The sequence below is a fragment of the Rhamphochromis sp. 'chilingali' genome (genome assembly GCF_963969265.1).
Source record: "Rhamphochromis sp. 'chilingali' genome assembly, chromosome: 22".
Taxonomy (NCBI): domain Eukaryota; kingdom Metazoa; phylum Chordata; class Actinopteri; order Cichliformes; family Cichlidae; genus Rhamphochromis; species Rhamphochromis sp. 'chilingali'.
The window spans coordinates 24095613-24167701 of record NC_137950.1 but is presented as its reverse complement, the minus strand read 5'-3'; the positions used below and the strand labels follow the sequence as shown (position 1 = coordinate 24167701).

Genomic DNA, 72089 nt, shown 5'->3' with positions numbered 1-72089 from the left:
CTGCCATCAGCAAACTGCAATGCAAACTGATGTTCTGTAGGACTCCGTCTTTTCCACTCCACCAGTTTTGGTCAACATGTGCCCAATGCAGTCTCATCCTCTTATTGTTAGCTGACAGATGGCAAGGTTACATGCACTTTGAGATGCACACCTGCATATCACAACATACTGAGTTGTAATTTGCATATATTTGTGGGAATAAATGTTGGTACTCTAATGTGATCTCACTCATCAACAAGGTCATCTAGAAAAACTGCTGCTTACTGGATCATTTATTTATTTGTTGATTTACTAACGCACAATTTTTTGGGAGAAATTAAAAAAAAAAGCTGAAACATAATGTGTTCAGTGAAAGTCCTTAAAGTTAAAGGGATCAATAGTTAAAGGGATAAAAAAAAGCTCCACTTTATCTCGAAAAACTAACAATCAAACCCACATTCTCAAGCAATTAACTGGCTGTGCAGCATTACAGCAATGCATTCTTCATGTTTTTATACTGTAAAAAGCTCTACAGAAGTAACTTTAACATTAATCTTCATATTCTTTGGTAGGATAGCCATTACCTCACCAGACTTTATGAAGGCCTTTCATTTTTCTTTGGTCACTGGATTTTTTTTTACTCACTTTGAGTCCAATCCTTATACCTGACCAACTTCAGAGAAATATATTCTTTCAACGGCAAAATCCACTTTACATTTTAGTCAACTGAATCAGCTTTAGATTTGGTTTACAGCATCTGATTGGGAACAGGTTCATTTTTCAGCAGGACAATGATCCCAAACACACTGACGCTGTAGTAAAAGCATAGAAACGGAGATTGAAAAAACACACAGTGAATACTATCAGTCATGGATTGACCTTGGCAGACCCCAGACCTCAACATTACTCAAGCAGTATGGCATTATCCTGGCAGAGATTGAAACAAAGCTGGTAAATCCAAATAAGAGCCATTCTTCAGATGCTCCTCAGTAAGCATGGAGAACTATTCCTGAAGATTACTAAAAGAAATTACAAGTGAGCTTGTAAAAGAGATTTCAGGCAGTTGAAGAGCAAAGGTGGTCATACCAAATATTAACTTTCAAACTCATTTTATAGTGTATTTCTATTTGTATTTGCATGTTTCAAAAAACCATTACACTCATTTCCCACTTCTCAGCAAAATGTAAAGAAATGACGGGTGAATGGAGACTTTTGATCAGTACTCTATTATATTTGGATTTTTTTGTAGCACAATTGAGAGACTTTGATGTGTCTTGGTGTCAGGGGTTCAGAAAATGCAACCTTACTCTTTGCGTTGTGGTTTCATTTCCTGACTTTGTTTCTTTCCTGCAAGGTGGGATAAGTTTCACCATCATCCTTAAATTTAACTCTGTTCGACAGGTTTTGTCTTTCGACAATCTTGTTTTTTTCTTTGTGTTCTGTCAGTCTCCTTTCCATTTATTGGAACTTTATCTGACTTTGAGCCTTCATTTTTGCCTGTTTTTATAGAGACTTGGGTGTGAGCTGATGAATTTATATTAATTTTAACCTCCTGATGAACTTGGCCTTGCAAGTTCTTGCAGTCTAGTCCAGGTTTGCTCATAAAATCACGTTTGCTTTTTAGATTTATTCTGATATTTAACATAAACTAAATGTTTAAAGCATACTCAACCTTTGCGAGTCATCTGCACAGCTGTGTCTTTCCCTTTACCTACCAGGCAGTCTCTCAGTTTCTGCCTCATTACCCCCAAATCCCCCAAAAGGAGGGGCGCTGGTGCATGAGGTTGACCCAAGCCTTCTGGGGTCTTGTACAGGATGTCAAACTGGAAGTACATCCAAAACTGGAAAGAAAATGCCAGGGAACCTAACTGTGTATGTCTTAATCTGAAACACTTCATTGTTGTTGTGTTTGTGGATGCACAGGTGAATGTGCAACACATCCATCATTTTTCATCTCTCAAGCCTAGTATCTGCCAATGAGTAAAAGTTCTCAGCAAAATGCTATCGCATTAATAGGATGTCTTTTCCGGCAAGCTCCTAAGAATTGTAAACTACATGTCTGGATTGTAATTTTCTTTTCACCAGAGAATCAATAGTTTTTGCAGCATTCTTGACTGAACCTGCTGAAGCATGCTTCTCAGCCTAATGGACCCACAAGTTCCCATCTGTTAGTGAAAGAGATCTCAGCAGGTTCTCTCCTTCTCTGTCCAAACACAGGATACTGAGAACAGACAAAAATCTGATGACTTTTATTGGAATTCCAAGACTTGTCTGGAAAACAAGTGGAGGACAAGCATGTGGCCGTTAACCTCTCACTATAAGGAGCAGAAAAACAGTTTTACAAGCAGAATGTTGCAAGTGTTTGCCATCGTGTTTGCCTTTTTTCTCAGTCACAACCTTATTGTGACTTATTCAGATACCTCATCTGCTTTAAGTTTATGCTTCCATTACTGTCTTTTGTCACCCTTCCCTCTTTCTGGGGGATCACAAGACGTGCAACTCCATATCACAAAGCTCAGTCAGTGGGTTAGCAGGCTATTTGTAGATCATTCAGTGGGAAACCTTCCTTCAGGGGAAAAATTGAATCATCATGTCAACAGGATTATGTCATGGAAAAGTAGTGAATGAAGTGACAAATACTGAAGAGATTTCCAAAAAGAATTTCACATTTTGATTCATCACATGACAGGATCCTGCTTAGCTAGATGGTGACTTAAATAAGTTCTGCAACTGGAATTTGTTTATGATTTTTCTTTTGCATGACAGAATTTTATCTATATTTTTATGCACTGAACAGTGTTGACTGTGCCTCGAGCACACTGGAGAGTTTTGAGTTTTAACATGGTGTAGGCCTGCAATTTTTCTAGATTCTCTAAATGAGCTTTTTAGCAATTTTACCTAGAGCTGAAAGTCTCTTTTATTAAATACCCAGGTGTGTTACTAACCAAACATCGGGTGGTTTATTCGCTTCCATAACACAATTTTCCAGTCTTTTCTTGCCCCTATCCCAACATGATGCTGACATTAAAGTTAAAAGTATGTACAGCATTTTAACAGTTAATGTGTACCATGTGCTATCTTCTTTATATAGGCTTTTATTTTTTATTCAACAAAGTTAGCACTTCTTTGCACAGTTTTGCAACTTTTCGGAAGTTGTGCTTTGACCTCCTAACCCGTGATGCTGCTGTAGCATAATATTTATTTCAAGTGGGTTTCCTCCATGCAATATGCATCCTATCCATGAAATTATTATTCTGAAAAGCTTTGTAAGTCTGAGCCAATGTGGGGATTTCTTTGAAAGTCTGCAGTGTTTATTTCCTTCTCACCTTTATCCATCACAAACCGCCCACCTCCTGAAATACACAAACCATTCCCAATACATTTTCCTCTGAGCTCTGTTAAAACATTCCACCATGGCGCATTATGAAACACTGCTTCTCAACAAGATGGAATAGCCCACTGTGATCAGACTAATGTGTTGTTGTCTGCTGCGCCCTCTCCCCTCTATTCTCCTCCCAAGTCTCTTCTCTTGTGTAAATAATGAATGCCTTGTCCCTGAGTGCACCTACTTTAACCAGAGTATGAGTATTTAACTGAACATTTAAAACATTAGCCAGACACTTGGAGCGTTATGCCTTCAGTGACAGAGGAGGATGTATTCAAGAAGGAAAACAGGAAAAAGGAGGCAGGGAGGAATGACAAAAAGAGGGATTAGATATGGGAAATACATTGCCGTCGCTCATAAAATGGTGAATCCAGGAAAGAAAACATGTTCCCTCTGACCGCACAACGCTTTGATAGGACTTGATGAACTTTGCTGTGTGGGCGTGGGACTGAAACAGAGACAGAGAGGCAGCGAGAAGTAGGCACCACAAGGACTTTGGCCAAATTCATCACCCACATGGTTTAATCTGATGTGTTGCTTGGCGGCAGTTTTCCTTCATCATTCAACTCTTAGCTGCGCTCACTACACACCCCATCAACAGCAGCCGACAACAGCGAAACAGTCTCTGCAATACTTGATTTAAAGTTTCTTTTTATTCATTCCAGATTCTGATTAGCGTTCATTCAGTTAGAGCAGTCTTATATTAACAGTCCTTTTCAACGGCTGCAAATAGCAGAAGTCAGGAAGAAATTGCAGCTGAGATGTCATTACTCTCTATAATGTGACATGTTTCCAGATAGATTAAGTTTGATCAAAAGTGGTCACAACTTCTAAGTAGGTTTATTTCAGTAGGTTCGAGCAGTGGGAATTCAACACATCAACACACCTGCATTGTTAGAACAGCTCGGCTAAAGTCACAGAAATGAGCAAACAAAGTATTACGATGCCAACACTTTGTCTCCCAGGAATTTCTTTTTAAATCCATCAGTAATTTAAAATTTCAGCAACAAAAATTGTTCCAACTTGCTTACATTCTGGCATACTTCCTCCCAAATTTAGTAGACAAACTGACAACTGAAGATCTGTAGCCGAGCACGGCTGCATTTAGTGGGACATTTGGTCCTTTAAGGCTCTTAGTCTTTTGAAGTTGGACATAGTGAATGATTTTTCAGTGGCAACATAAAATATGTCTTGTCCGTTAGACCATAAGCTTCTTTCCTCACTTAGTGCAAATTATTACACACAACCTGTCAACCTTTTTAACAGCTCCATAATTATTTTACCCAAAGCCATTTGCACTGACAGACATCCGTGCAAGTGTTGGTGCTAGACAATATTTAATATACTCTAACTACTCATCAGTGTAAATTTGGGTTTATTTTCCCCATCTATTTTCCTAACCACCTATCCTACTCCATGTTAAGTGTGTGTGTGTGTGTGTGTGTGTGTGTGTGTGTGTGTGTGTGTGTGTGTGTGTGTGTGTGTGTGTGTGTGTGTGTGTGTGTGAGAGAGAGAGAGAGAGAGAGAGAGAGAGAACATGCACGCTCTACATGGACGGGCCAACTGGTGGATTTTAATCCAGGATCACTACCCCACCATGCTGTACCATCTATTTCCCCCTGTTAGGTTTATTGCATTAGTGTTGTTCCAGCTCTGTGGTACAGGAATAAATCCTAATTCAGTCTCATTTGCACCAATCTCATATCCTGAGTGCCGGAGAAAGTAATTATCCTGAAACATATATAAATAATGACATGGACTCCAAGAAAAGCTCGGTTTATACTGTGGCATCACTTTTTCAAGTTTATTTTCTGTGAACATGTAAACTGAAAAACATAAAGACATTCATGTTTCTTTGTTTCAGTGCAGCAGTGAAATCACTAAAGTTAATTCCAAGCATGTGTAAAGTGTAGAAGTAAATTTAAATGTAATTTGATACACAAAGAGGTGTTTACAAGGGTTATAGAGCTAGTTATGTACCCATTTGGTGGTTATGTGTTTACACATGCATGTTGAAAGCAGTAATAAGTATGTGTTATATCTACCTAGTTGGTTTCCCTACATTGATCTGAGTACAAGATTCCCTGGCTTCTGAGAGGCCAGTGGATTATTCGTGAGGGCAGTACAAGGAAGTGTTTGGTTGTTGTTGCTGTGTGCTGAGAGTACAGAGGCTGCTAAGAAAGCTATCCGTCTCAATCTTGCTGTTTCTAGTCCTTCAGAGAGATTAAGATAAGATAAGATAAGATAACTCTTTATTGTCATTGCACAGTCATACATAGTACAGTAGTACAATGAAATTGGAAAAACTGTCCTACGTCGGCACTACATATAACACAACACGACACGATATGACACATCACAACGTAACAAACAACACAACACAGTATATTAACTTAGTATAAAAAAGAAGAATAAGTGTATGTGTATTGCACACTGTTATTATTGCACATTAATTATTATTGCACCTTGTTATAAATATAAATATTATTGTTATCGTTTTAAACATTGTTACCTCCCCCTAAAAAGTCCAGGGAGGTATCCAGTCAGGTCAGCTATTTACATTGATCAGGGCTATTGCCCTGTTGTAAAAGCTGTCCTTGAGTCTATTTGTTCGGGACCTCAGCAGCCTGAACCTCCTGCCAGACGGCAGCAGCTTAAACACCCGGTGTCCTGGGTGTGTGCAGTCCCGTAGGATGCTGCGTGCCCTCTTGAGACAGCGAGTGCTGTACAGGTCCTTCAGGGAGGGAAGAGGATGTCCAATGATTTTTTGGGCCATGTTGATGACCCTCTGGAGTGCCTTTCTGTGTGCTGTGGTGCAGCTGGAGAACCACACACCGATGCAATATGTCAGCACACTTTCAATGGAGCAGCGGTAGAAGACGGTCAGCAGCTCCTTCTTCAGGTCCATTTTTCTGAGGATTCTCAGAAAGTGGAGACGCTGTTGGGCCTTCTTTAAGACCGCAGAGGTGTTAGAGCTCCATTGGAGGTCTGTGTCTATGTGCACACCCAGAAACTTGAAACTGGAGACCCTTTCCACGCACTCCCCGTTGATGCTGACAGGCTGCAGCTCGGACTTCCTCCTTCTGAAGTCAACTACCAGTTCTTTTGTTTTGGTGGTATTGAGGTCCAGGTTGTTGTCTGCACACCAATCTGACAGCCTCTGAACTTCAGCTCTGTATGCAGTCTCATCTCCCCCTGAGATGAGCCCCACCACAGTGGTATCATCTGCAAACTTGATGACTGTGTTGTCTGGGTGGGAACTAACACAGTCATGTGTGTACAGAGTGTACAGTAGGGGACTCAGTACACAGCCTTGTGGAGAGCCGGTGTTGAGGCTGAGGGCTGAGGAAAGATGAGGCCCCACTCTAACTCTCTGTACACGGTCTGAGAGGAAGTCTCTGATCCAGCGGCAGGTGGTGGAAGGAAGTCCAATTTCCAGCAGTTTATCTATTAGTCTGTCCGGGAGTATCGTATTGAAAGCAGAGCTAAAGTCAACAAAGAGCAGCCTGGCGTAACGGCTCTGCACTTCCAGGTGAGAGATGGTGGTGTGGAGCGTTGTAGCAATGGCATCTTCAGTTGATCTGTTAGCTCTGTATTCCAAGCTACCTTGAGAACCCTCACGTTACACATGTTATATTGGCAAAATAAGCATTGTTCTGTGACCCACCACACTGTCAGAAGTATGTTCCCATTTTCAGCTGCAGTGGCACAAAGACAAAATAACATAACGGCACTGAGGCTGAACAAGCCACTAAAATCCATCTATTCATCCATCCTAGGCAGGCTAACAGTCAGTGGCAAGGCTAACACATGGAAGCAAGCTCACACTCACACCTTTGGAATTATGACTCGAACTTACATACATGTGATTGGACTGTGGAAGAAAGCCTGAATGCCCAGACAACTCATAACAGCACAGGGAGAAAATGCAAATTCCACAGAGAAAGGCCCCAGCACATTTTTGCTGGGATACCAAGGAGCAGTATTATTTGGTTTGAGTCATATATTTCTAATAGACTCCAGTTTGTCTATATAAATGAGAGATCTTCCTCACACATTAATGGTTAATTTTGTTCCACAGGGTTTTGTGCCGAGACCAATTATATTTACATTAAACCTGATTCCCTTAGGAAGAATAATTAGAAGACACAGCATGCATTTTCATTGCGATGCAGATGATCCCCAGCTTTATCTACCTATAAGGTCAGATATCACTAATTAGTCAAACAGCAGGAATCTCTTATAAGAGTAAAGGAGAGGATGACCTCTAATTTCCTGCTTCTAAATTCACATAAAACTGAGGTTATTGTGCCTGACATTAAAAATCATGAAACATTGTGTCTAACCATATACTTACCTTGGTTTACAGGAACACTGTGAGGAATCTTGGAGTAATATTTGATCAGGATATGCCCTTTTATGCCATATTAAACAAATATGTAGGACTGCTTTCTTGCTTTTGCACAAAATCTCTAAAACTAGAAACATCCTGTGACAGAGTGATGCTGAAAAAATTAGTTTATGAATTAATTACCTCCAGGCTGGATTAGTGTAATTCATTATTATCAGGTTGTTCTAAAAGCTCCCCGAAAGCCTTCAGTTGATCAAAAAATACTGCAGCAACACTACTGAAAGGTCCTGAAGACCTCACAGTATTATTAGTAGAAATATCAGTAGAAATATATAAGTTGTATTTCAGTAGAAGGCCACCCACAGAGACCTCATCCTCACCCCATTACAACCCATTCTCCTTTACGTTTAATGAGTTGTAAGTCCAGTGCTGTCTTTTAGCTTTGTTTTTTTTTTCCTTATACCTCAAAATTGCTTTTGATGTTCGCCACATGGTAACTAAATGTCTGCTGTTTCATAGTGGGCAGGGCAGGTTGTGTACAGTTTGTTCAGTCATGGATTTCCAGCTGAAAACATCTACCTGCAGCTGCTGCTTGATGAGAGCAGTGAGGGAGAACCAAAACAGTTACGTTCTGGGCCATGAAACCAAAACAAGAATTACTGTCTTATAACACACAATCAAATAAATCTTTGTTATTGTAGAAAAAAAAAGATAGTTTGTGCAGCTTTAACATAGATACAGTAAATTAAGGATGACAAAAAAAAGCCACTTCACTAACTTTAAACTGCTTAAACTTGCCTCGAGCATGACAGTTCCCTCACCTCTGCTCTGTACTGTAATTGGACACAAAACCGAGTTTATTTGAAGAGAGCTCTGCAAACAGGATGAACCATGAATCAGGAAATAAGATAACTTGTCACAGATGTGCTGGTGGGTAGGTTTGATGGTCAGTTAATTAGAGACTATAAAAAGCAAGTTCCTGAAGGCTTCAGAGAGGATGGGTCAGTGTTGTAATGAGATCAACCTCTCCACAGGGTTTGTTAAATTACTTAAATTTGGCTTGTAAATCTGATTTGGGTGTGTCTGACCTTAACATGAGTCTCCCAAACAACTGCTGCATGTATAACTAATATAAAGACCCTGCATAACTTTTTATTTTGTCTGAATGTCCAGTATCTACGGTAGGTATCCCATTATTCCCCCTTGACCTTTAAATTTGGGACTACTCCTCAAGTAAACACAATAATCAGGTTTCCTGGCCTTCAGCTGAGCCTAATTGAAGATACTCAACTGCGAACTCAATTGTCTAAGTGTGATTTAGTTAGTGCCTGGCCTAATTAAAGTCCTGGAAATGACCTCCAAAGTTCTGTGTGGCATTAATCAGCTAGGACACCTCATCAGCCACCAGAGGAAAGTCAGCAAGAGCCTGCACTCTCACAGCATTAAGTCAGTGTGCGTGTGTGTGTGTGCTTTCTGAGAGTGATTTCCTGGTCTTTAACCCCAGCCACAGCTCTGACAGGATCAGCCACACTGTGGTCTATTGACAGCCCTAATCCTACCTCCGTGTTCAAACCTCCATTGCCCGACACCATTCTGATACTGCACACGCTCCTCATTTCCCCCCTCGACATGTAAGACAGAGTTACACCCCTTCATCCACTAGTTTAAGAGGCTAAACTGGAATTTGCTCACCTCCTGCCCCTCTGCAAATGTTTGCTGAGATTCTGCGAGGTAATGTATGCGAGTTTTGATTAAAGCGCTCCCTTATGGTTTTTGGCTCAGAGCTGCTCAACCATTAAGGCCTGTGCCATGAACAAATGGATTGTGTGCTGGTGCCAGGGCCCTGCCTCTCAGCCTGCTCCGACTCTCCTCCTTCCCCGTACACATTCAAAACTGCACCTTTTAATGCCTATTAATGTTCATGCTTCCCCTTGACCTCTACATCCATATGTTCACTTTGACAACTTTTGAGCAGTTTAGCTGTTCTCTGGCCATTAGCTGATATGCAGGTAGTGTCCTGTTCTGTAACAAGTCCTTCCTTTAAAGTTCATGTTCAGCTTTAGTCAAATGCAGGCCTGACATGCAGCAATATACCAGTGAAAACCTGCTGAGTATTCTGCTAGTATAAACAGTAGCATCAGCTTTTTAAGCATTGCCCAAAATGACAGGCTGATAAGAGGCAATAAGGAGGCTGAGATGTAGGAAATTGTCAACAGAACACTGGATTTTTTCTCTCTCAAGTGACAAATACCTGCTTCTTCTTTTTCTTCTTCTTCTTTCAGCTGGTCCCTTTAGGGAGTTGCCACAGCAGATTATCTGACTAGCTTATCTCATCCAGTCCCTAACATTCTCCTCTGTCACACCAATCCTCTGCATGTTCTACTTCACTACATTCATGAATCTTCTCTTTGGTCTTCCTCTTTTTTCTCCTGCATAACAGCAGCAACATCCTTTGTCCAGTATATTTTGCTATCCCTTTTTTGCACATGTCCAAACCCTCTCAGCCTTGCCTCTCTAACCCTGCCTCTAAATCACTCAACCCAAGGTGTCCCTCTGATAAATTCATTTCTAATGATGTCAATTCTGGTCACACTCAATGAAAATTTTAACATCTTCAGCCCCACCATCACTACCATCTCCTAAACCTTTCCTTTCACTCTTGCTGCTATCGTTCTTCTCGCAGTTTTAGCTGTATGCCTGGGATGCACATAGCTCAGGTGGCATGATTTTGCAGTGGTTAACAGTGTCACCTCACATTAAGAACGTTTCCCCTTTCAAATTCCAGCAGTGGACTTTCTGTGTGAAGTTTGCACGTGCATTTTGGCTTTCACTCATATTTCATATACAGTGGCTTGCAAAAGTATTCTGCCCCCTTGAACTTTCCCACATTTTGTCACATTACAGCCACAAACATGAATCAATTTTATTGGAATTCCACGTGAAAGACCAACACAAAGTGGTGTACACGTGAGAAGTGGAATGAAAATCATGCATGATTCCAAACATTTTTTACAAATAAATAACTGCAAAGTGGGGTGTGTGTAATTATTCAGCCCCCTGAGTCAAAACCACCTTTTGCTGCAATTACAGCTGCCAGTCTTTTAGGGTATGTCTCTGCAGTGCAGTCAGTTGCCCATAGACATTGCCTGATGAGTGCTAATGACTAAATAGAGTGCACCTGTGTGTAATCTAATGTCAGTACAAATACAGCTGCTCTGCGATGACCTTAGATGTTGTCTAAGAGAATATTGGGAGCAACAACACCATGAAGTCCAAAGAACACACCAGACAGGTCAGGGATAAAGTTATTCAGAAATTTAAAGCAGGCTTAGGCTACAAAAAGATTCCCCAAGCCTTGAAATCCCACGGAGCACTGTTCAAGCGATCATTCAGAAATGGAAAGAGTATGGCACAACTGTAAACCTACCAAGACAAGGCCGTCCACCTAAACTCACAGGCCGAACAAGGAGAGCGCTGATCAGAAATGCAGCCAAGAGGCCCATGGTGACTCTGAGCGAGCTGCAGAGATCTACAGCTCAGGTGGGGGAATCTGTCCATAGGACAACTATTAGTCGTGCACTGCACAAAGTTGGCCTTTACGGAAGAGTGGCAAGAAGAAAGCCATTGTTAACAGAAAACCATAAGAAGTCCCGTTTGCAGTTTGCCACAAGCCATGTGGGGGCACAGCGCTATGTTTTTTTTCATTGGTTGTCTCCTTTATGGCAAGATCACAGAGCTAATGCAAAAAGTGAAGTGAAAATACTTTATTTAAAAAAAGCAATAACTTATTGTCTCAAATTAATAAAAAAAATTATGTTTGATTTGCAGTAAAGTGCAAAATCAAAGGCCAGACTTCCCTCAACGCCCAACAATTTTATACATCTCCAAAATTGTAGGGATTGGTTAAAGGACTCTGTTTTGTTAAACTTCTAAATTGCATCCTGCCCTCAGTATTTCTGTCCAGTTTATTTCCTGACATCACTCGCAAACAAAATCTGTCAGGACTCAAACACAGAGAGGTCTGTCTTTATACCTTCCAGAATCTCCTTTGTGCCCTGGTGCTTAGTGCAGTTGTTTTGTCTTATCACATTTTCACACAGTCCCCTCTGCAGCTTTGACAATTTTGAAATACTGCTTCTTTTTTTATTCTGTAGCGCTTAAAACAAGAGAATGAGTGGAACGAGTCCTCAGAGAGTCACTCTACCATCAGCATTAATGCAGGCGGTCTCCATCTGTTGTTGAACACTGACACATGCCAAGGAGGCACTGGCACCGCACAACTAACCTTCTACACCACAAGTTGCATATATCTGAGTATGTGTATGTGTGCATGTGTGTGTGTGCATACACCCATGAAGGTACATTTTATGCTTGATAAGAGCTAACACCACTGTGCTGCTTAGTGCAATCATGTCCAGCTCCAGGAACAACAGACTAAATCACAGGCTTCAGGTCATTAGCTTAGAGCAGCAGTAAGTGACGGCTGCAAAGCACCGTTTCCAACCAACCGGGGTGAGCTGCAGTGGACTTGAGACATTGCGCACCTTCCTGCATGTCCTGTTTTCAACATTTTACACTTGTCATTGAGCTTACTACCCATTAATGATGCCATTAGCCCCTGTGGTGTTTGAGATTAAGGAACGGTAAGAGCAGCTAGATTAATAGGTTTGTCATTTTATTGGCAATATTCTGTCAGCAAGGCAGCAGGGGGATGGAAGCTGAGGATGAAAACAGAAAGAGAAATTGTGCACGAGTGGCGAGGATGAACAAAGAAAAGGAACATTTATTACTCTGTTAATATACTATCAATTTTTCTTAGATTTAATTCTCTTGCATAACATAAATTCATAAAGAGGGTATCGGTGATATTTCAGGTCACAGTAGTGTTTCCACAGCTGGCCTCAAGCAAGCTGGTTTGTAGCTGCACCAGTAAGTCCAAGGTCCAGGGTGGCTGTAACTCCACATAGATTCGACTTCCTCCTAGATGCCATAAGCAGTTTTTATCTCTTGCACCCATTTCTGCTTCTATTTTCCACAAAGCTTCAAGTATCCCCCTGTTTTCCACATGTGTGATCTTACCAAATATTAAACAAAAGGCTTCACAAGATAAACAGCGTAATCAAAGCATTATTTAGCATTACTACTAATATACTTTAATCACCTCAACACTTTTGTAAGGCAGCACACAATTTGTAACTCTTATTATATTCAACAGTGATTTATGAAGTCTCTCTTACCCGGTTCACAGATCCCCATTGTGCTTGTGCCAGGAATGGCATCCAGTGTAAAACTGCCAAATCAAACATGTGGCGCTAACGCTTTCTGCGACCCCTTGTGACAAGAGAGCAACTGAAAGTAGCTAACTTTGTTGGTGCATAAACTGAGGTATTTATTCATGAACAGTCTAATATTTTGTTGGACCACCTTAAGATCTCAAGCTTTCTGAACCACTTCTTCACAACTATAAGCTGATGAATTCTGGCATTACATTGGAATACGCCATTAGGAAAGGAAACATCGAATCCATCCATGGATAAACCTGGTTATTCAGAGTGTTAAGGTAGTCAGCTGACTTAATTCTTCTGGGCACATAATTTTTCTGAACCTATACCTGATCAACTGAAGACACCCCAGATTATAACATTGCCCTGCATAGGCGTGTGCGGTAGGCACAAGGTATGGTGGATGCATTCATCTGCCTCTCTTCTAACTGTAATACATCAATCTCTCTCGTAAATCTGGACTCATTAGACCACATGACCTTTTTCCATTGCCCTAGTGTCCGATCTTTATTACTATCACTAGCAAACCTAAGCTTTTTGTTGTTGTTGTTTCAGTTAGCCTCAATAACTGAGTTTCTTAAGCCTGCACAACATGTAAAAATGCTCTTATTTTCCCTATTGAATTTATGATTTTTGATTTCACCAACTGGAGATTAAGCATCTGAATTTCAGGAGTGGGACCACGCCTCCAAACACGCTCCTTCCGGTTCTCATCTATATATGTTCCCCCAGTTCTACAAGTTGTTCGTTCTCATTTACGTGCCCCACCCTCTCTCCCCTTTTTAATCAGTTTCCTTAGATGTTTTCTTTACTTGATACAGGCCAACAAGTTCACCGTTCTGAGATGGAGTAATATTGTTTCAGATATGTTTTCTGGCATGGTTGTTTAAGAAATGAGCATCAGTTGGGGTTAAATAACATGCTGCCAGCTGAAGCACACTACTGATATCATCCAGTGGAAGGATTTTATCAACGTGGTTTGATTAAATCCAGACAGTTTTTTTTCTTTTCTTTTTTTTAGCAATATCATTTGAAATATTGATTATTGATAATTTGAAGTTTGTGTTTTGCCCCGTTTAACATTTGGAGTCTCTTTGCGCTTCCTCCTCCTCCCAGCTGCTTATAACAGATATTTGCTCCTCCCTGATCTTGGTTTTGTTGACGTCTCTTCCTGTTAAAATAGAGTTCTTCCTTCTCACTGTTGCCCATCATTGGATTCATGGCCTTTTCTCTAGTCCTGTATAAAACATGTTGTTAACTGGTGGTGCATAAATAAAAATGAATTAATTATATCACTTACAAGTGATTCACAGAACAAATGCACCAAATTTGTGATATATTGTTAGAAATAAATAAAGGCACTGTAATTTTTTATGCTGTTTATAATGATAACTGATAAATACTTTGATGTAAACAAACCAACAGGCGGTGTTTTGCTGCAGTGTTTTAAAGTATCGCCACCTTGGGTATGACTTTTATACTACAGTACCTTAAAGCTAAATTCCTGCTGCCATGGAAACATTAAAATACAAATACAAAAGTAAAAGTATACAAATCAGTGCTTAAAGCTTTTTAAAACGAGTGTGTGCTGATGCAATGTGTACAAAAAAAGCAGGTATGTGCATAAAAAAGTGTCATGGTTTAGTGCTTTAGAGTCTTTTTCTCATTTAAGTAAAGTTCTCTTATTGATTGTGAGGAAAAACAATCTCTGTTGGCTGGAACAGGCAGGTCATAGTGTCTGGTTCAGACTTGGAAGGTCACTGTTGACAAATTAGTTTGTTGATGGGTCAGTGAGAGGGGTCATGAGCCCTCTGGAAGAGGTCAAAGTTCAAGTTTGTGCAAACACAAACTCACTCTGCTGCAACTACTGTCAAGAGCTTTGCAGACTTCAGTTCTTTGGTCAGCATAACTGAGAAGTATTAGCCTTGCATTTTAACAGTCTGCTAAGATTATATGGGACAAGAAGATGGATGGCTGGATTGTTGATGGATGGTTCACATAACATTTCATCTTTTATATGAACTTCAGTCAGTCCTACTGATTTTCTTGTTTTCTTTTTAATGAAACATAATCTGTCTCTGCTTTATTATTTGTGAATAAAATAATAAATTCAAGCTTTGTCTTATTTTGTCAAACTGGCCTACAGTGTGTCTATGGGATTGTGCAAAAGAGACTGCTCGTGCGAGGGCAGCCAGTGCACAGACGTTTTCTATCGCTCCATTAACTCCCAGCTGATTGAAAGGCTGGATCTGATGTGTTAATCTGTTCTCCCTGGTGAAAGATTCCTGTCTTTAGAGACACTAAACTCACACATACTCTCCATCTCTAGTGCTGACTGAAAAAAAAAAAAAACAACGTAATCAACTGAGATTTCTACAAGGTTCCTCATTCACCTCACAGTCTTCTGAAAACCTTTGATCAAGAAGTGCTTGGGTTTCACATAAACGGCTGGATACCTTTCAGAGACCACGCTAAGCACACAGCTACTTGGGGGATTTAGGCTACTTTAATGCCTGTTTTCAGAGCTTCGCTGCGGTATTTGAACCAACACGTTAGCTGAGGTGCACGGGGACTTAAGAACTGCCACACACGTAGATATCGCTGAGGACAACGAATGTGTGATTGTCATGAAATATTGGCTCTGCTTAAAGGCTCTTCTTTGTTGGCTGGCAACAAAAAAGCGTGCCTTCAAGTTTTGGGAGATGCCATACCTTCTTATGTCAGCTTTTTTTTTTTTTTAAGTTCTTGGCTCTTGGTATTAAACAGAATTAATTCAGTTATAGCTAAGAATCGCAAATGGGATCAATAAATTCCATTTACCAAACAGCAAAATGTAATAAGAAGTCAAGTCCCTTGCATATATTCTGCAAACATAACAGCATCATCAGTTGTATTTATTCATAGATATGTAGTGCCCATATTAATTCCTTCATATCCTTTTTTAGCTTCTTCATCTGCCTTTATTTTCTTGTGCAGTTTACACTCTCAACCAAATCCTATGACAAATACACTTCATTTCCAATGACTGTGTCCCAATTTCCTGACTGACTGATGAGACATCTTTGTTTGGAAACAAACCTGCGCTCTCTCTCAAGTCCTGACTGAAATGAATCATTCAGGATTCTTATCAAATAAACATGTTTGTCAGGAGGCAGTTTTCTTCATATATCTGTGTGTGTCTCTCTCATTTTATTACAGCATTGCTCTTTAATGTTAGAATGTTAGTCTCTTTGTCTCCTCTTTGACTACATGCCAGCCATTGACTTGCAAGTTTCTCCAATGTAAAAACGTAGCTCTGTGATGACACTCCAAACTGAGACTATCAACCATATTTTGCAGCATGAGATCTGCTTCATTAAAGCCTTTTTTCCCTTTAAATAAGCTGAAAGCCGATCAGTGCTGTTCGTGTCTGTTTGTCAGCAGGATTAAGTGGGCCTTCCTGATTCCCTTCTCCTTCTTTTCTCTGGACACCGGGAATCCCTCGACTCATAGACAAGACAGAGTCAGACTTACTTTGTGGCCAAAAACCACTGGCTCCACATTTTCCAGTGGCCAGTGCACTACTGACAAAAACACTCACAGAGAGCACCACCGCCCCCATGAATCAAAGCGCAGAGCAGCGAAAGGTTAAAAGCTCCTGGGGCCTGCACACACATTTTTCAGGGGGGCGGGTAATAGGATCAGGGCCTCCATAACTCCCCAGAACAGCCAATCCTCCCTCGTTTCTGCCCGTTTAGCCTTCAAAGAGAAAGTTTGTGTGTCTGTGACGGTTGGTCAGGGGGTTAAGAGGAAAGTGCATTTTTTCGGTCACAAACTCAATTTCCTTGGTGAGCTGAAGAGGCCATGCTTTAAAACCCAGAGTATAAAGCCTATTTAATTTGTCCCACATACAGCATCCTCCTGAACCTCTCCCTTTGGTATGGATAGACCTGACTGCATGAGCTGAGGAACTCGTGGCAGCCAGCTCTTTTTAAAGCTTTGACTTATGTCATTATTATAATAACACACTCTGCATTCTTCCATGCTTCTGTGTCATCCTGTCTTTATGTTGTTATCTTAATGTGGACAAATTGTCAGCAAAGGAAATGAGGCCGAACAAATTAACCCTGTTTCACATTAAGAACTCCAGTATGCTCCCTACACATATCCCCCCTTTTTAGGGTACATGCCCTAGTCTACGAGGTTGAAGAAGTTAGTTAGATGATCCAAAAATGATCAAAGACACAAAGGATTTGCCAGAAATGGATAAAGCCCCACTGACACCCAGATATATCTGTATTCATTTGCAATATTCCCACTGTATGAGGCTTTGACAGCGTGGTAATCAGGGCTAAAAGTAACACTAAGGACCTGCATGGCCTTTGTATTGCGTACACAGTTCTACAACGTGATCAGTTATCACCATGCCTCTGAAGCTACATGCCTGAACTGCTCGTCTCATGACTGGGCCGTACATTTTAGCTGTCATCACTTGAGCGAGGGCACTGTCCGTGATAATTAAAGGAGCTCTATTGTCGAGCAGGAAAGCTGCTGTTCCCATGCATGCAGAAATGAGATCAGATGACTATGACAGGGTGAATGTGGAGAGGGAGTAGGTGACGAGGGGGCAGGGTCCCCGAGGGTGACCTCGGCCAGGCTTCGCTCACCAGCTGCTGCCTGAAACAGGACACCCGAGCCCCTCTGCTGCCATCCACCTGGATAACTTACCTGACGCACACAAACACTCAGTCAGTGTTGCACACGTGTGTAGATACAGATGCAAATGCCAACAGTATCCTATTCGGACTCATACTACAGTCTACTCATGCACACAGGGCTCTCTGTCGGAGACCATACATTGCTGTAGAAACTGAATGCAGTCTCAGTTGTGTGGCAGCGCTATGGGGCTTTAGATTAGGCTGTGTTCAAGGTGGTTTTAGGGTTGAACTGTCTTTGTGTGCGAGTTCTCTCAGTGTGATCTGGCCAGTTTTCTATTCACCGCAACCTGTTTCATTCTGCTGCTGGCCTAGGGGTGGTTGCCTGGGCCATTTTCTAGCTGCACATGGTATTGGCAGGTGTTTCTTTTCACCTGCCAGTGCTCAGTTTCACCAAAAGTCATAAGGCAATAGAGGTCCATGTTACCCACCTGCTTGGCAATGTTTGCATTTTAAATGGGCAGCAGCAGAGTGCAAGTATTGTGCTGCAAGTAGCTGGTGCCTTGAACCATACATTATATTAATTTGCTATGTACCTTTTGTAATCTCATTATGTAGCTGCATAAAACAGGCTGTATCTTGCAATAAATGAACTGGACAAACATACAATTACAGCATCTTGACGTTGGTTTTGAAGGTAATGTTGCTTCACCAGGGTTTATCTTCAATTGTCTGTTTCTTCTCTGTTTCCAAAGAGGTGTGTAGCTCATGACAGTAAATGTATTTTATACCTTTAGCTCTCTTTAATGTGGTTTCATTGGTAAAATTGAACTGGTGGTCACTTTACTAATAGACAATTTTATGAGGTTTCTCTTGTAAATGAGACATTGAGTCTCAGTGGTACTTCCTGTATACATAAAGGTTGAATGAAAAATAAAAATAAACCTCTCTTATTTTGAAAGATCAGGCCTAGTCCTTACCTTCTGGCTTGCTAGCTTGCTACAACTGTCTGCAACTCACCCAGTTCCTTCTTTGGGGTTCTGTTCCACAGTTGCATGGATACTAACTCCACCATCTTGGACCATACCAGTGCACATTAGTGTCTTTTTTTTCTCTCTAGACCTTCTGCAAACTGGAGGTGTTTCTACACTTGTGTGCTTCTGCACTGAATTGACTGAAGCTGCGGAGCAGTCCGAAAAAGTGGAGAAAGAGCCTTTTCAGAGAATTAGAGATTCATTGGAGAAGCAGCTGACAGTATAGCGCCATCATTTGTCATAATGTATTTGGCAACTAAGATTTTTTATCAGGCTGAAATTACAAACATTTATAAACCAGCAGCTGCCTATAGATTGCAGTGACTTGGCATCTGATTGCCACCCCATTATTCAAATAAAGGGCGGGAAATAAAGCTATAGAGACAAAAACCGCTTCATAGCACGCAGTGCGCATATTTATTTCAGCTGTAAAGTTATGCACTTTCTCATGGGAGCCTTTGAGGATTGATTTTAAAGTGGCCATTAGAGAAACTTCTGTCTTTGGCACTGTTGTGCTCTCTTCACTTTTAGCTTCTTCTTTTTTTTTTTTTTGCAGAAGGTAATACCACTATTAGGTTTGAACCCCATGACTTTGAAATGTGGACACAAGTTGGTTTAACTTCTGAAATTTTATAAGATGCTAATTCTTCTTTGGCCGGTACTTGCAAAATACCTTCACTCTGTGACCAGGAGAGTCTTTAAATAATATTATTTATCATCTCATTGAGGTTTCCCCAAGTTAAATAAAGGTTACACACCATGTATCAGCGTGACCACAAAGCGTGCTAAGAAAAAAAAGCACCATGTGAAGGAATGTCAACACGGTTTATGACTGTTTTTTAAGGGCCAGGCGGCATTATGTGTAGCAATACATCACACTTAAATGCACCTTAAAACGGTCAGTGTTTGGGGAAATATTTGACAGCATGTGTAAATGATCCTCTATGCAACCTCGCTGATTACTATGGCATCCCCAGAAACAGATCCATCACCTGTGCACACCTAAACCTCAATGGCAACACAGTTCTTTAGAAAAGGGTAACAAACTGCCATACCTGTCATATTTGTGAGTCCAAGGGCCTCTGCTCGTAGCAGAGCTGGTGCGTACTTCATGCACTGACCCCTTTGGCACTCCCATTTGTCAGAACAAAACAGACCTTAAAATAAAAGGTTGAATAAACGGGTGGAGAAATCAGTGGGTTCAGTGACAGAACAGGGAGTGGTCCGGCAAAAACACACAAAGTTTTATATGCCGCAGATTGCATGCTATCACTAATCTAACACAAAAAAAAGTCAATGGGCTAAACTTAATTTAGTTGTTCATGGAGACAAATGAGCCTCTTTCATGGCGGTGGAGGACCAACTGTTCAAATTTCCCATTGCTTGTTCTTTATCTTGACATCAACCCTAAGTATGACCTTCTCCACCAAAATATACAGTCTGAAAGGTAATATTGAATCTGTCTGTAACACCTCATAAGGGTCTCCTGTAGGATAGTTCATCATGTTGGCACTCTCCAGTAACACTTTGTCTCCACAGCTATAGCCTTGGGTGATAAATAATTACTTAGTGGAACCTTGACTTTTCTTCTGTGGTGTTTGCATGCTGTCCCTTCACTCAGCACTGTGGCACTCTGACAACTTCAATTATTAACAAGCTCCTTTTGCTTTGGTGTGTACTCTCGGTGTGTTTCGATTTTTTCTGTGTTGAAAAAAAAAAGGCAGAAAAGACGAACTTTAGACTGCAAGGGTAAGCACTGGCTGACTGATTGTTAGTTTGTTGTGTGTATGAAGTAGACAAGGGGACAATTTTGGGAGCTTTCTTTTTTTTGAACGAGAACAATAAGGAGCTGAAAGAGCCTCAGAGGACGTGTTTTTTGGCAATAATACAGCCCGTATGTGTGTTTGTGTAAGGGCCTCCAAGTGTGATGGGCCAGTGTCTGTAATGAGTGGGAGGTAAACAGGACCGAGTTCTTATTTATTCATAAGGCAAACAGAGGATGTGCACTGAATGGGAATAAGTGTGTGATGATTTATTTAGAGCTATTTGTTTCAGGCCACACAGGCTAATTTCCTTCTAAAACAACTAGTGGTCTTTATCCAACTCTGCCCCCACTGTCTCTGGGTATGTACCTCCTTTTTACTATCTCAAAAGAACAAACAGAACAATTTGTACTTTTGTGCAATTGCTTTTACAGTTTAACACAAGCATAAACAGGAATAACTTGTGCAAAAAGGGTCAAGAAGTCACGAAAGAGGTCCAAAAAGAAAATATAAATGAAGAGGAAAAGTGTCTGTTGAGAACAACATAAGTTGTATAAAAGATGGACATAGCCACTGTTATACTCGCTTTATCATAGCAAGTGAGCTTCAAGGAGCAGATTATAGGAGCATTTTTAAACTTTGCATAGACCCAACTTCCAGTATTTATAATAAGAAGAAAGCAGTGTGTCCCAGCTTCCAAGAACCAACCCAGTTAAGCTATAAAATGCATAAAAATCACGAACCCCTCAAGTTCTCAGAGCTTTTACTAAAGCGTGTGTGTGCATGAAAAAGAGAATGAGACGTTGATAAAAGCTTACACAGGCCTAAATTGAGTTCATGTGGGTGTGAGAGTGGGGAAATCCTAAACCTTGGAATCACTGACTATCATCTGATGACAAGCTTTTTTGTTTCTTCCACACATATGCAATATTTACCACCTGCAACATGAAGGTATCTGTTGGCTACATCACAAGTCCCAAAAAATAACCCCAGAGGTTTTCAGATGCTGCCCCCTTTGTTCCCTGATTAACCCACCGAGTCTATTTGGCTTTTAGAAACTGCTTCCACATTTACATTTGCAAAACACTCAAAAGGATTATCCCAAAACTACAGAACTCTGACCTTAATGTAGCATTCATGCAAATGCACTTCATGCTTCTATAAGAAAAAGGTTCCAGTGCGGTGGCACGGCTCACAGAACAACATTTTGGCTTTACCCCTAAGACAATCTGGTCATCTTGTTTAGAGTTCTGTCACCCTGCTTTTCTTTCAAAGGAAGGAAAATTTGAGCTTAACATGAGCACATCTTTAACCACGTGTCAAGATCAGTTATCACCCTTTGAAAAGCAGCAACCCTTTTGAAGGAGGTTCTCTTAAGGAGGGATGCGTGAAAACTTCGAAGTCAAAACACACATGTCTGGAAAGAGTCCTGCTCCCAGACAATCTTAATTGCTAATTTTGTGAGTTGTCTGCTGTACTGTGGGCACAGAAGTGACAGTTCAAAGAGCAGTGCCTTGCTTTATTACTAGCATGCAAACCATTGGTAAAAATGCCTTTTCATCACGAACAAACAATTGGTCATTTTCATGAGAATGTCTTTAAACATAAAGCCAGCAATTTTGCTGCAGCATAGCTAAACATTTCTTTCTGTATGTCTTTTGCAGGCCACAGTCTCTCTGTTCTGTCACAATGAAAAACTTCAGTGAGGGTCAAAATAAAATAAAGAAATGACAGCTTGGAGGATATGAAAAAGAAAGTCGTGAAGCACTTTCATCTCCAGAGAAAATATTGATGGTTATTATCCGTCATAACTATAAATCACATGATCACCTGCACTCCTGGGAAGTTAGTATAAAACACAGGTATATTCGTTCAATCTGAGAGTAATAGACCACGTGAGAAAGTCCTTTTTTGAAATTTGGATATCCTTTTCAGTCTATGATAGATAAAGCAAACTTGAAACTGAAAAGACAACTCTATTGCCCCCCGGCTGTTTTGATTAAGACTGTGTGTGGAGCGTGCCTGGTGGATATATTTGCCCAGACTAGGCCAGGGATTAAGGGCTTCTCTTCTGGGAACCAAAGAAAACAGATCTGATCCCCTCCATGTCTCACCGCAGGGCAGAAGTGGGTGGTGACTGTGCTCAAGTGTGGAAATCAATAGGTCAGTGTGTATGTATGCGTGAGTGATTTCATACGTTTACGGCACAGAGTGAAGCCACATCTGCATATATGTGCATGTGATTGACGGGAAGTTGTAGAAACGATCCTGGGTGTGTGCAAATTCTCCCACTGCTGCCTTCCTCTTCAAAGTAATCTCTCTGATCCCTTTACTTCAACATTTTACATGGCCTATATGATGCTTAGGGCACTTAACATGCAAGCACACAAGCACACTCAGTCCAGCCATCTTTAGCTGTGCTTCTGTACCGTCTGTTGTGTGCAAAAACAGGCTCAGATTTGCGTGTGTGGACAGAGGGATCTGGATGAAAGAAGGTTTAGGTGGCTTACTTTAAGTCGAGTGGGCTGTGAGCTAATTGTGCGCAGGTGACTCCACGCAGGTGCTCCTGCGTGTGTTTGTGAGGCACGTAATGCTATTATGATGGAATGAGGATAATAACCATAAAGGATGAAATATAAGAAGAAAGAAAAAGACGATCAAAGAGATTTGCAACGCTACCAGAAATGCCTGTCTTTCTGCAGCAGCCTGCCGCACCCTCAAAAAAACAAAAAAAATCTCACCGCATGCGGTCAGCTGTTTTTCAAAAGACAGACTTAAAGTTCCCTCCAGAATCGTGCCATTGATATCGAGCTGAATACACTCTGGCAAGGGTGGTCTGTATGTTGTCCCACAGCAGATGTCGGCGTCTTTCATACTAAGCTTTGGAGAATTGAGCTGATGGATGAAAACTGTCTCTGTTTATTACTGTGAGGAACCGTCACTAAGGAGGACCTGCTGACCCACTCAGGAAGGAATAACAAGCAAATTGAACGAGTCAACAAATGGACATCAGCCTCCGCTTCCCCCTTGCTCCCGTGACACTGCGCAGGTCGTCGAAGTCACAACATCATTTTCAGCACACTGACAATCTCCTTCAGAGATTTTCAGAGACTTTCAACAGGTTTCCTCCTCTCATCACGGTTCATAAATGCTTGAGAGTGCAATTTCTCCAAATCAATCAGCAGACTGTGGGAGGAAAAGGCCAAGAGCAAAGAAAAACATGCAGGTGCAGTAGAAGAGGAAAGAAAAGACAGAGGTGTGGAAGAAAAAGGGAGACTGTCCCTTCAGGCACGGGCTCTGACTGATACACTGTTTATACATTCAGTCTACTGTTACTCTGTAGCTAGACAGAAGCATGTTGGCCATTTCAAGCCTTCAGTTTTACCTTAAAACCATCACAAAGAACAGCAGAAACCAGTCCCTATTGCTGTCAGAGGCCAAAAGGGGTTATTTGTCAGGCTGAAAATAGGCTTGACATGTGTTTCCCAAAAGTTAGCACTACAGTGAATTCAATTCTTTATTCTTTAGAAGCTTTTCAGTCACCTCTGTCTTTTTTCAAAAAGAGGTGTTAGCCATGTGACAGATAGGTGCACCCTGCCTCTCTGACTGGATAAATGGATGCTTTATGGATGTTTGTTATGGCTTTTATTAAAGCCGTGCAGTCAATGTACAGATAGAACACTTTTTTGGGGTTCATTTGCACAAAATAATCACACTCCATAACGTGATGGACATGTATCTGGAACAGATGAAGCACATTTTTATTGGATGGTCCACTTTGAAATATGACATTGTTTCAGTAGAAACAGCAGTGATTTTTTGTTTCTCTTTTCTTTACAGAAATGGGTAAAAACTGAAGAAAACCTCAAGTCTAAGAAAAGGAATAAAAAATGGCTAAACATGAAACATATACTATGAAAGTCTAACTTTAAAATGAAAAACTAAAATTAAAGATGACAACGAAGAAAACAACTCCGCAGTGGGCTGCAACACATTACTCTCCCACTGGCAGTACAGATGCTGATTCCTCTTCTCCACTTTCGCAATATGAAAGAATAATTACTTACACAGTTAAGTTATAATGTTGCTTAAACTGTCACTCATTAGATACATTTTAACAAGTCAACTCTGGAAAAGCATTAATTAAAACAAACATGATGCTCAGAATCAGCATATTCTCCAACATATACCACACATCTCTTTCTGCCTTACCACACTTGGCACTTTCCCCAAGTTAAAAGCAGTCCAAATGGTTGGGTACTGGCTTGGAAGTTCTTGGGTTTAAACCAGGGGAAGGCTTGTTACAGAAGCTTTTTAAAACTCAGCATTCTGTTTATTGTCACTCTGTTATTTGTGCATTGGTGCCACAGTCATGAGATCTTAGAGAAAGTCTGACATCCTTTAATCTGTACTAGCTGTCAAACAATGCATGCCAGCAAAATGCAAAAGAACAAGAGTCGACAAGCACTGTGTGCTCCTGTAATTTAGAGGTTATAAGGGTACTGTACTTGTTTCAGACTCCTATAAGATGAAAGCTCACCTGTTTTGCAGAACATCGAAACAAGGGTTAAAGCAATGTTTCGCACAGCAGGCTTCTTTGAAACAGTAGGCACAGTAGATCGAAGAACCTTTGCTTTTATTTGTTGGGTGTGTCACAAGTTTAACCGGCCATCAGTGATGTGTGTATTAACCCAGATGCCTAAAAAGTTGGCATGCACAATGGATAAGCTTCGGGAGGTGCAAGCTTAGGTTACAATAGCGTGTTAAATGCATTTATCAGATTTTGAACATGGTTCACAATCTCCACATTCAGCATTTTCTTCTTCATGTATCCTGGTGAAAGCAGACTTGATCCAAGTAATGATGTCTTTCTCTTTTCTGGCCAACTTTAGTGTTTCTGTGCAAGCACCAGAGCCGAGAACCTTACCTGCGATATTTCTGACATGCAGAACGGACGAACAAAGTTTGTTGTGGATTAACAAAATTGCAACACATTTAGCCTTATTCATCAAATGCAAGCAAATGCAGTTTCCAACCCAAAGAGCCCCCCAAAATTACTTCAACTTCCTGGACTTTATTCTACAATAAGCCTTTTCTTGAGTCTTCAAGATGCTGCCAACACACTAGAATATAAAAGAGGAAGAACTCACCAAGGAGCTGCTCAAAATGCATACTTACTGTTCGTGTACTTCTCGAATAAATACATGTGAAAAATATCTTTTTATATTACTTTTGCTAGAAAAATGCAAAAAAAAAAAGTAAAGCAGTTATGTTTAATACATGGCTTTAGCGTTTTTTCAAACCCCCCTGGACACTATGTGATTTCACCAAACCACTTTAAGAAGCATAGCACACAATATTTGTTTTACAGTTATGGATGTGCAAACTAAAAGAAAAAATAAGTGTCCAGGTAGTGCAGGTGTTTATTTGCTCTGTTTTTCATATGCAAACTAAATGCATTTTCCAACCCAAGGACCCCACAGGTACTACTTCAACTTCCTGGGCTTTATTCCAAAAAAAAAGCTTGTACCTAAGTTTTCAAAATGCTCCCCACACCAAAAAGGATGTCAGACTTTAACCATCTTGTAAAATCCCCAATAATTCCTTTTGACACTCTTCCATGGAGGCTGGGCAGAGATAAGCTGAGACAATATGGGAAGGTGTAACAGAGGAGATGGGAAAGCAGGAACCAATGGGTGTTATCAATCCGTAGAAGGCTGAGCTTTAGTGGCTCATCCTTATGAGTGTGGATATACACCTTATGCCTGGATTTTTGCAATGAAGTTACAGCCATGACACCCCCCCCCCCCCCCCCCCCAAAAAAAAAAAAAGAGAGAGAGGTTCAGATACACAAAATATTTACATATAACATCTTTTATTCAACGGGTGCGAAAAAAAAACTCAACACTTTAAGAAAGAAACAGTCGCAACAATAAAGTTAGATTTGTTACATAATCTCCCCAAAGTCTATATAAGGTTCTTCTCTGAAGCTCTCTTGCACAACCACGCACAAACACACACACAGAAAATAACATTGTTAACATTGTTGATTGCGTTATCTTTTGAGGCACATCTGCTTTCAGAAAGTAGCTCACAATACAAGTGGACAAAGAAGGAACACAACTCAGTCATTGTTCTCATGCTCCCTGGGTTTAGCACAGTGTCCACACACACACACACACACACACACACACACACACACACACACACACACACACACACACACACACACACACATTGCCTCAAGGCAAGGAAGGCCAGTGACATTAAGTGTATTCAATACACAAGGAGGCATGTTGAGGAAATCTGAGTCACAGTTTGGGAAGGCCCTTTTCCTCCATCGGAGTCTATGTCTCTTGAATAACAGTGAGTGCTATCTTTGCTTGCAGTTTCATTAACTGAAGGTGGGTAAACGACCCTTGAAATAACAAACTCACAACTCTGGAACTGAAAGTGTTCCAACACCACATTCATCCATGTATAGTAAATACATAATGAAATGAACGACCTGAAATTAAAACGAGGATAACAATTTTTTAGCGCACACAGTATAAAACAAACAAAACTCTAAAAGCATGGAAAACATAATAATAAATGAGGACACACTCACCGAGGAGTTGCTCAAAATGCATACTTGCTTCTCGTGTACCTCTCGAATAAATACATTTCAAAAAATAACTATGTTTTATCTTTTCATATTACTTTTGCTAGAAAAAATGTGAACATTTTAAAGCAGTCATGTTTAATATATGGCATTAGTTTTTATCAGAAGCTCCTGGACACTATGGGATTTTACCCATCCTCTTGCGGAAGCACAGCACACAATAATTTCCATTTCACAGCCGAGGACTTGCAACGTGAAAGAAAAAAAGTTTCCCCAGATAATGCAGGCAGATATGATGCAAATCCTCCAACAACTCACTCTTTTTTTTTTTTTTTTTTTTGAAGAAAACATCTCCATGAGCGTGGATCACAACGAGTTCTGAGGATGGAAAATGTAGCAGAGAAATATTGCATATCAAAACTGCCACTGAGGTGAGATAGGGCATCTTGATCTTTTTTAACAGCCCTGTATTGCTGCTAGTGTATTAATGCTGAGGATGGAGTGGTGGAAACACTGTTTGGAAAAAAAAAATACAAGACTTTGAGAACAGATTTGGGAATCTAAGAGAACGGTAAGCAAACGAGTGAATAAAAGTACTGGTTCTTTGAAAAAGTGTAAATATTCTTCAAACCTATTAGGAAAAAATGTCATATCTCGGCAAAAAAACAAAATTAGGCATTAAAAGTGGCAATACTAATATTGATAATATAATAATAATTATTATAATAATTTTACATATATAGTTTTTTTTAATTTTGAATATTAATTTGCACTAATTTGAGAAAAATACAAAATTAGCATAAAGCTATGCCATTTATAAGGGGTTAAAAACCACTAGGGAAATAATATTTAGAGAAAGTGTAAGGAATCTCCATGGTTTTTGAACAAAAGTAGCAGAAAAAAAGTTTGTTTTTTTTCTTATACCATTTTGTATCACCCTCAGTAAGGTACTCGTAAAAAACAAATACCAGATGATGCATATGCAAGTTAACTAATAAAAGCTATCACTTCTTTTAAATCAGTATATTGTTTCCTTCTAACCAGGCTCAGTTCACAGCCATGTGTTGCAACTGCTTAGGTCGCTAGCGAGTGGCAGCCATCTCATGCAGTTTGTAATGAAGATGCTTTGAAGCAGAATGTTTTCTTCTCAGTAAATGTTTGGTGAGTGTTTAGAGATAAGCTGGGGTCTTCCACAGGCAACGCTGCAATCTGTTAGCCTCTGAAACAATCAAGAAGGTTTTTGGTACACCCTCACATCTGTGGCCAGATTTTACTTGGTAACATCCAGCAACCTCCGGCAACCACTCACCAACCGGTTGCAGAACACACATTTTTCCCTAGTGACCTGTTTTTGGCAGGGGGTTGACTACTATAAATAAAAGTACTATCAATCAAATATATCTCAAATAATTAAGTATTATTAAAAATTAATTAATCGTTTTTATGTCATAAAATATTTTTTAAAATATAAATATTTCTATATAATTTTTTTAATAAACTAAATTTAATATGATAATTATATATGTTTGGAATTATCCATGACTTTTTTTTTTTTTTTTTTTTGCCAAAGTAGCCTTTTTTCCCTAATAACTATGTTATTGTAATTAAAACTTTATTCTCATAACAACAAAACTTTATTCTCAGAATCTTATATTGATTTTCTGTCAGTTGTGATCCTTTGCAGTCTGATAGTTCTCAACTTCACGAGAAAAAACCAAAACTAAACTAAACATTCAGTCATCCCAACCAAAAAATCTTCCTGTCATCTGGTAGAACTTCATGTTGAAGGGCCTGTAGAAGTCTCGTAGTCTCTGCACCACCTCAGGGTCAATGTTTGGATGGGTTCGCCCTTTGGTTTTTCCAAGGCAGTGGGGCTTGCTGCTGCCTTCTGCTTTCTTCAGGCACGGGAATCCCTTGGTCTGGTTGAAATAAAAATGTTTGTCTGTGATGATCCTCTTGAGCCCGAGAAAGTCTTGCACACGGCCCAGCTCTCCAGCTGGGTCGCTGATCAAACGCTCGCCGCTCACAAACAGGATCTGCTCCATGGGGAAGTACTGCAGCCAGTTGTCCAGGTGCTTGGCGTAGATGCCAATCTGGATGGCGCTCCATGATGTGTCAATGAGCCCTGTAGTCCTGTTTTTAAAGGTGAGGCTCTCAAACGAGGGAATGTCAGGCTTCTTAGACAGTGTCTGTGTGTAGTCGGAGATAGCTCTAGTGACAGGATCCCTCACTACGACGATCAGCTTGGTGTTCCGGGACATGGCGGAGATTCGGGCAGGAGCTTCCCTGGTCACAAAGTAGCTAGGAGTTTTCTCCATTGTGATTTGACCCTCCAGGGTCTTGGGCATCAGCTCTCTGAGAAGAGAAAATAGTGAGAGAGAAAAAAGGAAGTGAAATATTTATTTGACCTGCACTCTTCACCGAAACCTACTAAGCAACTGTCGCAGTTACACAACCGCTCTTACAACAATAAACATTAAAACTGGACGAACTCCAGCTAAGTCATCAAAAACATTGAATCCAATCAATCAAGAATAACACTAGTAACAGTTTGGTTGCAGAAGTTTATTTATTGGATTTCTCTCATGCGTGACCAAATGTTGATTGGCAGGTTTGCCGCAGCTCCGCTTTCAGGAACGCCTCTGGATGTAAAGAGATGTGGTGTGGTTATAAAAGAGGGGGCTCTCCCTTGGGTGCATTTGAAAGGGGGTATTCCTCACTCTTGTCCAGAGCAAAAAAGAGAGAATGTCAATCTCTATACCTCTACTATGGTAATGCCAGTTATAAAATATTAATACTCAATGCCCTCGCAGTATGATCACCTTCTTGCCATTCTTTTTCAACAAATGGAAAAAAAAAGTATCCAAAAAATCCATTCAAGTGGATAGGGAGACTTTTTTTCCTCCTCACAAGGTTCACATATGGTTCAACATTATGTTTATTTCAAGCATAATTTGGAAAATTTCTCATATAAATGGTTCCACTTGAGCAATCTGAACACAATGCATAGCCACATACTGATCCTAAATGAAATGAAATCCTGGTGATAAAGTTCAGCTAGAGCAATCCCTGAAATTATAATATTTGGTCGTAGTTATAAATGGCATCTTTTCACCATTTTCTTTCACATCTCTCTACCTCCACTCTCCAAAAGTGGGTAAAAGCAGCCCATGAATGATTAACGCACCCTCCCTCTACCATTTAGAGTCTCTGCAGAATACAGCTTTAAAATTCACCAAAGTACAGAATGCAAGTGTCAATTATTCATCTGCTTGGCTGCTGCGTAAAGCAAGGACTGGCACCGACTAAGTGGCCCGGCCTGTTCCCAAGGTAGATGAAGTTTCCCACCTGTGACAGAAGACCATCAAAGAGGGTGGTCCTCATAAATTTCTGGAGAGTGCTCGACAACTGAATCTGTTGCGTGTAATACCATGTAGTAAAATACATAGTAACATATACAATCACAGTGCAGCTTCTGCCTGACAGTAGGCACGTTTTAATTTCTGATGTGACAGGCACCGTTTTTCATCCTTGCTAAGACACTGGTATACAATCATGCTCCGTTTAGCATGCACAGTATGAAATAAGACAGAGGGCATGTTTGCCGAGACGGAGCGCTAAACAAACAGAGTGCATTTCTAAAAGACACTAGCCGAGATGAACGTGATGGCTGTTTTTGCTCGGGGCTGTTTGCAATTACTCTTTATAATGACAAATACAAGCTCTTTCTGATCAAATGCTCTAACTGGTGGGTTGACAACGAACAGATAACAGGTGCAGACATTAAAGATCTGTCGGATCTGTCGCTGTTACGGCCTGAAGATTCAGATTTAGATTAATCTGCCATCTGCACAGGTACAGGAAAGTGCATGGAAATTGGAATAAATGTGTGCACGCTCAAACTTTTCGAATAGATTTTTTATAATATGCAGCAATAGTTGTAAAAGAAAACATACTATAAGCATAATGAAAACAGTAAACTAGGTAAAGCTGCTGAATGTACTGTTTTTGTGAGTAAAGCTGCTGCAGGTTGGATCACCGAAATGACAGAACAAGAATGGCATTGTCAGTTTTCTTTATGGTTGTCTCAGGTTTTAAAACAGCTGCTGGCTGATCTCAGTGTGTGAGGTGAAATGGATCTAAGAGCTACAAGTCAATACCTTCAGGCCAATGTCAAAACACATCCAGTATCCTGAGTGAATCCCCTCTTTGAGGGACGATTCACGAGGTCAGCACAGTGGGGACAAGCAGGATGTGGTCGATAAGAGCAACAGCGTCAACACAGGTGCACCGATGTCTCGACATCTTCCTGCAACACTGACCGTCAGCTGACCTCCGGAGTCCTCTCAGTAACTGCGACCTCTCCTACAGCTGTGTAAAGAGGATCCCGGACAAGGCTCCTTTCCTCTCGCATTAGCTCTGCCCCATCGCACCGAGAGTCCAGAGCGAGGCAGTATAATAGTACTTTGAAACAAAATCAATGCCATCAGGGATTACAAAGGCTGCAGAGCTGACAAGTCACTGATGGAGAACATTGAGACTATTTATTGATAAAAGAGGACTTCCAGACGCTGGCATGCAGGCAGACACTCAGAATGTCTTCCTGCCTACATCGGGAACATGCTGATTTGGGAACCACCAACCTTCCAAAGCAGTCCTCACAGGTTTCCGACGCAAAAGAGAACATTACTGCGTTATGAAAAAGAAATGAGTCTGTACTAAAGGAAGCATCCATATTTCATGGTGTGCGTTGAGCTGGTCCTGTGGTCGATGCGCTAACAGCAGTGGTGTGGTGCTGCGAGGCCACTCGAAACAGTGGGGGGAATTTTCGGAGACAGGGAGGGATGTGGCATGGTGTAATGTAGATTACATGAAGACAGCCATGTTTGGAAGTTAAAATAGAGACGTCATAAAGTAGTAGTCAGAGTGATATAAATTTTATAGTCACCTGAAAAATGCAATACTGATTAAACAGCATATTTGTTTCTGTTTGAAAAATGAAATTTGAACACTTATTCCAGGTTTTCCCAAATTTAGCTTTGGCTAACTTACACAGCTACACCATTTACTCTAAGCAAAGGATTTTACTTATCATGGGTTCTTGTTTATGTGCCTCTCAGAGCTCTGAGTACCGACCAACTGAATGCAACTGTGGTTACAAGTGGCTAAAATTAATTACTTTTAAAGAGTCAAGTAAAGGTAACAAGTCTAAATATGCAGAGGCAGTTTGAAACCAAGCCATCGCTTGTTACCTTTTTGCAACTTCTCCTGGGAGTCTAGAGGGCACAATTAGTAGGTCAGACGCCCAGGCTAAACCCAGAACTCAGTTAAATGTTTATCCATCTCATGGCTTTGTGGGCATTACTGAGGAGAAGGACTGTTGCCACTGTGACCCAACTCTGGATAAGCAGTAGGCTGCAGCCAGATTTGCATCTATATGAAATGATGCAGCAGAGCCAGTTTCTGTTACTTTAATTCCAACCAATTCTCTTTTTGTCTATATTACCCACAATGCAACTCGAGTAGATCAGGCATGTTTTTGTGCTTGCAGAGATCATTAAGAAAATCCATGCTCATCTGGTGTATCTTGGAGTGGTGTCACAGATTTTGTACTTGTGATGACCTCCAAAACAAATCCTCAAAGCTGTCAAAGGTCTAACCAATAATGTGACTAATACACAGTAAAGTTATATAAAGAGAAGAACTTTAATTCTCAACATTAAAGTTTTACTTGGGGAAATAATTTTTTTTTACAGTAGGGGAACTGTAGTAGGACATTTCTTTCCATTCTAGAGAAGAAGCATGCAGCGCTTTCTAATGAAACTTTACTGGCAGTGGTAGGTGATGTAACAGATGACATACCGTCCAAGTGCTTGAGATTTACTGCAGTTCCAGATTCTGCTTTGATGTCTTCATCACACTGCTAAAAAACGACTCCCTAAGCATACTGACGCATGAAACGCAGGCAGTGGGATCGACTTGTGAAACAAGATGCAGACCCAAAATGAAATACGAAACGGAGCACGCAAACCCAGGCTTCCCTTTAAATCAAATTCAATGCTTTGGCATACGTTTGAGTACAGAAGACAAAACAAGAAAAAATACAAAGGCTGACTACAATGTTTAGAAGATGACAAACAAACAGTTTGTAGACATGACAGAACATCATACAAGTTGTAAATGTACGTCATTCCTCTCATATGGAACTAACTAGCTGGAAAGAGAGGCCAGGATTCTTTCAGGAAACTCTATTCCCTATTAAAAAACCAAATCCAATGTACACAGTAACAGGCAGTAGATCACTAAATGTGCCCTTTGTAAGCTTGTCTATAAAGCAACCACTTTGGAATAAAGGGCCTGATGCATCAATGCTTTCCCTTCCCTGCTGAACAAATTACACTTGCAAACCGACTCAGCTCTGCCCTCATATCCAGGCTGTGACTCATGTCTCTTAAATAAATGGTGAAAAAAAGTCTGAATGTGTCATAGGTCATATTTACTGTAAATCAGGTGCACACACAATATGACAGCACGGCATATGAATTAGCCAGGTGAAAATACTAACAAACTATCAGCTCCAAAAGGGCCATTTCCTGGTGTTATCTTTGACCTTTTAGAAAGGGGCTTGGATGGGAGCCAAAGTCTGTTAATAAACGGGAGTTGTAAAGAAATAAAGGCAAGTGGGAATGAGTACTGTCCACTTCTCTCCCAAAAGCCTCTGATTCATTTTTCCTCTTTCAGCAGGGAGCACTGGCAGGCATAAATACACTCCCACTGTGTTCCCCTGCCACTACCACCAGATAATAATCTTGTAATTGGCTCAATATTTCTTCTGTTTGCAGGCGACGCTAGGGCCAGTGCCGCTCTTGGTGGCTTGGACTCACCAGATATTTTCCAGGTCAGTGAATTCTAACGGAGGTCAGGGATAAAGAAGGAGGAGGAGGAAAAAGGGGGGTGATTTAGAGTAATGGCTGCTGTGCGGTGAGGGGAAGGCCCATTCCTTTGAGCCCAGAGCTTTTCTTCTCTGTCAACCTTCTGCAACAACACAGCCCTTTACCTGCCCTGCGGGCTGTAATCGCTGGCAAGGCTGACAACATAAAGGCATCCGAGAGGAAACTCGTGAGGCGGGATGTTGTTGTGCAAATTTCTCTAAGATCCCATAGGAAAAACAATGAATGGCAAAATAATGTTTTCTTTAAACTCCGGATCACCTCCCTTAGTATTAATGAAATGTTTAATGGTAGTAGTGTGAAGTAAAATGTTTCAGACTTTACTAAGTGGAGGCTAATCAAGAACTGTATATAAAGGATGGGAGTACCCACATGATATCATATCTTAAATTAATTTATTTTATTCATATAGCACCAGTTCTGTACAGAGTTAAAGAACAAGTGTTTTACGGAGCCATAAGCAAACACTTTTGTTCAAGAGGATGAAGTTTAAGTCAAGTTTAGCTAGCTTTAATTTGATATTAACTAGCTCAGTTGATACCTGCTAGCATACACATGAAACAATATTAGAATGTCATTCACTTAAAAAAGGTGCAGACTTGTTCATGCCAAGGCATTAATATGTTTACTACTATTCTAAATTTGAGAATTTTAAACTGAAGCTCTATCATAACTGGTAGTAAACCTGGTTCTGAAGCCAGTCTCTAGTGGCTGTTTGAGGAAATACAGTTTTAGAATTTCTGCATTTGCCCTAATTTTTCAGCTCCAGAAGGTTTGGTGTAAGAAATACAACTACTTATCATGGAGAGATTACAGGTGTTATCCTCCCAGCAAGTCCCAGTCAGAATTATTGTCCTTTTAAATCCCAGGTCCTGAAGGATCTACCTGATCCTTTTTCCCCCCTCTATTGGATTTAGAATAATCCCATATAATGTCACTTTTGCCTGGCTCCCTGCACTTACAGTTTTAAGACCTCACTTTGTTTCACCATGGCAACAGAGGGCGAGTGTGAGTAGGGGGTCAGGTGTTAACTTTTGTGTATGTGTGTATTTCTGGTTTTGTGTTTCTCATAGACCAGGAGTGTCCAACTCCAGGCCTCAAGGGCCGGTGTCCTGCAGGTTTTAGATGTGACCTTGATCCAACACAGCTGATTTAAATGGCTAAATTGCCTCCTCAACATGTCTTGAAGTTCTCCAGAGGCCTGGTAATGAACTAATCATTTGATTCAGGTGTGTTGACCCAGGGTGATGTCTAAAAGCTGCAGCACACCACTCATGAGGCCTGGAGTTACCCACCCCTGTCATAGACAGGGGATTCATGCTATAGTGTGCATCCCCTCAACATAAAGACAGTTTCCTAATTTAAATAAAAAGTTATTTTTCATCATTTCTAACCTTCTTTTGTGTTTTTTTTTTCTTTACTGCAGTCACAAATATCCTTGAGTAAATCTCTTGACCAAAATACGTTCATATAATGAAGCTGGTTACACTGATTTCAACTAAAAAAAAAGAGGGAAAAAACACAATTGGGATTATGATTTGTAAAAGCACAGACTACATCAAAATTATCCACCTGTCTAATAAATAAAGAGCTACACCAAAGTGATCCATGGGAACCGTAAGACGCAGGAAGTAATTCTGAGAGACATACAATTTCCAGATAACAGCATAGTCTATTCTTGGAAAAACAAATGGGAGGACATAGTCAACTATTCTCTGCTGGGAAATGACAAGGTTTTGATAAAGAGTAAGTCGGAAAGGAAAGAAACTCTGCAGGACACTGGGGACGCACAAGATAACAGCGTCATGGTGGAAAGAAGAAAAGTTTAAATGAATTAAGTAAAATGGCAACTTTTAAAAAATAGGAAATGTACTGTCTGCTTGAAAATTAGTAGATGAAAGGGATATGAACAGTCATGTAGTGGCTCTGTTGGGGAGAAGAAAGCAGGAAATTAGGTTGAAATATTAAAATATAAAAATATTGGTTAATATCAAAGAGGTCTATAAAAATATTTGTTGTTAATAACTTCTCACTGAAAAAACTGAAGAATAAAACTTTCAGCCGCTCCTTAACGGAGATGGTGAGTGAAACAATAAAGCAAAAAAACTTAAGATCCAGTCACGCTGGCTATAAATAGACTGGTTAAAGCACTTGAACACGTTTTTTTTCTACTCTCATACATAAAATCTGAAAAAATATATGCTGGCCTATTTCCATTGCAATTCATATAATGTCAGGCTGAACTTGGAAAATGTTATACACATTTAAATATTAGAGACCTCATAAATAATGCCTGTAAAGAAAAAAAATCAGACCACTGCAAGTTGTTACTGAGTGAACCTGATTATAAATAGACTACAAGAATAATATTGTATCATGCACTGTAGTAAAAACTTTTCTTTTTTCATATAATCTTGTGTAAATAAATCTCTCTGCTGGACACTCGCCCTACTACTGAGCCGTGAGGTTTTCCTCCTTTTTTTTTTCTTTCCATACAACAACCACCATACGATTTAGTAAAAAATTTATAGGCTCAGCTTTGCAATATGTTCTTATAAATTTGTCAGCAGTATTTTTAACAGAATCCTTCTCTCTTTTTTTCGCTGGTGCTGAGTGTCCTCCAGTTTATTGCATATGGGGGGAAAAAATAAGCTTTATCCTTATGGCAACTAGCTTGTGAATTATTGAACCTTTCTAACGGCGTTTGGAAGAGTTACTGAGGGAGGCAAAGAGGTTGCAGGAGGCATTCAAGCCTCTGCTGATGTCTGAAACATTTCAGACATCAGCAGAGGCTTCAACATCCAGATTGCACATGAGCAGAGAGGAGGTGAGGTAAGGAAATGAATGAGCGTCAGGGTGATGAAGGACAGAAGATCACTCACTTTTGCTTTATTGCCATATAAACTCATTTAGGTAGGATGGCTTATCCACATGCTGACTTATAATCTGTCTGCTAGTGTTTTATTCTTCTATACAGTAAGGTGAAAAACAAAGGTTTGACAGGACTATGTGCAGACCTCTAAAAAAAACTACATAAACTGTTGCAGCGTCTATAGAGATTAAGAGAATAAATTGCAGCCAGGTGCTCGTAATCAAATGCACTTGATTAACTGATCCTCAGCATGTGTGAGCACCTATAAAAGCAGAGGTTTGGGCAGTTTACTTATTCAGAGAACTCAGGTGTGTATGTTAAAACAATGCCAAAATCTTAACAGGGCTGAACACCCTAGCAAAGTCAACTCAAGCAATGCTTAGAAAAATCGCAATAAGACCAAGAGCTACATCTCAGACTCCACAGGCCGCAGTTAGCATGACAATGTAATTAGAGAAAGAGTTAACAGGTACGGCTTTTTTTAGAACTGCTGACAGGAGAAAAGCCTCTTGAGCAAGGAGCAAAAGAGCAAGGTAGCACAGCTTTGGTTTGCATCTGACCAAACCAGAAGACTTTTGTCTGTCTTTTGGACAGATGAGACCAATGTAGCGATATCTAAACATAATGCACAGCACTATGTTTTGCAAAAACCAAACACAGCATATCAAAACACACTTCACAAATATAATACCAAATGTCAATCACAGTGGTCGAGGAATGATTATTTGTTCTTGTTTTGCAGTCACACTCACACGCCTACATGAACTCCTGTATACCAAAGTACTTCAGAGTTAAACGTGAGGCAATCTAAGAGGCCGCTAAAGCTGGGCTGAAACAGGGTAAAAGGCAGGACAATGATCTCAAGTACACTGATAACTCTACAACAGAATGGCTAAAAAAAGAGAAGAATCAACGTGTGGAAATGGCCCAGACCTCAAACCTGCTGCGGCCGGACCTTAAAAGAGATCTGCATAAAAATTCCTGGAAACTCGAAACATAAATGATTTCTTCAAGTTATTGTTGCCAATGTTTTCTTTAAGCTTTTGAATCATGAGATATACTTGATTTTCCTTTTTCAAATGCTTGTATATCTTTATATGCATATTCTAATTGTTGAGCTATTACAATCTGAATCAAAGACAAGGTTGAATTAACTTGTCAAAAAATTTATTTCTGTTGTGCTGCTAGTCCAGGTTAAGCAAAAAGGTTGAACATTGTGATGAAATGAAAATAAAATAAAAACAAAGGTTAATGCACGTAAAGATTTCTCACTCTTTAATTAGTTTACACTTTATATACAAATAGTGTAATTTCTCTTTATAATTTTATAACATTAAGACAAAACTTTACATGTCTCCTCATGGTTCTAGCCAGTCATTCTACTTCTCCTGGCAGATGCGCATGTGCCCTGTGGTGATGTCATGTACTGGATAAAGGCCATTCTGAAATGGGTCTCATTTCCAATCATCACATAGAAGTTTATAAAAAGACCCCCCAATGTCACAATTAAACACACCGGGTAAGTTAATGATCAATGCTATGAAGGGGTATATTTTAATCCAAACCACAACCTTTTTCCTATAACAAGAAATTTTTGGTTTGTAAAATTAAAGTTTGCGTCCGAAGCAGCTGGGTGATGTGGAACCAATTCTGATTATTGCTTTGAGAGCCTGAAAAACCAACACAAACTGAGAGCAGCCAACAGACATGGGGCTTAATTTTGCATTTAGTGATTCATGTTCAATTAAACCAAATTGCTGGAGAACCTAACCATTAAATATAACCTAAGATGTATCTCTATATTGTACATAATGTCATCACATTGTATGTAGCTCTGAGTCGATTCCCCCACAGCACTTTTTTTCATATTTCTCTGACCTACTTATTTGAAGTTACATGGAGTTTAAAACAGAGCGTGTGGAAATGACACTTCAGTGGGATCGGCTTTGGCAAAAGCTCGCAGTTATTCTTCATTCTGCTAAGTCAGCTTTTAGAGACTCAGCAGCTAGTGGGAGATAAGACACCTAAACTTGGGTTTAATACCAAAGCTCATTTTCAAGGTATTGTGTTTTCGAATGTTCACTTATATGGGGAAGGTGGCTTCGTTAGGAAATTTCAAGTGGCCTTTCTATAGCCCTTCTTATCCCTTCTCCATGGTTCCAAATATCGAAATAATCTGGAGAAAGAAAAAGCAGAAAGAACTACTTGCGTCAAACAGAACTCATTTCAGTCAATATTTAAATTCTACATCTAAGCCTGATTTGAATACAAAAAAGCCCTGTGTCAAATGCATGAGAGCAAAATTAAATGTGAATTTGTTCAGAGCCAAATGGAAGGCTTTAAGGGGCCTACTCTGTGATAATTACCCATGACAAAAGGCTAGGGCTTTTGTCTTTGGAACCATTGCCATGGTGATTTTCAAGCTTCTGAAACATTCAATATAAACATTTGAGGATGCTGAATATGCCATAGACTGTCACTAAAAAGAGAGCTGTTACAAGCCACATCTTTGCTGGCAGAGATCCCGCCTGCATGCCTCCATGCTGCTCTTGCAGAAAAAATTAGTTCAGATATTACGACACAGAAAATAGACAAAGGCTTGTGATTTGAACATATAAAGGCTAAACTCTGATAACTACAGACCCTTCTATGAACACAACGACAAATACATTGGATTGGCAAAAAGACAATCCTTTCTGTTTGCGAAGGCATAGATACAACAATGCTAAATTTCCTGAACATTTCTGGAGCTCACTCAAAAATTTACATTTGTAAAAGGTTTTTAATTTGCGGCCTACAATCGAGAAACGGCTCTATAAATTCATTTTCTCTTATTCTCTTCTCTATATACCTTACTCCTTTTGGGCATGGCCCTTTCTTTATCATCAAAAAACAGCCTTGTAACGAGAGATGACAGTTTCATTATAGTTACCATTGTAAGGAAACGTGACATTAAGATGTTTCGCGTACAGGAACACCACTTGGTCATCAAACTCTGATCATTGTGTAGTGTTTCCCAAAGAACTAGATTCAAGTTGTGGCAGATGTAAAGGTGTGTTCATGCGTCTGAGAAGACACACTGATGCTTTCTTAGATGAATTATTAATGAATACTATATAAGGAAGTTTTGTGCCAACATTTCAATGCTGAGCATTTTGTGACAAATTAAAAAATCTGAGTAAAATATTCAGGCGCTTCCCCAGTGAGTCCTACAGACAGACCCCACCGCCATCCTTCTGGACTGCAGCTGGCAACAGTCATCCTTGTTCTGCTCTGCAGTCTTGGTGAGCTTGCATATAAATTTGCTGCAAGCACTAGTTGGACTGAGACTCCAGATTACAGTGAACAAACTGCATCCCAAAACAGACAGCAGGGCTTGAGACTGTCTTAAAATCTGAATTGATGCTGTAACTGGTCAGCCTTCTGGGAGGACCCCCATGCTAGATAAAGATAAGCAGAACATCAATGACACAGTTGGGATTTAGCGATTGTTGACCACAATTTGGGTATAGACCCATTAGGTGATCCCTGCAAGTTTCACCAATACTCTTCCAATACTCTGAGCAGTATTACTTCTCGATCGACAGACCGACTTTTTACGATGGCATGAGGTCACTGGCCCTTTAGCTAGATGTGCTTAAAAAAAATACAATTAAAATAAAAAAAATTCTAAAATCAGTCACCAAATATGTTTTGGCAGCTGTTTATAGACCTGTGTAGTAGAGCCGAAATGGGATAAGACTAATATAGATACTGATATTTCTAAAATAAAAGGGGGAAAAAAATAGGCTGACCAAGTTCTGAGTCTTAACAGAGATATGACAATCTTGTGTTATGCCTTCTCGTTGGCAGGAGGGGGTAACACAACAACTTCAATAGGTCAGTACAACTGTTGTAGCAAAAGAGTTTTAATGGTTAATTTCTCAACAAAAAAAAGTCTCAAAGTCATACAACAATGTGGGGGAGAAAGGGAGCGTTTGGTTGTGCCGAAGAAAAACACCAAAAAGACAAACCCAGAAAGCTGAGCTTTACTTTAAGAGAGAAACAAAAGAAACAAAGCCCTAATCCTCAACTCACAAAATAAGCTCAAACACAGGGACGTGCAGAGGGGGGGGGCTAGAGGGGCTTGAGCACCCGCCCCTTTCATGATGAGTGCCCAAAGTGCCCTTTTGTTGAGGCAACTTTTAAAAATTTTTTATTTATTTTTTTATGTGTGTGTGCGTGCGGAGTCCTGTCTGTGCCCCTCAACAATAATATTTAACTATTAATCACAGTTTTGCTAAATAAAAGGATCTGGCTTGCATCAGTCACATGATCACTATTAACCAATGATCGCCCTCGACGGCAGAACGCGCTGGTTACGAGCCGGGAACGAGCTCACAAAGAGCACGCGCATTTTTTGCGGTCCGGAGCTGTAGGAGAAACACAAGTTAACTCAGAGACACAGACTGATGCGACACAACCAGTAAGTAGGTGTACAGCGTACACTGTAGTGTGTAGCACACAGGAGTATTAGCTTATTACGTACACGTTGGTAAGTTGTCTTGTTGCAACTGACGAACTGAAACAAACGGACGTGCTGTGTGTGCAACAGCGCGACAAACATTACCTGTCCTTTTATTAACTGCACAAGTAGTGCTGGTCATAGCTGCTGGCTACCTGTGTAAGGCTGTCATGGGTCTGTAGCTCTGTCACCGTTTTAGGGAACATATTTAGTTTTAAAGTATTTAGAACATATTTAGTTTTAAAGTAAGTTTCTGGGCATTTCCTGCCTTTCTGGAGGGATTATATTTCACTAAAAAACGATCTAATATGCATGTCCACATAATAATTATTATAATTATAATATATTAAAAAACACAAGCTGTATTTTAAAAAACATACATTAAGAAGCAGATTATATTAGATTTATATTTTAAATAAGACAAAAGTTGGATTTTACAGCAGTGAAATGATTGTATCTCTACAGTTTAAACATGTAATAAGCTTTGCCCTGCACAGAGTGGATAGTGAAACAAATGGAATCATCATAAATACATTATTTCATATTTATTACTTCCCCCTCCTCATTGCTTTATTATTGTAGCTCTAGTAATGAATAATAATGTAAGGATTCTGGATCAGCACCATGATGCCCATAGTATATACAGTATTCTGAAGAAGGTCTAAAATGTCACTGTGCGTGCATGTGTGTGTGTTTTATTTAGCTGGATTTAAAAAAATATTACTCATGATATAACATTGTGCAGACATGGCTGGTAAGGACATGAGGAGGAAACAGTAGGAGCTGTATGAGGCTACTAAAGGCAGTGCTATAACATTTTTCTGTCATCATTTTATTATAGATTAAGTGCAAGAGTTGTTAGGTGTGGATAATTAGATTATAGTTTATTGCAATAGCAAGTTGTGCCTTGTTCTCAGATGGACAGCAAGTGGAGAGTGATATATGAAATGATGGGAAGGAAGGAAGAAGAGAAGCAAAGAGTGATTCACAGGCAGAGCCGAGTTTATGTCACAGTTTTTTGTTGCCTTATGGTTCCAAGCGCTGTCACCAATCTTTGCATTTTGTTATTATCTCATGACACTTGTTTAATCAGCTACCATCTCTCCTGTGGACTTTTTAATGTCTACAGTCTCAGATCAACACAGCCCCGCCCTTCCCATATTAGATTCTTGATGAATGTGTGTTGTTGTTATTCAGCCTGGTTCAATGTGCCCCTTTTTAACTTTGAGCACCCGCCCCTTTAAACCTCTCTGCACGTCCCTGCTCAAACATTACATGGGTGGCACCAACCTACTTACCTAGTGTGTTTAACAGAAAACATCCTACGTGAGGAAATGTACAGCGTCCCCCAGACTTACCTAGTCCTCTAACTCCCACCACAAACTTTACACAAACAAATGAAATGCTCCGGGGCAGCTCAACGCATGTGGCAAATGATCTTTAGCAAGGAGGAGGAGGAGAGAACTGCCTCTAGCCACAGGTGAATTCCCTTTTATAAGGGTGTCCTCAATTTCAGCTTGATGGCCTTGTTATTTCATTTTGTCTTCTCAGACTGCTGACTGGTAACCAAACTTTCGAAATCTTTGATTGTGATGTGAAGCTGCTTGACTTCCTTCTCCAGCTTCTATCTCCAACTGGCAAATCTGGAGTTTGAGATCAAACACCTTTTCCATCTGCTGCCCTCAGGGAGAAGGTACAGGTCTATACAGGCCAGAACATCCAGACTGGCCAACAGCCTGTATCCACAGGCTGTGAGGCTCCTGAACTCTCTGCCCCCCTCTCACGGACAATAACCATATCCAACTTCTTAATAGCAATGAACTGGTCTGCATTGGTGCATCATATCTTTATTCTCTTCCCCCTCCTGCCCCCCCCCCCCCCTTTCTTAAATAGATAACTATCATATCTGATATCATATCTCACAGTACAATAATATTGAATGGGTTGCATTGTTGTATTTTGTCATGTTTCTCAGGTCTTTGTCTGAATTTCTACGAACATTATTGCTAAGGATTGTCTTATTGCATTGGAGTCACACTGGGTTAAATATGTACACTTGGGTTTTAAGGGGTATTTATTATTTTCTTCTTTTTTTTGGGTTGTATGGAAGCCCCAAACGCAATTTCATTGTTCTTGACAATGACAATGAATAAATAAATACTAAAACTCTGCTTTACGCACTGGCTGCCCTTCCCGTGCTTCCAGCCGGAGGCGAGCTAGATGAACCTTAAGTCTGGCATTACCACTAGATTCACTGAAGTCTCGCGACACGGGTTAAAAACAAGCTAAAGTAGGAGGCTCCTGAGGTTCCACCAAGACTTTTGGGGAAGTTGCCATAACAGCAACCCTTTCCTTTCTCAAATGTGAGTACCGAATGGCAGTCAGGCTACCGCAGGCGAGCACATGGAGGGCTGTGCAGCCCCTCCGAAGAAATGCCACCCCACACCATTACTGACTCACTGCCAAACAGGTCATGCTGGAGGACGTTGCAGGCAGCAGAACGTTCTCCACGGCGTCTCCAGACTGTCACGTCTGTCATATGTGCTCAGTGTGAACCTGCTTTCATCTGTGAAGAGCAGAGGGTGCCAGTGGCGAAGTTGCCAGTCTTGGTGTTCTCTGGCAAATGCCAAACATCCTGCACGGTGTTGGGCCGTAAGCACAACTCCCACCTGTGGACCTCGGGCCCTCATGCCACCCCTCTGGCAGTGCTCCTCCGGTTCCTCCTTGCACAAAGGCGGAGGTAGCGGTCATGCTAGGGGGTTGTTGCCCTCCTACGGCCTCCTCCACATCTCCTGATGTACTGGCCTGTCTTCTGGTAGTGCCTCCATCCTCTGGACACAACGTTGAGAGACACAGCAAACCTTCTTGCCACAGTTTGCATTGATGTGCCATCCTGGATGAGCTGCACTACCTGAGCCACTTGTGTGGGTTGTAGACTCCATCTCATACTAGAGTGAAATCGCCACCAGCACTCAAAAGTGACCAAAACATCAGTCAGAAAGCATAGGTCCTGTGGTCACCACCTGCAGAAACACTCCTTTATTGGGGATGTCTTGCATGCCTGTTGTCTATTCCATTTGCACAACAGCATGTGAAATTGATTGTCAATCAGTGTTGCTTCTTAGGTGGACAGTTTGATTTCACAAAAGTTTGACTTGAAGTTACATTGTGTTGTTTAAGTGTTCCCTTTATTTTTATGAGCAGTGTATAATCAGTCCACCTACCGGGTAGTCCCCCTAAACACTGAGGAACTTAAAAGCTTATTTGGCCTACACTAGAAAATGCTTCTTCTGCACTGATACTGTCTTTTCATTGCTAATACTATTTTTTTGTATGTGTACTGTATGTCTATTCTCATATTAATTATCATAACTTTTGTCAGTGTGTATTGTAACCCTTACCTAACACTTTTTCTAGCATAAATGTCTAGGGACAGTTGGGGCTTGATAAACTGGAGCTTATTTCAAACTCTGGCAGTTGAACAATTAAAACTTCTGAGCTACTTTTAATCCTTTTAAGTTTTGCCCCACATCTGTTTCCCATTATACTGTAATACACATGGTAGTATGTCTTGATTTGGCTTATGTTTCACCAGAACAGTCCACTAACACCCAGCGGGGATCTTGCATATGAATGATTAGTGTCATGGTTGCCTATAGAGCATTTAAGAAGGCTGTGTGGCTGTTTATCATTCAAATTTGAGGATACATCTGCCAATGTAACAATGCTTTTATCTCTCATCAGTTACCAGCTTTCCGACTCTGTGGCTCTCAGCCCAAAGTCCTTTAATATCTAAGTAAAGTAGCTCTGCACTCTTTTTTTTTTTCCTTGCAAAATGCATTAGTTAGGCACTACCTTCAGCCACAGATGAATACACAATTAGTATATGAGGGTTTGATTTAAAAAAAAAAAAAGGCATGTACCTCATCATGGAAGAATATGTGAGTTAGTGCTGATCAGTTCTTTTGATCAGTTTTTAGAAAACTATAGAGGGATAAAATTAGGTTTTAGTTGTACAGACAAGACTTGAACTTTAGGGGAAAAAGAGATTTAATCAAGGGGCAAGAGAAAGGGAAGAAATGAGGAAGAGCTGGGTGTGGCCAGGACTGTGGTTAAGTGTGCATGTGTGTTGTTGGTTCTGCATTAGACAGTTTGCTCACTTTAACCACTCAAGATGAAAAGCTTGTGAAGATGTCTCATGCATCCTGAAAACTCTTAAGCGAGTCTGCTTTAATCTTTAACAGCATTTTCATCTCATGCCCACTGCACAGGTAAGCACATCGATGCACAGACGATAATACAGTGGGATAACTGAACTCAACATCATACTGTACCACATCCACAATTAAAGTAAGAACTTGACAGGTTGAAAACCCAAGTCTGAGTCTTGTTGGCATACTTCTGAGAACTCTGACTGTAAACCGCCTGGGATTTTCTAAAATAGAACAACTTCTGAAAAGGAGTCATTGTTCTGTTCAAATGCAAGCATATAGAGAAGCCAAAATTAGTCAGGTAGAATCTCAGCCAACAGAGCTGGAGTAGACAGGCTGGCAGATTGTTTCGCTGTGAACTCAGAACATCATTGTATTTTTCTCTCAGACACTTAGGACTACCTCACAGCAGAGAGCCGGTGTTGGTTTCAGATGCCATCATACAGAACTGCATTCATTTTCTTACACTGCTTTGTCTCAGGACCTATACGCAGGAGGGGGCAAAAGGCAGTAAAACATAATTTCCATATGAAATTTGATAGTTTGAACATAATGAAACCCAAATATTTGAGTTCACTTTAAAAAGCTCTGGAAGCACATGGAAACTAAGCTTACCTAAATTAACAAAAAAAGTTACAAGATAGCAAAACAGACCTGGACAAAAGCAATACTTCCAAAACGTGTGAGCTCAAGTTTCTGTTTAGACTGAGTAAAAAGGGAAAGGCACACAGACAGTGTGAGATATTGTAGAGGGGAGTGCAGAAAAGGCTTGGGGTAAGAGTCAAGTGTCAGGCGGACAGCAGTATCGGGGGGTGTAAAAGTGATTACACTGTCTCTGTGCTCTCTTCCTCCCTGTCTCCTCTTCCTATTTCATTTTCTCCCTCCTCCCCCCCTTCTTCCTGCCTCCATCCCTCTACTCCCAGGCTTAGAATACAAAGCGCCTGGCACATCACATTGCTCTCCTCATCGCTGTGCCAAACCACAAGGAGAGCACACCAGCACAGCTTGCACCCTCTGCGTTGCACTGCCACCACAGAAGAAGCAGAGAGGGGCAGGGATTAGCATATATGAATGCTCTCCCTTATCACTTCTTTTGACATGTACATGCTCACACAATCTTTTCGTTTTTTTCCTCTTAATTTTAGTGCCAGACCGACACAGACAGCAGCAGATGAAGGTTATGTTCCCTTCCTCACATCTAGGAGCTTTAAATATTTTATATATTTTTTTATTCTTCCCCTTAAACATCCAGGAGAATAAATAATGAGCTTGGTAATAGCAAGTTACCAAAATGATTTATGTTCATCTGGTGTGAGAATGAATGCAGTTCAGGAAGGCAGGCAGGGAGGAGCCAGTGTTAAAGCCATGGTCGAATGCGTGATTTCCATTTTACGTCCCTTGCATTATCCATTAAATAAATAGCCTGGAGAAAATGGAACTTTGCGCCACTCCTTTCTGTTGAGGCAGCAGTGCCGTGCATAACGAATAGGTGATGCTGAGATGTGCGAGGCTGGTATGCTATCAGCAACAGTTGCACACGCTGATGGTGATTGTAAGCGGTGCTAGTGAGGTGGGGTGGGATGGAGAACAGGTTGTCGCTGAAAGAAAAGGTGAAAAATGACCCATTGTGGAATGTCACAGGAGCTAAAATGACACAGAATGGCTAAAGTGGAGCCAGTGGTTGCCTGAGGCTGGGCTGTGACCCAGAATTCCACAGACCCCCAGTGAGAAAACGGGAGGCTCCATTGTGGCTAAGTTAAACTGACTGTGTAACATGAAAACACCTCCTTTTTTCCCCCCCAGACTGCCGAGAGGTAACTCCATCTGGGAAGCTGAGTTGAGGGTACAAGATAATATGAAGTGTAACAGAGAACTGAGGAGACGCCGACAACGTGCTAATGTTTTAGCCTGTCAGCTCTCTGTGAGCAAAGACGGATGGTTTTAGAAATAGAATGTAATTACAGGGCAGAACCTCGTTGTCGGGGTTAGAACAATGCCTATGCTGTAGTGGAGGTTTATTTTTTCTCACTGCTAACAAGGCCAATCGGTTGAAAGTGATTTTGAGTAAAGAGACAAAAGTGACACAAAGCAACCTGAATGATGTACCTTTTTTAAAATTAAGTAAGAGGTCTATATTTAATTTTTTCCCTGTTTTATTTCCCTATTTCCAAAAAAGTCTTTTACTTATGCATTTTTCATACCAGAAAGTAAAAGGTGAATATTTTATTGCCAAGAGGCCGAATGAGAGAGTTTGTTTTGATCCCCTCCATATTTAATATAGGTGTGCAGACGAACCAATGAACTGCTGGTGCAGGATAATGTGATCTCTCAGTGAAGCAAATTGTTTTCCCAGAGCAGTTACAAACAAAGTTTATGCAACAATGCGAAGGAATACAAATGCAAAACAGTTACTTTTGCTAGACACTGTGTCGTGAAACTTTGAACTCTCCTGACACCACTGACGATCAGAAATGGGGAGTGGGGGGGGCATAATTCAAATTTGCTTTTATTATATATATATATATATATATATATATATATATATATATATATATATATATATATATATATATATATATATGACAGGGGGAAAATTTGGAGAAAAGTAAGCAAATTTTTAGGGCTTTGAAAATTTCTGAACACATATTTCTGTCCCAGCTACTGGTTACTCTTGGAATGGTATAACGGTAAATGTACAGATTCTTATATAGTGCTTTTCTACACTCCTGGAATATTCAAAGCGCTCTATACAACACTCCGCATTCAGCCATACACATCCATTCACACAAGCACTGTTATCTATGCTTTCAGTGCTTCCTGAAAGCATAGATAACAGTCGGGGTTAGTATCTTGCCTAAGGATGTTTGACATGCAAACTGGGGGAGCCAGGGATCAAACCGCCAACCTTCCAATAAGCAGCTGACCTGCTCTACCTCCTAAGCTACAGCCACTCCAAGAAGCAGGTATTTCATTGACAAATATTTAGGGTTGGCACACTTCAGTGACTGCATTTGCACAAGGTTACACTCCGCATTGCGTTTTGTCTAGACATATTTTTTGAAATTCATGACAACAAGATACCAAAGGTACTTGTTACGTTCCCCTGGGGGGTCTAGGCGGGGAGGGGGAAGTAACAAAAGTGACCGGGTCAGAAAAAGGAGTCAAGAGGCGAAACAGTTAAATAAAACAGTTTTATTGAAGTAATTAAACTAAAAGAGACGGACAAGCTGCTATCACCATAAAAGTAACAAACAAAACTCAGGCGTTGGTCAATAAAGCATAAAGTCAAAAGGAAAACGCCGCTCACTAGCTGAAAACCACAAAACACAGCTCACCAGCTGGAAACACCACAAAAAACACTCAGCTCACTAGCTGTAAACCACACAAATGGCACTCTGGCCCAGAGCTCACCCTGTTCTGGGCTTAAATACCCTTAATTGCTGATGGGAGTCAGCTGTACAGGAGGGAAAGGTGGCACCTCAGGCAGGAGGTAGTGGGACACGCCCACACAGGCACCCTCAGGAGAGAGAGAGGCCCTGCTAGGGCCGTAACACCCCCTCCCATAAATGCAAACCCATGGTTTGTCAAATTACCATAACCAAAAATGAGTCCATAACCGTTTCATGACGAATTTTGCAGGCTTTCCACCTACCAAACCCCATAGCACCGGTTAGGCATTGCCTGCGGAAACTGCCAATCCCATCTCAGTGGGTTCACAACATTCCCAGAGAGTGGCCCCAAACCCTCGAAACAGTGTCCCATGGGATAGCCAGGGCTTCGAACTATCACGTGTGGAGAACCCAGCAGGCAGCTAGCGGGCTTCGCTGAAACACAGACATACTTGTTAGCAAGGGGTGCAGATCTGAAGGGTGGTTTTGAACATGAACCGGAGAAAGGATCAACCAGCGGCAGCTCAGGGTTAGTTGGCCTCGTACACTGATTACGGGGTGCTACCGAGCAATTGTGCTCCAGGTTTAGCCTTTCCGTAGGCCTGGCAAGCTTGTCAGTTTGAGAGCCACGACTGACTTTTCTCAAAACAGGCCCCTTTTGTGTTGAGTGGGCTTTCTGTTTGAGTGCCAGTTTGACACAATTGGCAACCACATGGCCAGGCTTGTGACAGAAAAAACACAGTTTGGGCCTAGGTCTTAACACCATAACTGCGTTTTCCTTCTTAGCTGGCCCACTCTCACCTGTCCAGGATGCGCTATAGTGCAGAGGGATATCCTGTCCTACAGCACTTGCTTTGTGAGTCAGCCTAAACTCATCTGCCAGGGTGGCAGCTTGCTGTAGACCCTTACTTTTCCTACCCTAGTCTTCAGTGGTGTACCAGGCTCGAGGCAACTTTAAACGCGAACTCGAGAGCAGGCAGCAGACCAGATATATAGTCTCCTACCAAACTCTGTACCCCCACCCAGGATAGCCAGGATAGCCACCAAACACAATAAACTAAAACAATAAAGCAAAACAACAAACAAGTGCTTCGATGGAAGGGCAGCACAGCCACCCAGCTGAAACACACTTACTAAAGGGAGTTTGCGCAATTACAGTGAACACCATCACTCACCCACTTAAAAGCAAAACAAAAGACTGATATTCAGTCTCCACTAAAATGTCCAAAGATCCCGGACGTGCCACCACTTATGTTACGACCCGGCTCAAAAGCCGCAACATAAAAAAAAAGGAGACGAACAACAGAGTGTGGGTGAGAAGAGGTTTCATCCTAAAATGGAAAACCAGGTTGGCTAAAATGGCTGGTGCCACCAAGGCAAAGACTAGTGCACTGCCGGAAAGCTTGCTTCAGGTATGCTTTTATCCACACCTGACTAGGTGTGGCCAATTAGCACCAGCTGAAAACACTGAGACGATTAGAAGCTGCAGAGGGACGTAACAGTACTTTACAAAGCAATGCCACACTTGGTATTTCTTTCTGAGAATGATCCTGCTAATGTGGCGAATTGGTCTGTGAACTAGTTCATTAAAATGACCTATTACTTTAGTAGTCACTTGAATATTAGGTTAACTGAATTAATAATGATGATGACGATGATTTATTATTATTATTATTATTATTAAATAATAATAAAAATGTTTGAAGTCTAGATTATATTATCTAGCATCAGGGATATTGCACTGCTAAGAGACTCCCCATACAGTTTAATGGTTTGGTCAAATCTTTAAGTAAATAAGTGCAATTATAGTGGCAGGGATGAAGAGTGAACCCAGAATATAGTGCTTGACAAATTTATTAGATTAGACCACCTGTCATAAAAACACAAATATTTTATAAAACATTTAAAACTTGTTAAAGACTAAAAGCAATGTTGGCAAAAAATTAATTCATGTTTTTATAGCTACGTCTGAATTAAATTCAAAATCCTGCTCTTCACATACAAGGTCTTGAATAATCAGGCCCCAATTTATCTTAATGACCTTATGGTACCATATCACTTCATTAGAGCACTTCACTCTCACACAGAAAGCTTACTTGTTATTCCTAGAGTTTTTAAAAGTAGACTGGGAGGGAGAGCCTTCAGTTTTCAGGCCCTTTTCTATGGAACCAGCTTCCAGTTTGGATTCGGGAAATGGACACGCTACTTTTAAGATTAGGCTTAAAACTTTCCTTTTCGATAAAGCATATAGTTAGGGCTGGATCAGGTGACCCTGAATCCTCCCTTAGTTATGCTGTAATAGGCATAGGCTGCTGGGAGATTCCCATGATGCATTGAGTATTTCTTCTTCAGTCACCTTTCTCACTCACTATGTCTTAATGGACCTCTCTGCATTTAATCACTACTTGTTGTTAATCTCTGGTTCTCTTCCACAGCATTTCATTTGCCCTGTCTTCCTTCTCTCACCCCAACCAGTTGCGGAAGATGGCCGCCCCTCCGTGAGCAGAGTTCTCCTTAAAGTTTCTGCCTATTAAAAGGGAGTTTTTCCTTCCCACTGTCACCAAACTTGCTCCTAGGGGGTCATATGATTGTTGGGTTTTTTTTCTCTGTATGCATTATTGCAGGGATAGCTCAATAGGTAGAGTGGTGGCCCCATGATTGGAAGGTCGGGGGTTCGATTCCCCTGAACAGCTATCCTGAGGTACCCCTGAGCAAGGTACCGTCCTTACACACTGCTCCCCGGGCGCCTAATGACTGCTTCACTGAGTGAATGGGTTAAATGCAGAGAGGAATTTCCCCACAGGGATCAATAAAGTACACTTTCTTTAATATAATATAAAGCGCCTTCAGATGATTGTTGTGATTTGGTGCTGTATAAATAAAATTGAACTGACCTTGAAGTGACACACTGTACTTCTCTGAGAAGTCAGAAATGAATCAATCATAACAACTGAATTCTTTTAATACACATCTGTAAGTAACTGTAATTTGGCATCGTCATTTAAAAAATAATAATGTGCTTTACTGTTGTTTTTTTCTGTTTTTAATTCTGTTTTAGCATTAAAAATAAAATGATTTGCCAATTATCAATACTTTTAAATTAGGGCAGTTGTGACATAAACCTTGCATTGGGTAGTGGTCTAATACATTTGTTAAGCACTGCATATCTCCTGTTTAAATACATGAGTCTTGAAGCTGACCTGGAAGCCTGAGGCTCATACACTTGAGCAGCTATAGATTAACAGTTAACTCCATGAGGGATGTTGCAATGCCCATGTAGGCAATTACCGGCATGTTGCCATGGAGATGCTAAATGAGGTGTTTAAGGGGGCGGAGACACAGGCTTGATGATTCATGTTATCAATCTGGTTATTTTTCAATATTTCACATTGATGTAATCGTCCTAAAAACACATTAACATTGAGGGAGTACTCCGCAGAGAGATAATGGCTGGATATTTATTGAGTCAAACTCTTCCAGCCTTGAATGACTGATGCGCCTCACATGCAGATAGAGGCTGCGCCACGAATAAATATAGCCTGTCCGCAGCGCAATAAGAAAATAAATAAATTGGGTGTAAGACAATAACGAGGAGGGGCTGGGCGTGTACGATCGTTCAAGAGTCCACATTCACATACAAAAAGAAGCAAACCAAAACTAAATGCACATTAATGCAATTCATATTCATGACAGTTGAAATGGGAGTTATTATGAACCCCTTTCAATCACATTTGCATTTACATTACAGGCCTGTAGTTCAGTTGTATACCCATAGAATAAATTGTGGCATAAATAAAATGTGGTGCAAACAACAGGACTTCAATAAAAGACTTAATGACAGTGAATGCTTCCTTTAAAAAAACCTGTGTAACTGTATCTAAACACTGCATCAAATCCACTATAAGATTATTGACAGCTAGCATTAAACTGCTATTTTACAGTGGACCTGCTATAAATTACAACAGGAGTTCTTTGCAATAAAAAAAATGTTACATTAGGGTGATGTAAGGAATACAAGCTTTAATACTGTTAGTTGTTTAGTTGCAATTATGCTGTTATTTTAGTGTTCTTACTATAATCACCACAAACACATTTGGCTATATTTCTTGCCACGTACCACAAAATCATTTTCTTGTCTTTCTTAAACTAAACTTTTAAATCAGCTTAGTAGCAATTCCATTATTCTCTGCATTGTTCCGAGGCAGGAATGCTGCTATTGTTGTAGTTTAACAACTGAATAACACTGGCAGATGAGATTAATTGTTATAAAAGTCACAGACATGGAGGCGCAATCCTTGCTAAACATAAATTCAAGTTTTCAGGAACACAAAGGCTTAAACCACATCACACATTCAAAACAACTTAACCATCACAGCATCTTTAAAGTAACGATTTAAAACAAAAAAGAAATTAGCATTTCCGTGAGACTTCATGCTCTGCAGAAATATAAGTTTTAGATTGTAGCTCGCAGTATTTAACCATATTTGTTAAAGTGTAAATTTTAAGTTTATCTGCTCATGTGTGTCTTGAATGCGAACCTATTACATTTAAAGCAACCGTCTGCAAGTGCATGTTTTACACATTCACCTAGAGACTCAAAAAATCTCTTCCAAAAACCCACTTTTGCTACAATGTGCATTCAGGAGTTCATTGGGGAGAGCTAGAATCACTCGACTGCCTGAAGTAAAAGCTTTATGGGCGAGGGGGAAAACCCTTTAGCTGGATTTACGCCTTGCCAGAGCCGACCCTGTTTTAAAGCTAGTTGGATACAAGAAAGAGGAGGGGGGGAAAAAAACCCATACGAGCAAAAACAGGGTGGTGAAAAAGAATATCCACTGCTGCTGGGCTGAGTGGAAAATAATATGATGTAATAAATGGGATGTCAGAAACAGACCTGCCCACGACAGCCGCTGAGTCTGTGCATATATATGCGCAGTGTACGTGTGTTTAGGTCTCTCCATTAGTGCTTGTGTAACACTTGGTGGGGCTAAAAAAAAAAAAAAAAGCACAGGCCTATCAATGAGGCAATAGTGGGGCGAACCCTTCACAATATAGGCCTAATCACGCTGTTGTCTCAGAAGAGCCCTAAATCAATAGCTGTGGTGAATCCCGAACAAGAAAATCAATGCAGTTGTGTCTCAATGAGAAGCTTGTTGAAGATTTTGAAGCAGCCACATATGGGCTCCTTTGAGTGAACTAAATCTCAGCTGGGTGCGAAACATATGTAAAATTACAGCATGGCGACACACATTCTCACCATATAAACGTGTGGCTCCAGCAAGAGGATTTAAAGTGGCACAGCGACATTTCATCGTGAGTGCAGATTTATTTTGTTCCTCCTGTTTATTGTGATAAGGAGTTGTTATTTATAACTCAAGTATGCGGGCCGAGCCAGACGGAGTCAGTGTGAAGAAAAGCATGTGTAGGGTAACATGGAAACCGGCAGTGCCCCTGAACTCTCATTTGTGTTAATCAAACTTCTCTAAATTGTTTGTATAATGAAATTATGACTGTCAGGGAGGCCTGGGGGACATCAATTAAGCAGATAAGCAAAATGAAAATAAATCACTTTTTTATCAAATGTGCAGCCGCCTGGTTGTGTGTCCGGAAAAACGGGAAGTGATTTTGTTCTGCGATTTGAGGGTCCATAAATCCCAGTGACAAGCAGTGTTGCCTCTTTGTTTATAGAGCTCAGGGAAATAGCGGACGGACATGAAAATGCATGACTTCCTTTTCAGAAGAAAATACAAATGGAGTTGGATAGGAGTTATGTGTTTTTGTTTTCTTTTTGTGACAGCGGGTATTAATTTTTGCCCCTGATTTACTTTATTCGTCTTGTTTTAATCAGCAAAAATTAATTGGTGAGCTTTGCATACTTTTGCTTTATTCTCATTAAAGGTCCAGCTGTCACCAACTCTGCTTTTTACATGACAGGGACATTGCACTATGCATTATGGGAAATCTATGGTAGAATTCCATAACAGCAAAGATAGTGATTGTCACACTACTAGCTCTTAGGAGTCTTATTATTATTATTATTATCATTATTATCATCATTAATGAATAATCTATAAACTCAAGATTATATTATCTATCTATAAGAATAAAAGAGACCTACATTTTTTTAAAGGTTTTACTTATACATAATAAAGTAAGGCTCACTTACTTACTTGATGCACTACTATATACTATACTATACTTTACCACACAGTAGAACTGTTTTCACTTGCAGTCAGTATGGGACATTGGTAAAACGTCCATGTAATGTTGGACTGTGCTGATGTGAGAGTAGCGCAGGCATTTGCTACTAGTGTGTGTGCATCGTGCATGCTACATTCATGCACATTCTACCCAGGCAGCTCCCTTGCCTAAATTTCCTGTAGTGCGAATGCCTCTGAAGTGAACCCCTGCTGCATGCTACATGTGAGAAAGCAAAGATATTCTGAACTGATCCTCTTGTGTGAACAGTTGAAAGTCTGTGCAAAAAAACCATCATGTTAACTTTACATTCTGTGCTAATGATGCACACAGTTTAGTCAGACGTATCGATTGTCTATAAATTTTTATCAGTTACGTGTATATTGTAATAACACTTTAATGAATTGTAATATGTTTATTCATCCTACATTTCCAATATCTTTCCTTTTTTATTTGTGAATTTAGCACAGTAATACCACTACAAATAAGTCTTTACCAAGGCTTAGAACACCTTAAAAGGAAGCATTAAAAGGGTGTTTCTTTATTTGATTGGCCCAACAAAACAAAAGTTACACTACTTTGGGATTACTGAGTATGTGCAGAGTGTGACGTGTAATAAGAAGAGGTGAAGAAAGTAATACAGCATAAATACAAATACACTACAGTACGTCAGCTGGGTAGGAGGAACTGTGGAATGTGTGACTGCCATTTGGGAGAGCCACAATAGGGGAGACAGTGAAGTTAATGGATGTGATCACAGGTTCCTGGTGAATAATGCAGACTTGCTAATTGGCTGGATTAATAATTGATGGTAGCCTGTTTGAGGAGCAGCAGTACGAACTGCAGTGGATAAAGAACAGCTACCATCTTATTAGAGAAGACACTGCATGGTATATCTTGTACATCTGTCTATGTTGGTGGCTTGCTCCGCCTATTGATGATACGACTGTATGGTAGGATGTGTCTATGTGAGACGAAGATGTCAGGATAAACAATCACCCTGACAACATAATGATATAATGAGCCCCAGCCCAACCACATGTTTGACGGTTAAAATGACTTGGGCTCATGACAAGTCCCACAGGCTCTACAATGTTGTTACACCCTTAGTCCAAACTGACCGTGGTTGACCCAGCTCTAGCCAGCTGCGTAAATAAAAATGACTGCAATAACGCAGAAATGAAACATAAGCTATTGATTTAACACGGTCAGTTTTTACAAATGCTTAGCATTGTATCTGGAGCTCGGTGACCCCCTCGCTTCGAATTAAGTGACGAGGACTAATGCTCTTCAGAGGCGTACTGAACAAAAGAAATAGGTCTGGCAAAGGAATGGGACATAGGAGGGTAAGAAAAATAGATTTTACTGTTAACTTGATTTATCTTGCTGTTCGCGAGCTATCCAGTTTCCAGAGAATGCATAAAACCAGCCCATAAAGAAGTCTTGTCTTTCTGTCTTTATGGATCAACACCTTCAAAGTACTGCTCTGCTCCTACAGGAAATAATAGGGTCAATATCTCAGGGTGCATCTCAAAAGATTTCTGACAATCCAAAAACCTTTGGTGTAGAGCTCAATAGGGGGTAGTCACAAGAGAAAAGAAAAACAATACACTGATTTGATCACAAAAGAATATAAAACACTACACTTTTTGTTTATCTGATGACGAGCAGAAAGGCACAACATGAAGCCGAGGATTTGAAAATGGGGCCTTCTGCTGTGGTTTGTCGGTGTTTCAGCAGAGAAAATCAATACGGCTGTCACGCTCGTCTGTTAAGTTGTGTGTTAGCCAAAACAGGAAGACGCAGGTAACCTGGCTCTGTGGAAAAGTCACTTCATTAAATCTCAATACATGTATTTAATGGATATAAGACATTAGGAGAAAAAAAATGCTTTTAATTGAAATAGCCAGAACTTAAAACACTGATGTCCTCAAGGAACTTCACAATATTACAGAAGCACCTCAACTGCCTAATTTCGATGTGGAGCAGAAGTTTAAATGTGTGATGATTAATCTCTGGATGTCTTTTACAGTGTCTTTTGCCCTGTCTTCCTCCCATCAGTCCCAACAGGGCGGCAGATGGCTGCCCCTCCCTGAGCCTGGTTCTGCCAGAGGTTTCTTCCTGTTGAAAGGGAGTTGTTCTTTCCCACTGTCGCCAAGTGCTTGCTTGCTCATAGGGGGTCATTTAATTGTTGGGGTTTATTATTATAGGTTACTTACCTTACAATATAAAGCAGCTTGAGGTGACAAATGCTGTACTTTATCTCACAACAGCAGAAATACAACAGTGATTTGCATTTCCGTATAAATAAAACTGAGTTGAATTGAAACTGAATTGACAGCTTCTCAAAAGGACATTTTCTTTATAGGTAACTGATGTAATGTAAAGCTTCTACTAAAATTTGAATCCTCATTTTCCCTGCCACGTTTCATCTCTTACTTATTGTCCACAACTAGGGCTGCCACGATTAGTCGACTAGTCACGATTATGTCGACTATTCGTCGACGACTAATTTAATAGTCGACGCGTCATTTGAAGCTTTGTTAGATCCCAAAAGACGCAGGAATAAGTAGTAGGATTTAAGAGTGTAATAATGGACTGAAACAGGAGATGGCAGCACTGCATGTACAAGGATGCCAGCTGCCGTTAAACCCCGAAGAAGAAGAAGCTTTGTCCCAGAATTCATAGCGCGGCCCAGCTCAGTTTCCAACAATGGCGGCAGCTAGTTAGTGTTAATATTACTCTTATCATTCTTTCTGGGTCACAAAATAAATGTTTAACATATTTTCAGGCGAGAATGTAGCTGTGTAAACCTCAAATATCTGCTCAGTTTATCAAGACACCACATATTTTCAAAAGCGCTCCGACGTTTTCAGAGACGTCTATTACCCACTAGCTCAATAGTTAGCCGGGGAAAAGGCTCACTAGAGCCGGTGAGAACACCGGACTCCCGGCAAATCGTTTTCAAACCCACTGCAGTCTTTCGCTACTCAGGTTAAACATATATAAGTCACTTAGATAACTTCTAAATGTTATTATTTGGCTTTTTTTTTAGTATTTTATTTGTTCCTGAGTGAATCGGTTTGGCTGAGATTAAAGTTATAGTTTTTACACAGCTGAATAAACGTCAAGCAGACAACTTATTATCAGAAGTGTGAGATGCTCGAGAATATACTCCGGTGTCCTGTTATATTTAAGATAGCAAGGAGCAGACAGCTGAGTTTATTAAACTCCACTCCATTTTTTTTTTAAAAGCTCTTTTTTAAAGCAATGGGAGCAATGGGAATGTTCCTTCCTACTTCTATTAGCTAAACATGTTTCTTTGACAGCAATCTTCCTCCTGTCTAATGTACAGTCAGACCTAGTTACAGTAGCAATTACTAGTGTTCAGGTTAAGATTAATTGAATTACTGTGTGGCTTCTCTGCACTCCCCTGTGGGCACATCAATCACGGGCTCTGCGCTACACAGACCCTTTATCACCCTCTTCCATCTTTATGTAAAAAGACGCAGGTTGTGCTGTTGCACTCCATCTATCAATAAACGGGTCTTGGCTGGCAAACTCATTTTCTAACACATTCCTCTCCTTAATCAAGCTGCCAGACATCGGGCCGATAGTTAGCAAAAGCCTGTGTGCCATCTTTTCTCTAAATGAGCAAATTTAAAAACGGTATACCTGTGATTATAATGACTCTTGTTTGACTTGAGAGTTGAAGCCTAGGCTCTGTATGAGGTCATAGAACATTTGTGATACATTTTATTCGATGATTTGTAAAGACAAATCCCGCTGCATTATATAATGAATGGCTCTTTTGTGACATGCAACCTTTTAAAATTGAAATACAAAAGACTTCACGTAAAGCGTTTGTTTGAACAGCTGGATTCCTCCTTGAGAAACCAGGTAGATTTCTCAAAACCGCACATGCAATGGATCTGGGGTGCTTCTGTCTGAATAAAGTAGCTCTCAAGTCAGATTATATGCCAGGCTGCCATTCTCTCTCCATTCAGCACCTCCATTATTAGCTATTTTAAAAATTGTGCAGGATTTCTGGTCCTGGTCTATAGTACTGCCAAACCCTAATCTTCTGCATGTTTTATTTCACTCATCACTACCATACACTTCTTTGTTCAATATCTAGCAGGAATATACCAAATACACTGGATACAGAAGTGCTGAAAGCCTGAAAATAACATCTGAAGTAAATGATGTGTTGGCCTCTTAACTGGCTATGCCAAAAAAATGCCAATCCCTCATTTTAGACGGCTCAAACACCCAGACAAGCACACATGTGCGCATTAAGTATACTGACAGTGTAATTCAATGTTCTGCATGGAGGCAGAGGTTGGGCAGTCAAACTAAAGTTGTGCCGGAGGTGCCGTCTGGCATTGCCCCTGCATGTCTGCAAGGCAAACTCTGCCAAAGCGAGTGGCACTGGCCAAGCCCCCGATGGAGAGGGGGAAAAGGTTGTTTGGTGCCATCCTATCACCACACAAGCAGCTGCAGATAGCACACATGGCAAGTGTGACAAAGTCAATGCCTTTAAGCACAGAGGCAGAAAGGGAAACGATTCCAAGTGAGCCAGCAAGCTTAAAATAAGACACTTGAAAATACAAAAAGGCTTTCCTGCTAAGCGAACACAAGCAAAAGGGTGGAAAGATGAACATCCAACGTCCTTGAATGCAAGCACTATAAACACTTAGAATTTGTAGGGATTTCTTTTAATTTACATGGACTTCAAATACCAGTCTGAGATTTTTGCCAGAAAATGGCAGAAAAAACGCTACAGTTGGAACGTAAAATGGAGGACCCAGGAGGAGAGGGCTTCCTTCTTTTTATTGGTTCCCAGGCTTTCCATAGCGGTGGTTCCCCCTCTCTTTCTGTCTGTCTGTCTTGTTCTCTCTAGCGGACAATATAGAAGGCTCCCTGTCCTGTGATAAATCTGTAGCCTGCGAGATGGGAAAGAGAGATCCATCACAGAGGTGTTGGTTTACCCTGCCAATCCGCACTACTGAGGGCTGTAACACGTACATGCTCAATCCATGCATCATTTCCCAAGCCCTTCTGTGCCCAAATAACACGGTTTTGGCTGCACGTTTCTAAAATCCTAAAGCACTCTGGCAAATCCTCTAAAAATCTTAATATGCATGAATTCTGGAGGTTGTTTTGTGGTTTGTTTACCTCGTTTCTATGAAGAGAGCTGACGGTCTAGTCTAAAACCCCTTGACTCTTCAGCGCCAAATGATAGGGTTACAGTCTTTCTTTGTTCAAGGAAGGATAACTCTTAACTTCCATCAACCTTGAAGTGCCATGAAGAAGGAAAAAGAAAAAAACACAAATGTAGTACAGAAAGAAAATTGCAAACATGACTTTTTTCCCCATCCTTTCAGTCATACTGCTCAGCAGAGTGCCTGGAGGCAAAACTGCTGCGATGTTAGAAAACATTACCTGGCAGGTTTCCATGGAGTTGAAGGAAAATAAACATCACTGACATTCATGGGCATTGCTGTTAAAGCATTAAACCGGCAAAGGGCTTCAGGTATATTAGCTGAAAATAGAACAGCGGCCTTCAGAGTTAAAACAAAATGCTTTGAAAAGGTCAACCATCTCAACTGTACAATACAGCGATAGAAGTGATTACAGAGCTTCACAGGTTTACAGTGCAACGTATATTAGTACAGTCAAGCACGATAAAAAAAAAAAACGACAAAAGTATTCCTTTTGAAATCTGAATCCCAGAATAATTGTCTAATGTACGGTTGAATACCTCGTAAAAAGGCCAACAGCTGCTAAGCTGAACAGGCCTGAGATACAACAGGGTCAAACAGGTTGCTGACTTGTGTACACATAAACCCAAATGTGAATAAACAACAGAATCCTAGAAACAATGTAATCTGACTCCAGTGTTACATTACCATCTGTTGGCTTTATGAACTCTGAGGGTGGCACATTCTGAGGCTGACCTTCCTGACTGCGATCAATCACCCTCCCTTTCCGCACATGCTCATTAAAGCTCTAAGAGGTCTGTGACACCTGAAATATTTAAAACAAAGAAACTTCCAAGCTTCCTTCATCTTTGCTAGCTTTCAAGAAGACGGCAAACGCAACTTATTTTAGGTGCGTCAGGTGAATACATCAGGTGCGAGTGCCTAGTGGAGCTCCAGGTGGTGTCTGCTGAGCACCCTGCACCTGCTGCCTGTCCTCACCCACCCATTGGAGGGCAGATTCCCAGGATGCCACAGGGCAGCTGCTGACAGGCACTACTTTGGATATTTCCCTTGCTTCTATCTACCTCCCCTTCACGGGGCCCCATAGGGTCAGCTGCTAAGGCCAAGTAAAGATGTTAGAGGGGGTGGCGGAGGTCAAGAAGTTGGCGAGAGGGGGATGAGGGGGGGACTGTCAATGTGCGCTGCATGCCTTCGGGAGGAGGTGACCGTCCCAGTTTTACAATTATACCACACGATAATCACTTTCACAATCCAAAGGCAGCTCAGAGCTCATACTCAGGTCTCTGGTGATCATGTTACGTCCACTATGTGGGAGTGTGTGCCCTCTACAACCTCAGCCATGACCCCTCCACCTCTGTGCGTCCCCTCCACTCCACCTGCCTCTGGCAAACCTGCCTTTATGTTGCAAATGTACTTCTGCTCTAGGAAAAACAAACCCTTAAAACACGCTTTTGTGAAGATTTATGCTGAAATTACAATCATTCAGTCCTTAAAATATAATATAAAATAATAAAAATAATATAAAATAAAATATTTAAATTTAAACTCACAAGCTAAACCAACTGTAAAGCAGTTTTATGTATAATTTTTCTATGTTGGGCAGGAAAAAAACGTTCCCTACCAAACTAAGTTCCACTCTTACGTCTAATTATGTCTAATTATGACGAAAAATGTCTAACCACATCAGAAAATCAGTAATTTCCACCGCCCTTTAACAAGGTAACTTATAACTGCTTAGTATTTTCCAATGTGGCGTCAAAACAAGATAAATCAAACAGGAAATCCATTTGAGGAAATGGTTGAAATCTGTTTTTAAAATCTTCACAGTGCCTTGGAGAATAGATACAACAAATTGCTCCTTTCAAAGCATCTATAAAGAGACCATATTGATATATTTTTAAATGTCGCACACAGAGACTAATAAGGCCAGACAAACGGTCTAGGACATTTCAAATCCGATCATATTGCAAAATTCCAGATAGGCAAGTGAAGTAGAATCGGTATACACAGAGGTGCAAAGCTAGTGGGTGGCATGAACCGAATTATTTTCAAGTGAGCAGATTTATTTACGACTTGGACGAACATGTCATTCCTGACCGGGATACACTTAAAAGTATTTAAAGTTGCACATAAATATAAATGTATACACGCTCTCACACATGTTTTTCCTCATCTTCCAGCTGATCCAGGCACAAAACAAAATGTTTGCAAGTTTTATGTTTTGTTTTGTTTTTATCCAATTTCCATTTTTTATACTTGCTAAATTGTATGAATTTGTGACAGGCTAAAGATGCTGACAGACAGTTTTTTTTTTATTATTAACAGCTAACCTCTCCCTTTTTGAGCCGTGTCATTCTTTCCACTAGTTCCCCCAAGCTGCTTCACTCTCAGAGGGAAAGAGGGAATATCAGGCAGCAGCAAACAGGACTGTAGTTTAAACTCTGCCACACAACTCACTGAAACCCATTGTAAACACACTGGAAAGAACAAAGTTGGAAGTTGGCCTCATTTCAATTCCTGGGAATTTACTAGCTTTTCACCATCAGACTTCACTTTTTAAATTTTATTTTAACAAATGGAGTTTCAAGATGAGTAACCTAATACAGAAAATTGTAATCAATTTTAAAAACTAATAAAGTCCATTGCATTCAGGGGATTAAAATGTAGAAAGGACGCATGTTATCACGACACACATTTACATCTGGACCTTTAAGTGTATTCAAAACAGAACGAGAATATTTTACTTGTTCCATGTTCATTCCCGTCTCTACTGTGACCGCCGTACGGCAAAGAAACACATATCAGGCTACAAAACACGGCTCGTTTCTAACAGAAGTCCCCGCTGGGTCACTGCTTTTATGATTAAAACCTGTTTTATAGCCATTACAGAACTTCCTTTCAAATATGGCCAGTTTTATGAACGGGGAAACCCCCTAATTTAATGTGTTTCTTTTTAGCTTTGCTTTTTTTTTTAAATCCGAGCATAATGTTTTCATTTGCTTTCTCGTGGCTTTAAGTATTACACGTATGAGAAAAATCATAGACGGAGACTTCAAAAATTTGCTGATACATAAGCTGCCAGTTTTTGGCCCTGTGTGTCCGTGTTAGTGCTTTAAAGACGAAATCCTGCATTTCTCCACTGAATACCTTTGTAATATGAATATATGTGCAGCAGAGCTGGCGGCACATTGCCCTTGTGTTTACCCATGCCCTTGTGGTCACACATGTTTGTAGGAAGGGTAATTAACCCATTAAGGGATCAGGTGAAGCCTAATCCAACCGGTCTGTGGACATCAAACAAAAAACTGCAATGGCAGGGTCTAGACAGGTGAAAGCTTGGGTGTTCAGTAACCTAAGTAGGGCAAAAACATAATAGTGACTACTCTGTAGCGCGGACCTCTGCTTTACTTCAGAGTACTTGTGCTTGACCTCCTTGTTCACTCTGAGTGTCCATTTCCACAACAAAAGCCTAATAGGTTGTGTGTGGTTATTCAGAGTAATGTGTAGTGAAATGTAACACTGACTGGCTGTGCAATTGGGCTGGGTGTTAGTTTCTTGTACAACAAAAGACCCAAATCTACCACGAGGACACAGCTGAGACATCTGAAATGCTCCTGTGGACGAGCGGTGCATGAAAAACCAGATATTTTATTTATTAAAAAAGCTAAAGAAAATATGTTTTTGCTTTAAATCTATTATTAAAATCTATTCCATTTCATTTTAACTGAGGTAAGGTCAACAAGTTGGATATGCTAGCTGGGAACACCCAAAAACACCCAACCAGAATCTAAACAAGTGGAGATGGTGAGTCATAATTTTGCAAAAATACTCAGTTTTTTGGAAATGCGGTGAAGTTACAAGTTTAACCCCCCCCCATGTTTCATGCTCGTACAGCTGTGGTGTCAATACTAAAACTTTTATCTTTCCTGGTAGACAGATTTTTGCATCATATCTTTTGGTGCGGAACCAACTTTTTAGGGCAGTAGAAGGAAATTCCAAGAACAAGCCAGACAAGTATAATTCTGGGAAAGCTGGAAAAGGATGCCAGAGATGTTGCCATGTCACATTAAGAGCTTAGAGGTGTTAAAATACGTTCCACGCATTCCCTTAGGAGACAGAGACGAGGGATTCACACTGAAGACACATGGCGTCCTTGACAATAAACAAAGTCTTCTAAAATGGAAGCCCCAGTGTTTTAAGTATTCACTGTTGCTAATGAAAAGAATCACATAATTCAAGAAATTGGACACAGTGATTAGTCACACAAATCAAGTCCTGTTTTCTACAAACACCAACAGTTTTTGGGGTGTGTGTGTGTGGGGGGGGGGGGGGGGGGTTGTCCACCAAGCAGTGTAGTCCTGGCACAAAGATTTCAGCCTATCGCATGTCAGACATGTTTTAAACATTCCCACAGCGTTGAAATCTTATAACCATTAGTAAAATGACAGTAGCTCCGAGGCACAGAGGCTGCACCGATTTTCAAGAGGGGATGGCAGACTTTAGCAATCAAATCGATTCCCCTGTTTCAACAAGTGCTTCCGAAGTGCACAAAAACACCTTCAGATGACCTCGGGCCAGCAACTTCAAATGGATTCAGCTCAATCAAACGCTTCCAAAAACCCACAAAACAGGAAGATTCTCAGACTGTAGAGGAGAGCTGACAAGATGAACTCCCGTAAAGTGGGCCATGCTGTTGTAACAGTTATTTATGCCTCTTTCATTTCAAGGGTCTTTCTGTTTTAAATGGGCAGCATTAAGGCGAACCGGCACTAAGGTCTGTCCTTGGAGGCACGGTCCAAATTCCAGAGAATCTTGGCAACTCCTCGGGATAGATGGGACCCTTATGGATATAAAACCTCACAATGGATGAATAGGTAAACAGAAGGGTGTGAAAGAGTGATGGCAAAAAGAGAATGTTCACTCTCAGAGAGGCACAAAGAGGGAGGTGTGTGAGTGGGAGATGGGAGAAAGCCAGAGTGTTTGGGGGAGGAAGGGTGGGAGGGTGAAAAGGAGAAGGGTCTGGAGGGAGTTGTTGGTGAGAGTTAAAGTTTTGTCTCCAGGCTTTTAGAGGGTGCTGCGTGTAGTGCTAACTCAATCAAAAGGTGAATTATACCTCCTGAGACACTCAGGTAACCTTTCATTATGGCCCTAATCCTTCTTAATAACAGAGCCGCAATGTCGGCAATGCCCCATTACACAGAGAACCACTGAGAGGAAGAGCCATTATTCCCCACAGGCCTGTGGAAATGTGAACACAAAACACTCACTCACACACACTCGCACTGACAGATGAAATCAATCACAAATTTGACTTGAGTGAGAAAAACGCATCGCACTCCGTCACTGGGAAATTGAGACATTGAAGGAGGGTAGTGTGTTTATGCGGGATCGGTGTTTAGACTTCCACTTTTGCCAGACAAGATTTAAAGTGATCAGAATTAACACTCAAGTAATGCTGCGTGTTGAGAAAAAGAAAGAAAACGTCGGCAAGGCAAGGAAGTTGTGGGTTTTTATTTGTTTATTTTTTGTCTTTGTTTTTTTTTTAACATTCAAAGTTATTTATTTTTTATTACACACACGGACAAACTTTGTCCTGATGCCACAAAAACACAGTCAAAAACCTTCACTGCTGTAATTTTTCTTCAGTAAATTGTTTTTGTTTCAGCTTTTGTTGATGAAGAGTTTTTCACTTTCTCTGGGTTTTTATAAAAGCACATGAGACTGACAATCTTGGATAAAGCCTCATGTCTGAGTTTTTTGTTTTTTAAATCCCCTTGATAATTAACTTTAAGGTCTTCGCTGAACTTACCACATACATTAAAGTATTCACTACTAAATTATTAAAGGTGAAAGAAATTGATTTTAAGCGCTAAGAGAAAATTACTCCTCAACACTCTGATTTTTTTTAAATACTTTGATTTACCCTTGTCTTATTTCCCAGCCTAATGAAGCCTTAAACTCTGACTCCACTATGGCTCGAACCAAAGCAACTTAAAAGGCAGTCAACCCCAAAATGTGAAACAAAATGAGCAGCCCGATAACATCTAATGAAAACAGGCCTAATGTAGCTTTCATAAATCAACAGACTGTCCTCAGTGCTTATTCCAGCTGCAATTAGGCTACCTCTATAAAAGCTGAGATGTTAAATAAAGATTTCTGGGTTATGAGGAACAGCCTTTATCAGTGATGTGGTTGTGGGGGGAAATAAAATGCTGGAAAAACACAATCTATCATCGTGGCAATTTAATGACCGAAAACATTGCACAGATTTCAATGAGACTGATAATAAAGTTGGGGAATGTTCAGGCGTAATATTAACTGAAGTGTTTAAATTGTGTGTGTGAGTGTGTGTTTTCTCTCTCTCTTTATAAAAAAAAATTTACTTTATTAAATATTCACCTGTACCACTCCAGCCCGTTGTGGTAGTTTCGGTCGAAGAAGTGCGGCTCGGCTCCCACGGCTCTGATGTCAGGATGAACCCGAAGAAACTCAAGCAGAGCCCGGGTCCCTCCTTTCTTTACCCCGATGATGAGAGCCTGAGGTAGCTTCTTGCTCCCCTCCCCGAGCGGACTGACTTTACCTGCGAACCTGGGCGACACTCTCCTGGAAACTACTAAATCCGGAGGTGGCAGCACGAGAGCCTCTTCGGGCAGCTCCGAATCCTGCGTCGCGCGCTCATCCGCGAGGACCTGTGAGGTGCGCGCGGCGGTCCCGTAGCGGTTCAACTCCGATCCGCCAGTCCATTCATATACCAGTCTCTTGGTCCTCAGCGAACTCAGGTCCTCGAAAAGACCAGCAGTCCGACTAGAGGAGCCTCTGGGCGGTGAGTTGCCGGTGGTGGTGGTGCAGCTTTCGGTGAGGAGGTGCAGGAGGAAAAAAGAGGCGAGGAGGGAGCACAGCATGACCACCGCTTTCCTGAAGATGCCTCGGGACGGGGGGTCCAGTTTAGTGATGCGGCTAAAAGCCATACCGGTCCCTTGGTGGTCGGTGCAGGAGCCACAGCCATGCTAGGCGCACATCACTGAGTCTTCTTGCCATGAAGGAACTAAAGTGTCTACATCCACAGTAAGCTGTGGATAACACCTCAATCTCCTCCAAAAGTGCCAAATGATGGATGCCTGCTGTGAACAGGTGTTAAGAACTTGCCCCAATAACTGTTCCACAGTATCCCCTGAAAGGTGAGCGTACAGCGAATCATACACACAGGTAATAAAGTCTGTGCTATCCTTGCTCTGTAAAGGATGCTACCACATCTCTCCCTGACATACCAGCAGCACGTGTATAGAGTTGTAAACTTGTCTCGCACGTCAAGTTTCTTGAGAGGCACCTCTCTGGCCAATAATATCAAGAGAGAAGCAGATAGGAGCCAATGATATTCCAGGTGGGGGCGGGGACACTGTTGCGCAGCCACTCTGCGAAATTAGATGGCATCTGCATGTGCAAATTAAAGTTAAAATTATCCGACAGGGGGAATGCTACACACTAAAATACACGGTAGAAAAAAGTACAAAGAGATTCGCGAAAGGACCTTAAGGAGGTTAGGCTTAAATAAGCCTAACCTCCTTAAGGTCATTTTCTGAGTTTTAAAAGAATGATCATATACACTATAACTAGTAAAATACAGTCAAATTCTCAAAACATTATAATGCATAATAATAAACTCTTGAAGGTTTGAAACACACATTAAGCTAAACACACACTACTTCGTCTGTCATGCTTGCAGGAGCAATTTTGCAAATGTTAAGTGCACCATTCCCTCTAAAATTACTGTGGCAGCATCTACCCAGATGACAAAATCACTCCTCAAATCCCCAAGACACTCACTTTTTTCTGCCAGTGAGAGGGAGACATGCAACCTAAGTGGGGCCACCAAAGAAGATGGCCTCCGCCATGAACTCCTTTTTATAACACATAGAAGAACAAAAAAAGTGAAATAATGATAACGGGACACATTATTTCTTTACAAGTGAACAAGAACAGAACCAAATGTTTCACATCTGCTCCTGCCTTTTGGGTATTAGCATGAGAATGTGCAGGCAGTGCTTCAATGCTGCACAGCTCACTGCTTGAGAAAGCCGATGGAGACCTCAACACTGGGCAGTATTGCCAGTGCCAGATGTCCCCCCATGTTGTTGAAACAGTACAAAGGGGGTGTCTCGCATTTAACCAACCACACCCCGTGTCTTTTCTCTGTCTCTCTGACATTGGAGGGATGTCCAACCCCTTCAAACCAACCATTATGACTCCCAGCATTCCCTAGCAGGGGTCAAATGGCTTCACATTTCTGTTTATCATAGACGGACACTGTTAAAATAATGATGCTCAAATAGAGAATGGTCTCAGGACAATCAAAATGCTCAAAGTTTTTAGATTTATTTATTTACACACCTCCCCAAAATTGCTCCAAGACCAGAGGTCACAAGATAAATCCGAGGGGTCACACATGATTAATGGGAAAATAGATAATCCAAAATACATGTCCACACAAAGCAGTGCTTATAAAATCTGTAGTCTCACACTTTTAGTCCAGCAGTTTTATGCAGCAGTTAGACGATCCATAATCGTAGTAAAAAAAATATGTTAGAAAACATTGTTATAACTAAAATCTTACATTCAAAACATTACTTAGTGTTTGAGTGAAACACAAAGTGTAAAAGTACTACTAGCAAAGTAATAATTTGCTTTCTCAAAATACAGCAGAATGTCCCCTTGGAATAATTTATATATATATATATATATATATATATATATATATATATATATATATATATATATATATATATATATATATAATAGCAGCTTCGCACTGATTCATTAATGTGTAAAAAATATATATTTTAGTGTTATTTTTAAAAAAAAATTTTCATCTAATATTGGGCAGTTAATCCTTAAACAATCAAATGGTTTAATATTTGTATTTTTTTTCTTTTCTTTTTTTTTTTTTGGATCATTGTGAAATCAATAGAGTAAAGTCTATACTTCCTGCTGAAATGTGGCAAAAATAATGGCATAAAACAGAAAAACTCATGTAACTAATGTATGTGAATGTGTCCCTTAAAGGTACCATAGATACAATTTGAACACATTTACTTAAGTAATAATTAACTATTTTTTGGAATAATAATTTATTTATGGAATACGATAGAATTGAATTGACACGATAATTTTGATTATTTGGTTTTAATGGGCTCTTAAAAGATGACTATTTGATGTTCTCTTATATCAGCTTTAATGGAGGTAGACAAGGGAGAAGAATAAAAGGAACAAAAACAGTCAAGGCAGTTCTTAAAAATGTCTTTTTCCAAGGTTTTATGTGTTTTAAGTTACTACACAGTTTCAGGAAGGGAGCTCATATTAGCTCAATACATCACACATATTAAACTTGTGACAAGGGGAAATACATTTCATAAGGCATATCATGTTTCATTAAACCAACTAAGCTAGGAATCACTAATTCAAAGTCGTTGATTATTCTGATACTGCTGTTGTCATCAGCAGCTCCTGAGCAAGAGCTCTTTCATGGGCGTATCCTGTGCCTACTTTGAGTCTGGACTAATGTTTGTGTGCCGACACATACTTCCATTAAAAAAAACAAAAAGCCAAAAAAAACCCCAAAAAACAGCATTTGGTGTGTAATTACACACCCAGACATTGGTGCTTTTAGAAAAATGTGCAAGCAGTCTGGAAGGCATGTAAAAACGTAATTCTGCTTTCATCTTCACCATTTATCCAAATTGCACCACTATGGTTGCACTGACGCAGCCTTTGTGGAATCTTGGATGTAGATTTTAGGGTTTCAAGTTTAAAAAGGGAGCACAAACACAAACTGTTTGTTATGCTTTGAATATATTCTTGCATTTTTACTTTGCATAATGGATAAACTCCCAAGAAATGCTGTGAGAAAGCTAGCATGCGCCAGGGGACAAACCAAATAAGGAATGGCGGGGCTATGTGTTTCTGATTGTTGTTTCATAGAAATGTATTAACCATACCGAGGCTAGTGCATTAGCTCTCTCAAATGCACCATCAACGGTGAGAATATACTCATGCAGGAACTGTTTCCATTGCTTAGCTGGCCAAGTAGTTAGACTGTGTGTCTCAACCATACACATAATCTCAAGACAGGTTTATGAATTGAGGTTTGGGGGCTGCCAGTTTAGAGGAGACATCTTTACTGCCAGTATTACAGCTTTACATTTTTTTGACCTGAAACCTGTGGTGATAAAATTCTTTTTTTTTAAATTAATTTTGAATTCACAGTGCAATATTTCTTTTTAGACTGGAATTAGAAGTCTTCTTTTAATGGATAAGAGAGTGAGATAGATATTGAAATATTGTCACAAAAGTATAATGTTTCACCAGGCAAACACGGCTACAAGCAGATGCAGTGAGTAAAAATGTTTTACAAGTGGAAATTGTATGGAGATAATTTATGACATGCTCCGTGCTTGAACTGCAACCGGTGTTAAAAAGTTTCCACACAAGCAAAGCGCCTTGGCACCAAATGTTTGTCCCCTAAAACCATCTCATTTTGAGAGAAACTGAAGTGGCATTACCCACTTAGGGGCTCAATTAGATAAATTAGTAGAAACATAAAACATACAGACTGTAAATATAATGACAACCTATTGTATATATTCAAATATAGCGACATTCACCAAGATAAGATAAGATAAGATAAGATAAGATAACCTTTATTAGTCCCACACGTGGGAAATTCTCATAAGCAACACATTTTTAATATTACATAATGCATGCAAATTTAAAATGCTGTCCTTGCACATATGTGTATGCTGTGTGAGCTCTGACTCAGTGTTTACCTGAAACAGGGTGTTTTATTTCCTCAGCGCGAGGGGAAATGTGCTCCCTCTATATACACAGCTGTTGGCCATTCATAGTGGTTGGGCTCTTCTGGTCTATTGGCAGGCCGTGAGCAGCGCAGGAAGGGTTTCTATTGAGCACGGAAACCCAAATAAATTGTGCTCTTAATCAGATTAATGCTCATCTGAAGTGGGTTATTTCTCTGAACAGACTCAAAATGTCAACATACATCCAATTTGAATAAAGCACACGAGTAATTACTCTCCACTCATCAAAGCATTATTGTCAGAGCTTTGTTTGATAATGTTTGGAGCAGCAGCAGCAGAAAAGGAGGACATCACACGTACAGTAAAAATGCATTTTGATTTATAGATGTTAGCATTATTTTAAAGGGAATATTGTAAAACTCAGGTTTTTAAATATCCTACAAAACTATCGTCATTTATATTTTAAAACAAAGCCAAACAAACATTTGGGCAATGGGAGGTGATAAATTCAAACTTAACGACGTGCACTCTAACTGAAATAACTCATCCTGGAGTTTGTGTATGGAGCGCTTCATTCTGTGTCACATTCCTTCCTCCAAGAGGCAGCAGGATGCAACTGATTATGAGAGAGGCAGGCAGGATGGGGAGGGGAGGGGAGGGGAGGGGACTGACAGGGTCAGACAGTTGCGTGGCTGCGTGTCCAGATCTCTTGACTTTCGGTAATCAGGCTGGTGTGGGTAAAACAAGGTTAATTGTCCAGAACAACTGTCCAGAATAATCTTTGCTCAGTTGGAAAATAAAATCATGGTCAAGGCATGTCAGTGCACTGAGTATGAAATATAACCTAGAAATGCTCCACATGGGAAATTTGTAGCAGGGATTAAACTCTCCACTGTTTCA

General features: G+C 40.5%; 1 protein-coding gene across 1 annotated transcript; it reads right to left on the bottom strand.

The window, feature by feature from the left end:
* Positions 1 to 26570: 26570 nt before the first annotated feature.
* On the bottom strand, positions 26571 to 67650 carry LOC308390416 (heparan sulfate glucosamine 3-O-sulfotransferase 3A1-like). The gene is made up of 2 exons (XM_080872389.1): positions 66781 to 67650; positions 26571 to 29387 (listed from the first exon to the last, which is right to left on the bottom strand). Exons 1-2 carry the CDS (start codon positions 67347 to 67349, stop codon positions 28766 to 28768), a joined length of 1191 nt encoding a protein of 396 aa, XP_080728515.1. The 5' UTR covers positions 67350 to 67650; the 3' UTR covers positions 26571 to 28765.
* Between the last annotated feature and the right edge of the window lie 4439 nt (positions 67651 to 72089).

Coding starts and splice junctions, on each gene's coding strand:
- LOC308390416 (XM_080872389.1), bottom strand. CDS start 67,349: ATGGCTTTTAGCCGCATCACTAAACTGGACCCCCCGTCCCGAGGCATC. Junction 29,388..66,780: donor AACGGGCTGGAGTGGTACAG/GTGAATATTTAA, acceptor TTCTCTTCTCAG/AGAGCTGATGCCCAAGACCC.